This window comes from Tachyglossus aculeatus, chromosome X1 (assembly GCF_015852505.1).
Source record: "Tachyglossus aculeatus isolate mTacAcu1 chromosome X1, mTacAcu1.pri, whole genome shotgun sequence".
Classification (NCBI taxonomy): domain Eukaryota; kingdom Metazoa; phylum Chordata; class Mammalia; order Monotremata; family Tachyglossidae; genus Tachyglossus; species Tachyglossus aculeatus.
The window spans coordinates 118,303,404-118,374,000 of NC_052101.1; the positions used below are offsets into that span (position 1 = coordinate 118,303,404).

Sequence of the window (70,597 nt, forward strand, 5' to 3'; positions counted from 1 at the left end):
TACTGTGGGCAGAGCACTGTACTAAGCACATGGAAAAGTATAATGGAGTTATTAATAAAAATAATAATAATAATTATGGTATTTGTTAAGCGCTTACTATGTGCCAAGCACTGTTCTAAGAGCTGGGATAGATACAGGATAATCAGGCTGATCCACGTGGCTCACAGTTTTAGTAGACGTGATCCCCGCCCACGAGGAGCTTACAGTCTACAGGGGGAGACAGACAATAAAATAAATATCAGGGGAAATAGAGTATAAAGATATGTATGTAAGAGCTGTGGGGCTGGGGTGGGTGGTGAGGGCTGGGAGGGGAAATGAGGGCTTAATCAGGAAGGGCCTCTTGAAGGACATGTGATTTTTGGAGGGTTTTGAAGGTGGAGAGAGTGGTGTTCTGTCCAATCGGAAGGAGGAGAGAGACGACTTGACACCTGTCCACATGTTTTGTTTTGTTGTTTGTCTCCCCCTTCTTGACTGTGAGCCCGTTGTTGGGTAGGAACCGTCTCTAGATGTTGCCAACTTGTCCTTCCCAAGCACTTAGAACAGTGCTCTGCACACAGTAAGTATTCAATAAATACGATTGAATGAATGAATGAATGAATGAATGAATGACGTGGTAAGGGGCCGACGGTGGGTTGGACGAGGTGGAGGTACAGAGAATAGAAAGGTCCTGAACTACTCTGAGAGTTCTCAGATTACATTACATTTATTCAATCCTATTTATTGAGGGCTTACTCTGTGCAGCGCACTGTACTAAATGCTTGGATCCGGATCATCAATCGTATTTATTGAACACTTACTATGTGCAGAGCACTGTACTAAGCGCTTGATCCGGATGATCTCCTTACTCAACTGAGGTTTCTGGGAGCTCCACCTACTGTCTGAAAAAAGTCTGGCTCTGCTCTTCTTGGTTTCAGGTCCCGGCCCCTGCGTTTAAGAGTAGTTTCAGAAGCAAAACTCAGTGATGCATCACAGATTGCGGGCTCTGAACGACGGTCCCGTCTCTCCGCCTTTTGTTCAGAATTCAGATTCGGATGTGAAAGGTACTGTTCAAAGAAAGAACAAAGGCAAATTATAAAGCCCTGCAAAGACTCGTCCCACAAAATGGCCTGCACCCCTTGTGGGTGTTTGTTTTTGTGTCTGCGCCCTTGTGTTTTTTTAATGGTATTTGTTAAGCACTTAGTGTGTGCCAGGCACTGTACTAAGTCCTGGGGTAGATAGAAGCTATTCAGGTTGAACACAGTCCATGTCCCACTTAGCCCCGAATAAAAGAAGCAGCGTGGCCTAGTGGGTAGAGCACGGGCCTGGGAGCCAGAAGGACCTGGATTCTAATCCCGGCTCCACTACTTGTCTGCTGTGTGACTTTGGGCCTTGTCTGCTGTGTGACCTCGGGCAAGTCACTTCACTTCTCTGTGCCTCAGTTACCTCATCTGTTGAATGGGAATTAAGATTGTTAGCCCCATGTGGGACAGAGACTGTGTCCAACCTGATTAGCTTGTATCTACCCCAGCACTTAATACCTGGCATATAGTAAGCACTTAACAAATACCAGAAAAAGTACCTAGTCAGGAAGAATAAAGTTTGTTACTGGCCAGTGAGGCTGCCCCTGACTTACATATCGCAATGAGTGAGGAGTCTCAGATGAAAACGCTAAAGATGGAAACAGGAAGGCTAGTTACCTAAGGAAGTCAGGGGCTCGCACAATCATCTGCCGAAAGTCTTCCAAAGAGAGTTTGCCATCATTATCTACGTCCGCTTCATCAATCACCTTTTCACACACAAGACAAACCTCCTCGGGAGTCAGTTCATTCCGGGTTAGTTTGTTCACTGTTTTCTCCAGATCGGATTTGCAGATGTAATCATCGTTGTTAAAATCTGGGACAGCCAATGGAATTAAAAAAAAAAAATCCAGGTTAGTACAATCTGTTCTTCACTATGTATTTGGGATAGAACACTGTTAGGGGATTAGGGAATAGTCCTTTGACAACACCCTGACTCCGAGGTGCCTTGTGATGTATGGCAGGAGACAAATGATACATTGGCCACTCCCCAGAATGATCAAGGCTTCTGAAATTCAATCATATTTATTGAGCGCTTACTGTGTGCAGAGCACTGTACTAAGTGCTTGGGAAGTACAAGTTGGCAAAATATAGAGACGGTCCCTACCCAACAACAGGCTCACAGTCTAGAAGGGGGAAATGATCAGAGCTCTAGGATTCATCTCCTTTAACATTTATTTCTGTTTTACTCACCATAAATTTTAAAGGCATAATAAGCCTTGAGATCCCTGGGAGCCATTTCACTCATCACCGAGAACATATCCAGAAAGTCATTCAAGGTCATGCTGCCATCTCCATCTTCAGAGAAGACCTCGGCTATCCTCTGCCGGAATGGGTTATCCTGGGACAGAGGAAGATGTGTCGGTCACACTTACCGGTTGTCCTTTTAGTGCCTCTGCTGCCTTTCGCGAAGCAACACACCTCTCCTCTGCCCTCTCTTCCACACGGCACCATTCCTTCTCCTCCTTTGTTGACTCTGTTATATTGTCCCACTCCCTTCTGTGCCTCACCGCCCTCGCACTTGGCTTTTCTCCGTGTGTTCACCCTTCCCTCGGCCCCACAGCACTTATGTACGTATCTGTAAGTAATTTTTTTATATTAACATCTGTCTTCCCCTCTAGACTGTGAGCTCGTTGTGGGCAGGGAATGTGTCTACCAACTCTGTCGTATTATACTCTCCCAAGCTGCTGCCTGGATTATCTTTGTCCAGAAACGCACTGGGCATATTACTCCCCTCCTCAAGAATCTCCAGTGGCTACCAATCAATCTGCGCATCAGGCGGAAACTCCTCACCCTGGGCTTCAAGGCTCTCCATCACCTCGCTCCCTCCTACCTCACCTCCCTTCTCTCCTTCTACAGCCCAGCCCGCACCCTCCGCTCCTCCACCGCTAATCTCCTCACCGTACCTCGTTCTCGCCTGTCCCGCCATCGACCCCCGGCCCACGTCATCCCCCGGCCCTGGAATGCCCCCAATCCCTCTGCCCCTCCGCCAAGCTAGCTCTCTTCCTCCCTTCAAGGCCCTGCTGAGAGCTCACCTCCTCCAGGAGGCCTTCCCAGACTGAGCCCCTTCCTTCCTCTCCCCCTCGTCCCCCTCTCCATCCCCCCCATTTTACCTCCTTCCCTTCCCCACAGCACCTGTATATATGTATATATGTTTGTACATATTTATTACTCTATTTATTTATTTTACTTATACATATCTATTCTATTTATTTTATTTTGTTAGTATGTTTGGTTTTGTTCTCTGTCTCCCCCTTTTAGACTGTGAGCCTACTGTTGGGTAGGGACTGTCTCTATATGTTGCCAATTTGTACTTCCCAAGCGCTTAGTACAGTGCTCTGCACATAGTAAGCGCTCAATAAATACGATTGATGATGATGATTGTCCAGTACTCTGCACAGTAAGCACTTCTTTAATATGACTGCCCCCACCAATTATTCCAGATCTTTAACTCCCTCCTGAGCCCGTTGTTGGGTAGGGATTGTCTCTGTTGCCAAATTGTACTTTCCAAGCGCTTAGTACAGTGCTATGCACACAGTAAGCGCTCAATAAATACAACTGAATGAATAAACGAATGAAGCCCCCAGGGCTCCCACCTCCCCACCTTTCACCCCTGATTTCGCTGCTGATAATTTCTTTGACACGATCAAAACCATCAGATGTCTTGCCCAAAGTCTTTTTTTTTTTTCAGTGCCCCAGTGCTTGGCACAAATGCCACCCTTGCAGCAGACCCCGGAAGTCCAGTATAAAGGAACTGACCGTGGGTTCACCTTTTTTTATGGTATCGTATTTGTTAAGCACTTACTACGTGCCAGGCACTGTGGTAAGCAGTGGGAGAAATACCAGGTAATCAGGTTGGGTACAGTCCATGTCCCACGTGGGCTCACAGTCTTAATCCCCATTTTACAGATGAGGGAACTGAGGCCCAGAGAAGTTAAGTAACTTGCCCAAGGTCATATAGCACACAAATGATGGAGCCAGGATTAGAACCCAGGTCCTCAGACGTCCAGACCCGTGCACTATCCACTAAGCCATGCTGCTCCTCATCTTCCCAACTCCCTCCCAATCCCCACATCCACACTCTCATCCTTCTCTAACATCTCTCAAGAGGACCTCGCCCACCCACATGTGAAGTAATAGTAGTAATAGTAATTTATTATGTGCTTACTGTGTGTAGAACACTGTACTAAGTGGTGGGAAATAATACATAGGTGGAAATTGAGAAACAGCATGGCCTAGTGGATAGAGCATGGCCCTGGGAGTCAGAAGGACCTGTGTTCTAATCCCTGCTCTGCCACTTGTCTGCTGTGGGACTTTGGGCAAGTCACTTCACTCTTCTGTGCTTCAGTTACCTCATCTGTGAAATGGGATTTAAGACTGTGAGCCCCATATGGGAGATGGACTGTGTCCAACCTGATTAGCTTATATCTCTCTATTTATTTTATTCTATTCTATTTATTTATTTACTATTCTACTTATACTTATTCTATTTACTATTCTATTTATTTTATTTTGTTAATATGTTTTGTTTTGTTGTCTGTCTCCCCCTTCTAGACTGTGAGCCCGCTTTGGGTAGGACTGTCTCTATATGTTGCCAACTTGTACTTCCCAAGGACTTAGTACAGTGCTCTGTACACAGTAAGTGCTCAATAAATATGATTGAATGAATGAATGAATCTTTCCCAGCACTTAGTACAGTGCCAGGGATATAGTAAGCACTTAACAAATGCCATTAAAAAAAAAAAAAGAATTAGCCATGGTCCCTGCCCCTCAAGGGGCTCACATTCTAAAAGTATAAGTGGGGAGATGAAATCATTGGCAGACACATAAGGAGAGATGAAACAAATCACTAAAACAAAATAAAGCAAATACACAAAATAAAAAGAAAGCTCAGTAGGGTGCTGTGATTAGAGAAGTTAACTGACTTGCCCAAGGTTACAGAGTAGACAAGTGGCCAAGTCAGGATTAGAGCCCAGGTCCTTCTGATTCCCAGGCCCATGCCCCTAGCCACTAGGCAACACTGCTTCTGACTTTGCATGGCCTAATGGCTAGAGCACAGGCCTGGGAGTTAGAAGAACCTGGGTTCTCTGTGCCTCAGGAACCCCATCTGTAAAATGGGGCTTAAGACTGTGAGCCCCATGTGGGGCAGGGACTGTGTCCAACTTGATTAGCTTTTATCTACCCCAGTACTTTGTACAGGGCCTGGCACATAATAAGCGCTTAACAAATTCCATAACAAAACCAACTTTGACCTTAACTTTGGAGCTTGGTTCCTTGGGAAACCAGATGGCTTTTATCTGTTAGACTCGGGACAATTAGCCCAGAGGGAATGATTCATCTAGGGTGGGTGAAAGTGAAACCCAGGACCTCACACGGGGGTGATCTTCCTCAGGGGGTACCTTCAGCTCTGGCATGCTCCTGATAAGTTCATACGGGAGCTTCACGTCTGGTTTGTTGGTGTAATCCAGGGGGACCAGTTGAGGAGCTAGATCTTGGTATCTGTAAAATAGCCTAGGATTAGAAGGAAAGATCTCTTTAGGCCTCAAAAACCAGGCATTTTTCTGGATTTTACGTTACACACCTCAAGGCAACAGCTAAGGGTGAACTTTCTTTAGATGTGTGTGGGACTGAGTGAGAAAAAAGCATAATCATGGAGAGACAAATTGTTTTGAAACTCATCCCCAAAACAGTTCTGGACTGATTTAATTAAAATCAGTAGGAAAGGGCTTGTATCCGAGCTAAAAGCTTACTTTCCAATTTTCCAGTTCTCATCATTCAGTAAAGAGCATTCCAGGTATTTGGGGAATGGGGGAGAAGGGAATAGACAGAACTTTGAGTCAAACCAAACACTGCAAATATCTTGTTTAGGGCAGAAAATGCATCAGGAAATCAGGTTAGAGGAGAACATTCTGCCGATAAGCACCAGTAGCCTCCATCAGCCATCCCATTATTCTTGGAAGGGGGGAAAAAAAACCATAGATGAGGTAGGAGGAAGTTGGGCCGACTTTTGTATGTTAGAATAATGATGATGTATCATTTTATTGTCGGAGTGCCTCAGTGTGGGATTAGACTGTAAACCCCACATGGGGCAGGGACCGTGTCCGACCTGATCGCCTAGTATCTATCCCAGCGATTAGTAGAGTGGTTGGCACAGAGTAAGTAATAATAATAATAATAATAACAATAATAATAATAATAATAATAATGTTGATGGCATTTGTTAAGCGCCTACTATGTGCCGAGCAGTAAGTGCTAAACAAATACCCCAGGTGTTATTACCTACTGCAGAACATACCAACTGAGAGAGTCTAATAACTCTGGGATCTTTTCTCAGCCTGGCACTGATCTGGCCAGAGGAACTCTAAGCAATTTGCTTAATATTTAAGTACCTTGTTTTCCTTAAAATGAATAATAATAATAATGATAATGTTGGTATTTGTTAAGCGCTTACTATGTACCAAGCACTGTTCTAAGCACCTGGGGAGATAATACAAGGTAATCAGGTTGTCCCATATGGGGCTCACAGTTTTAATCCTCATTTTACAGATGAGGAAACTGAGGCCTAGAGAAGTGAAGTGACTTGCCCAAGGTCACACAGCAGACAAGTGGCAGAGCTGGCATTAGAACCCATGACCTCTGACTCCCAAGCCCGGGCTCTTTCCACTGAGCCACACTGCTTTTCCTCGTAATATTCTAGAGCTGGAGAGAACCAGCATGGCCTAATGGCAAGATCCTGGATTTGGGAGTCAGGGGACCTGGATTCTAATCCTGGATCTGCCACTGGCCTGCTGGGTGATCTTGGGCAAGTCACTTCACTTCTCCGTGCCTCAGTTACCACATCTGTAAAACGGGGATTCAATATCTGTTCTCCCTCCTTCTTGGACTGTGAGCCCCATGTGGGACAGGGACTGTGTCCAACTTGATTATCTTGTATCTAACCTAGAGCTTAGTACAGTGCTTGGCAAATAGTAAGTGCCAAATAAGTACTGTGTTTTTAAAAAATAAGGTCATCTGGCCCAGCCCACTGCCTTCAGATTGGTTGAATGAGAAGTATAATGCCATTCTCCAAAGCACATGAGAAGGCAAATCCTTTTCTTGGGCCTTTATGGTGACAGAGGTGTTCCTACAATGAAATGTAACTTTCTCACAACTTCGTAAGACCTCTGGATTGTAAGCGCCTTGTGGGCAGGGATCATATCTACCAACTATTTTACTAGACTTTCTGCACACAATAGAGTGGTCTGCACACAGTAAGCAGCTTAATAAATACCAGTGATTAATTGATTGATTGACTGAAGAACTCTTCTGGTGGTACTGTTAGCAGGTAAGTCCCTCGTGGGCAGGGATTGTCTCTATTGCTGTATTGTACTTTCCAAGCCCTTAATACAGTGCTCCACACACAGTAAGCGCTCAATAAATATGATTGAATGAATGAATAATACTTGGTACGCTTGCCAAAATATGCTTCTTTTAAAAAAACCATAGTTTCTTATTCAAAAAGGAATGAAAAGTGTGAGTGGTACTATGCTGATTTTCACCCAAGTCAGGAAAGACATCTATAATATGTCTTTAAATGTGATTCTGACATTTTCCTTTGTGCTTTGCTTTCCTTAGGAGCAGAAGCCCAATGACCTTATTCAAAGGTGTCATCTTCAAAAGTGCTAGGAAACAATAGGATGGAATTTTCAAAAGGATTTCCTATCAATAATAGATGCCTTATTCTTGGTCCAATTATGGTCTTGGCCTCTGTTCCCCACATGAAAGCACTCATTGGCTTAGGTTTCATTTATTACAGACTTTCACTTGATTTGTGGTTTGTGCTACTCAGCGTCCTTAGGCAGAGAACAAAATCGAAATACAGCTTTGAATCCTTCTAAGAAAAGGCAAGTTATGTAGGAAATTAACCATATTATTTGTCCTCTTAGTTCTCAGTAGATGGATAGTTCTCTAACTGTCCCCAAGAAAACATTATAATATTTAAAAGAGCCTTCTAACGTGTCTGTATATCTAGTATTTTTTTTGCCAATGTCACATCAGAGGATAGTGCTGAAAATGAAGGATACCTAAAGAGCTGTTATATAGCATCACAATTCACCCAAGTTTAAAATAGTGCCCTGATTGAGGGACCCCATATTAATATACCTAAGGTATCTAGCCGATAAGGTACTGTTAATAAAGTTACCTTACTGTTAGTAATAAAAATGGCACTGGTAAACAAATGCTGAACTGCATGCATAAAACCTTACGGAATACCTGTGTCTTTGAAAAGTCATCCCCTGAAACATGGCACCCTCGATCTCAAATTGAACTTTATAGTCTTGATTCTTTAAAATCTTTGAAGTGAAAACTGATAGTCTTCCTGACACACTGAAGAAGTTGGGAACTCTAGCTATTTTCCAGTAAATTCAGCCTAAACTCTCTTTGACTGGAAAAAAAACCCATAATATTGTTCTGATAGGGGAAAGAATACAGATTTACCTTAGAATTTCTTTTCTTGTAAAGAAAGTACAATCCTGCAAAACATGGACAGATATATTTAAAAACAAATAATAAGTATCTGCTTCCAATTTCCAAAGTCTACTTACTGCTCTTTAAAAGTTAAGGAGAGTTTCTTCTTACAACCAAAAACCATTTCATTTGGGGGATGTAAACCAGCTCTTGGTTATTCCTCTTAGTGCCAATAAAGAAAGTTACAAATAAAAAACAAAGCCAAACCCCCAAGGCAAACCTCTTTTTGTTCCAATAAAAACTCTAACCAGTTTTTCCTCTCCATCTGGTTGTTCTTACCTGGTATGCATCAAGCTGCTCAGGAGTAAAAACGGTTTGTTTGTTGCCCATTTCTGAATTCTGATTCTACCCCTCTGATACGTTCCTCCTTCATAAACTTAAGTTTTCAGAAATAGTGGATGGTAAGAAAGAAATAGCAATGTACACAAGGTTAGGTACTGGGGCAGATCGGTTAATCTATCCTCTCTGCCGTCAAGGATTTCAGAATCATAATAGCAGCATTTCATCAAATCTTTAGACTGGCTACATAGGGCTCACATCCAGCATCATTCACTTGTCTCCTCTAAATTCAAACGAGACTCACATTACAGTAGCAACCAGAGTTGCTTCTTTTTCTAATCCCGCCTCCAAATTAGACAAGAATGACAAGAGGAACAGCGTGGCTCAGTGGAAAGAGCACGGGCTTGGGAGTCAGAAGTCATGGGTTCTAATCCTGGCTCTGCCACTTGTCAGCTGTGTGACTTTGGGCAAGTCACTTAACATCTCTGTGCCTCAGTTCCCTCATCTGTAAAATGGGGATTAAGACTGAGCCCCACGTGGGACAACCTGATCACCTTGTATCTATCCCGGGGCTCAGAACAGTGCTTGGCACATAGTAAGCGCTTAACAAATACCATCATTATTATTATTATTAGATTGTGAGGAGGGAGGGGAATTCACCTGCTGACTAGAACGGACTATGAACCATGATTTTCTCAAACAGGGGTCAATCAATCAATCGGTGGTATTTATTGAGCGCTTACTGTGTGCACAGCACTGTGCTAAGCACTTGGGAAAATGCCACACAACAGAGTTGGTAGATACATTCCCTGCCCACAATGAGCTTACAGTCTAGATGGTCAATTGAGCGCAGGGTTTGTGGAGACTGGAACTGTTAGGTGAGTTTGTTAGTGGAGTGTCAGCTCCGTCTAAGAGAAGCAGCGTGGCTCAATGAAAAGAGCACAGGCTTTGGAGTCAGAGGTCATGGGTTCAAATCCCAGCTCTGACAATTGTCAGCTGTGTGACTTTGGGCAAGTCACTTAACTTCTCTGTGCCTCAGTTACCTCATCTGTAAAATGGGGATTAAGACTGTGAGCCCCACATGGGACAACCTGATCACCTTGTATCCTCCCCAGCGCTTAGAACAGTGCTTTGCACATAGTAAGTACTTAATAAATGCCATCATTATTATTATTATTATCTAACCTTCCCTTAGACCCCATGACCACCTTACCATCTTGTGCCATCAGGAGCCAGCTCCCTCCCCACATGGCAGAGACTTTCCTGAAGAGAACCTGATCAAGTCTAAAATGAGTAAAATAAAAAGAAAATGTTTCAGTGCCATCACTCTCCCCTTCTCAAAAGCATCAATCAATCAATGGTATTTTTGGAGCGCTTACTGTGTGCAAAGCACTGTACTAAGCGCTTGGGAGAGCACAATTTAAAAGAGTCGGTAGACACGTTCCCTGCCCACAATGAGCTTACAGTCTATAGAAAGTATAGCTATTTGTTGTCATCTGGGGGTAGAGAGAAGCTGGAGGGGTGGTGGGGGGGGGGGGGGGGGGGGGGGGGGGGGTGTGTGTGTGTGTGTGTGTGTGTGTGTGTGTGTGTGTGTGTGTGTGTGTGTGTGTGTGTGTGTGTGTGTGTGTGTGTGTGTGTGTGTGTGTTTTAATGGTACTTGTAAAGCACTTACTATGTGCCTCAAAACTGCACTAAGCACTGCGGTAGATACAAGATCATCAGGTCAGAAACAGTCCCTGCTCCACATGGGGCTCACAGTTTAAGTAGAAGGGAGAACAGGTGTTGAATCCGCATTTTACAGATGAGGAAACCAAAGCATGGAGGAATTAAATGATTTGCCCAAGGTTACAAAGCAGCCAAGTGGCAGAGCTGGGTTTAGAACCCGGGTCGTACAATTTCCAGACCAGTGCTCTTTCCATTAGGCCAGGAGGTTTCTTAAGACCTCATCACCACCACCCTTCCACACCCCCGACGGGAAGACTTCCTCAAGGCTGAGGAGGCAACCCTCCCCTTCCAAAGCACTCAATCTCCTTGCCCCACCTACCTTACCTCGCTACTCTCCTGTTCAGGGCAAAACTGACTCCATTTTTGTGCAAAGCAAAACCGACTCCATCCTGTGCAAGGCCACACATCTGCCTCGTGCACAGGACCTGGCCTCTTGTGCTAGGTCACAGGAGCGGAAAACGGCTGTCTAACGGATGACAGAAAACAGGGATTCACCAACGGAAAACAGCTGTCCACTCGATGTCAAAAAACAGGAGCTTGTGATTAGGTGCACACCCCCCTACACACCTCTGTTGCTAATTGGCTATGTAATCCAATAAAAACCAGGCAGTGGAGGTGGGGCAGGGCTGTTTGTCACTCGTACCCCATTGGGGTGAACGGGCAGACAGCCACTTTCCTTCCTTTTCTGCTCTTCAGCTCACCTCTCAAGAGTCCATTCTTATTTAACCCCACCAGGGTAACGCGACACCTGCTCCGCCCCTCTCGGACCAACGGATGGAGGTGACTGTGATGGCGGCAGCAGATCTGGATCACCACCAAGGTCGCTGGGCGACTAAAGAATTAGTCAAACAGCATGTGACTATTGAAAGTTTTAAAAAAGTTTTACTGGTAAGGCCGAAGACTGAATGGGGGTAACGCACCCAGCGGGCTCTTTTCCTTAAGGGAAAAGGAGCCAAGGGCCCGATTTAACGAACTTATAAACTGCCGTTGCTGATCACAATGATTGGTACAGATTTGAAAGCAGTGGGGACTGGATTGGTGCAGGTTTGGTGCAGAGCTGGGCGGAGTCTATCTCCTTATGAGGTTTCGTTCCCGGGACCCAGCTGCAGGGTCTAAGGCCCATACCAACTATGGCAACAGGACCGCGTACGTTCAAACAATTTCTGCGACCTTTCCATGGTGAATGGGGCCCCATCAGCGGGACAAGATAGCCACAACACTCCTACTACAACTACAGCTGGCCCACTTTGCTCTAACGCCAACCCTGTCCCTCAATCTTGTCTATCTCGCCGCTGAGTCCTCTCGCCCGGAAAGCCCTCCCTCCTCAAATCTGACAGCCAATTACTCTCCCCCAGCCCCAACCGCCGCCTTCAACGCCTTACTGAAGGCACAGTTCCTCCACGAGGCCTTCCCTAAGGCCCCATTTCCGCTTCTCCCACTCCCTTCTGTGCCTCACCGCCCTCGCACTTGGCTTTTCTCCGTGTATTCACCCTTCCCTCGGCCCCACAGCACTTATGTACGTATCTGTAAGTAATTTTTTTATATTAACATCTGTCTTCCCCTCTAGACTGTGAGCTCGTTGTGGGCAGGGAATGTGTCTACCAACTCTGTCGTATTATACTCTCCCAAGCTGCTGCCTGGATTATCTTTGTCCAGAAACGCACTGGGCATATTACTCCCCTCCTCAAAAATCTCCAGTGGCTACCAATCAATCTGCGCATCAGGCAGAAACTCCTCACCCTGGGCTTCAAGGCTCTCCATCACCTCGCTCCCTCCTACCTCACCTCCCTTCTCTCCTTCTACAGCCCAGCCCGCACCCTCCGCTCCTCCGCCGCTAATCTCCTCACCGTACCTCGTTCTCGCCTGTCCCGCCATCGACCCCCGGCCCACGTCATCCCCCGGCCCTGGAATGCCCCCAATCCCTCTGCCCCTCCGCCAAGCTAGCTCTCTTCCTCCCTTCAAGGCCCTGCTGAGAGCTCACCTCCTCCAGGAGGCCTTCCCAGACTGAGCCCCTTCCTTCCTCTCCCCCTCGTCCCCCTCTCCATCCCCCCCATTTTACCTCCTTCCCTTCCCCACAGCACCTGTATATATGTATATATGTTTGTACATATTTATTACTCTATTTATTTTACTTATACATATCTATTCTATTTATTTTATTTTGTTAGTATGTTTGGTTTTGTTCTCTGTCTCCCCCTTTTAGACTGTGAGCCTACTGTTGGGTAGGGACTGTCTCTATATGTTGCCAATTTGTACTTCCCAAGCGCTTAGTACAGTGCTCTGCACATAGTAAGCGCTCAATAAATACGATTGATGATGATGAAGCGCTTAGTACAGTGAGGTGTATAGAGCTATAATTCTACTTATTCTGATGGTATTGACGCCTGTCTACTTGTTTGGTTTTGTTGTCTGTCTCCCCCCTTCTTAACTGTGAGCCCGTTGTTGGGTAGGGATTGTCCCTAGCTGTTGCCGAACTGTACTTCCCAAGCGCTTAGTACAGTGCTCTAAAAACAGGAAGCGCTCAATAAATACGACTGAATGAATGCTCTGCACACATTGAAGGGCTCAGGAAAGATGACTGAGTGATTTTCACTTCCTCACGGCTGAGGAGGCGGGGCAGGCGCGTCGTCCCCATTGGCGGGGAGCTGCATCATCACTTTGGCGCATAAAGGAGGAAATGGAGGAGGGGAGGGGGGGGAGTCTCGAGGCCGGAAGTGAAGGCCGAAGGCAATGGAGTACGAGCAAATTCAAAAGGGGCCGCTGAAACTGAAGGGGGTCTCCGAGCTCGGTGTGAAGAAGCGGTGAGTCGCGGGGTCCCCGGTCCAAACAGGAGGAGCGTTCCGCCCGAATCGGAGCCGAAAGCCTCTGGTTATTTGAGCCTGTTGGACCTAGGTTTCTCTTAGCCTCCTCATCTAAAGTAATAATAATAATAATAAAGATGGTATTTGTTAAGCACTTACTATGTCAGGCACTCTTCTAGGCGCTGGGGGAGATCCAAGCTAATCAGGTTGGCCCACGGTGGGGGGGGTCAGTCTTAACCCCCATTTTTACAGCTGAGGGAACTGAGGCCCAGTGAAGTGACTTGCCCAAAATCAGACAAGTGGCGGGGGTGGGATTAGAACCCACGCCCTCCGACTCCCAAGCCCGTGCTCTTCCCGCCGAGCCACGCAGTACCTGCGGTGGGGGCCCTCTTAAAAGTGCTTCGCACACAGTGAGCGCTTGACAAATCCTATTATTATTATTATTGTTGCTGTTGTTATTATTAAAGATCCCGGGAAAACACTTCTGACACCTACCCTTCAGGAAGAAGAAAAAGGACAAGGATAAGAGCCAGATCCTGGAGCAGATGGTGTTGAGTAAGAAGAACGAAGAGGAGAAGAAAAGGGGACTGGATAAACGCACGCAGGCTCAGATTGCATATGAAAAAATGCAAGAGAAGAGGGTGAGTATTATAAATAAATATGGTACTCAGGGCTTAGAACAGTGCTTGGCACACAGTGAGCGCTTAACAAATACCATTATTATTATTATTAAGCACTTACTGTGTGCCAAGCACTGTTCTAAGCACCGGAGTGGATACAGAGTAATCAGGTCGTCCCCACGTGGGGCTCAGTTTTAATCCCCGTTTTTACTGATGAGGGACCTGAGGCACAGAGAAGGGAAGTGGCTTGCCCAAAGTCACACAGCAGACAAGTGGAGGAATAGGGATTAGAACCCATGTCTTCTGACTCCCAAGCCCGGGCTCTTTCTACTAAACCGCTTGGCTTCTCTATATAATCCACCTCTCTATAAAGATCTTTCCTTTGCACTGTAGGATTCACCCCCGAGGCTGGGAGGAGGGCACTTCAGTTTGTTTGCGACTGCTGTTTTCTTGGCTAACTTGGGTTAATAACAAGTGATGCCTAGCTAACAGTGACTCAAATTGGTCCCTGAAATGCAGCTTCCCGAGGAGTCTTTATAATGGGTTTGCTCAGAGGATTGTTTTCATTCTCTTTAGCAAATGGAAAGAATATTAAAGAAAGCTTCCAAGACCCACAAACAGAGAGTGGAGGTAAGATCCCGGCGTTGCTGAGACGTGTTGCAAATGGGTAGTTTTAAAACTTTTTTTATCATGCAAATGAATGGCTTATACCTTGGGCCTTTAAAGTGTGTAGAAAGTATTACAAATGCCTTGATTGGGTGATCGGAAAGAGTAAATTCTGGAGGTTATTTCAAACTAAAGGTAGAGAAGTGTGTTAAAGATGAGAGAACATGGTGACGGTGACATCCATTGTTATGTAATTGTCTACCAAGGTACTGCAAAACCGAGGAGAGCATAGAAGCAGCACCTGATTTCTTTAGCATTTAGCTCTATCAATTCAACAAATGAATGTGGAATAAATCTGATCTTGTGCATTGTGAAAGTTTGGTAGTGAAAAATAACTTGAATATAAAAGGAATTTACCTTGTTTGGCTTTGTGGAAAAATGTTATAAGTGCTAAAGCCTTCATGCACAAAGTGTGAACATGGCACAGTTGTACAGTCTTTTCTTTTGGAGATGTTTTTTAAACAATGTATCATTTTCTTCTCCCTTCTCTTTCTAGGACTTCAACAGACATTTAGATACACTCACTGAACATTATGACATTCCTAAAGTCAGCTGGACAAAATAAACTTTTTCATTATCTTGAATGGAGTAACATTTCATGAGTGCGGTGGTGTCTATTTTCCCGTTGACATTCTGTAAATGTATTTTTAAATAAGTACTTGTGCTTTTTTTAGCAAGACATCCCTTTTTCTAAAGCCATACTAGTAATGACAAATGCAGCGTAGCCCTTGGTGTTATCCTTGATTCCTCTGTCATTCAACCCATGACTAAATCCTGTAGGTTTGACCTTCATAACATCACTAAAATCCGCCCTTTCCTCTCAATCCAAACTGCTACCATGTTAATCCAAGCACTACTCCTAACCCACCTTGATTGCTGTATCAGCCTCTTTGCTGACCTCCCGGCCTCCTGTCTCTCCCAACTCCTGTCCCTACTTCACTCTGCTGCCCGGATTATTTTTCTACAAGAAACATTCAGGCCATGTTTCCCCACTCCTGAAGAACCTCCAGTGATTGCCCATTCACCCCCACATCAAGCAGAAACTCCATACCATTACCTTTAAAGCACTCAATCACCTTGCCCACTCCTACCTTATCTCCCTGATCACCTACCACCTCTACTACCAACCTATTCACCATACCTCAATCTCGGCTATCTCACCACAGATCCCTTGTTCACATTCTGCTCCTTGACTGCAACTCCCTCTCCCTATATATCCTACAGACCACTACACCTTCAAAGCCTTATTAAAATCACATCTCTTCTTAAAGGCCTTCCCCTGACAAACCCTCATTTCCTCTTCTCCCACTCCCTTCTGGATCACCCTTGCAATTGGATTTACACCCTTTACTCATCCCACCTTCAATCCTACAGCACGTGTATGTTTCCATAATTTATTTGTATTAATGTCTATCTCCCCCTCTAGACTGTGAGCTCACCGTGGGCAGGGAATGTGTCTACCAACTCTGGTATATCGTACTCACCCAAGCCCTGAGTACAATGCTATGCACACAGTAAGCACTCAATAAATATGAGTGATCAATCTCAAGAGCTTACTCCAGTACTCTGCACACAGTAAATGCTCAATAAATCCCGCTGATTCCCTCCCACTACCGAGGTCTCCTATTCTGGACCTGCTCTGGGTTGCAGGGATGAAACTTGCTGAGCACTTTCAGACCCTCTCCACTACAGCCAAGCAAAGCAACTGGTAAGTTCTGCTTCCCCTCCTTTAACTGAGGGCTCCTGCTCCTGACGTTCAGCTGGGCCACGGGGATATAAAATGCTGCTCTGCAACAGCCACGATGCCTCCTTGGGCACCAGTTCTCTGCACCACTGAGAAGACTCCATCCCGTCCTGCCTTCCACCTTGGTGGGAAAGAGAACAGCACCTGCAATATGAAGCTTCCATAAAACCTTGGGAAGACTGATGTCTACTATAGTGATCCTGTGGCTACAGGTGTGCCCTGGACTCTGAGCTAGAAGGAGCCTGAAATTCTGCTCTTTGGGCCACAGCACCCTACAGATTTTTGTTTTTATTTTGTGGGTGTGTGTCCTTGTCTTTTGCCTTTAGTGTTTCATTATCCCTGATACGTATGTCACCAGTTCCCTCTCCCCCACTTACATTAGACTGTGAGAACATAACTATGGCGTGGGCATACCTGCCTCTCTACCTCACAGCGTTTTGGGAAGGACACTGTCAGGAAATCCTCTGGAATCTGGAGGCAGTGGCTTTTTAGGAGAGATTTGTAGGAAGGAGAGGTGTGGGAGGGGGAGGAAGGGAGTTCCAGGCAAGGAGAAGGCTGTGTGCAATGGACTGGAGATGAGAGATAGTTGAAAGTGAAGAACATTATCAACTGAGCTTGGGAGGAAAAACGAGTGAACTGGAGATGAAGGTAGAAGCAGCGTGGCCTAGTGGATAAAGTGCGGGCCTGGGAGTCATTAGGACCTGGGTTCTAATCCTGATTCTGCCACTTGTCTGCTGTGAGATCTTGGGCGAGTCACTTCACTTCTCTGTACCTCAGTTCCCTCATCTGGAAAATGGGGATTGAGACTGAGCCCCACGTGGGACATGGGACTGTGTCCGACCCGATTTGTTTGTGTCCGGCCCAGCGCTTAGTACGGTGCCTTGGCACATAGTAAGCGCTTAACAAATACCATTTAAAAATACATATGGGTGATCACAGGATGCCTGGAATTCAATCGCAATTATTGAGCGCATAGTGTGCAGAGCACTGTACTAAGCGCTTGGAAAGTACAATTCAGCAACAAAACTGCAGCTGGCAGAGCTGCCCCCAGGACCTCTTGTAAAGGTTCGCCTTGTTCTCGTTCTCGCCTGTCCCACCATCGACCCCTGGCCCACGTCATCCCCCGGGCCTGGAATGCCCTCCCTCTGCCCATCTGCCAAGCTAGCTCTCTTTCTCCGTTCAAGACCCTACTGAGAGCTCACCTCCTCCAGGAGGCCTTCCCAGACTGAGTCCCTTCCTTCCTCTTCCCCAACTCCATCCCCTCATCTTACCTCCTTCCCTTCCCCACAGCACCTGTATATATGTATATATGTTTGTACATATTTGTTACTCTATTTATTGTACTTGTACATATCTATTCTATTTATTTTATTTTGTTAGTATGTTTGGTTTTGTTCTCTGTCTCCCCTTTTAGACTGTGAGCCCACTGTTGGGTAGGGACTGTCTCTATATGTTGCCAACTTGTACTTCCCAAGCGCTTAGTACAGTGCTCTGCACACAGTAAGCGCTCAATAAATACGATTGATGATAACAAAGCGGCTGACTCGATGGAAGGAGCCCAGGCTTGGGAGTCGGAGGTCGTGGGTTCTAATCCCGACTCCTCCACTTGTCAGCTGTGTGACTTTGGGCAAGTCACTTCACTTCTCTGTGCCTCAGTCCCTCATCTGTAAAATGGAGGTGAAGACTGGGAGCCCCCCGTGGGACAACCTGATCACCTTGTATCCGTCCGCCCCCCCCCCCCCCCCCCCCGGCGCCTAGAACAGTGCTTCGTACATAGTAAGCGCTTAACAAATGTCATCATTATTATTCTCTGTGCCTCAGTTCCCTCATCTGTAAAATGGGGGTGAAGACTGGGAGCCCCCCGTGGGACAACCTGATCACCCTGTATCCCCCCCCCACCCCCGGCGCCTAGAACAGTGCTTCTCACATAGTAAGTGCTTAACAAATGTCATCATTATTATTCTCTGTGCCTCAGTTCCCTCATCTGTAAAATGGGGGGTGAAGACTGGGAGCCCCCCGTGGGACAACCTGATCACCCTGTATCCCCCCCCACCCCGGCGCCTAGAACAGTGCTTCTCACATAGTAAGCGCTTAACAAATGTCATCATTATTATTCTCTGTGCCTCAGTTCCCTCATCTGTAAAATGGGGGGTGAAGACTGGGAGCCCCCCGTGGGACAACCTGATCACCCTGTATCCCCCCCCCACCCCGGCGCCTAGAACAGTGCTTCTCACATAGTAAGCGCTTAACAAATGTCATCATTATTATTCTCTGTGCCTCAGTTCCCTCATCTGTAAAATGGGGGGTGAAGACTGGGAGCCCCCCGTGGGACAACCTGATCACCCTGTATCCCCCACCCCCACCCCGGCGCCTAGAACAGTGCTTCTCACATAGTAAGCACTTAACAAATGTCATCATTATTCTCTGTGCCTCAGTTCCCTCATCTGTAAAATAGGGGGTGAAGACTGGGAGCCCCCCGTGGGACAACCTGATCACCCTGTATTCCCCCCCCCCCCGGCGCCTAGAACAGTGCTTCTCACATAGTAAGCGCTTAACAAATGTCATCATTATTATTCTCTGTGCCTCAGTTCCCTCATCTGTAAAATAGGGGGTGAAGACTGGGAGCCCCCCGTGGGACAACCTGATCACCCTGTATCCCCCCCCCCCCCCCCCGGCGCCTAGAACAGTGCTTCGTACATAGTAAGCGCTTAACAAATGTCATCATTATTATTCTCTGTGCCTCAGTTCCCTCATCTGTAAAATGGGGGTGAAGACTGGGAGCCCCCCGTGGGACAACCTGATCACCCTGTATCCCCCCCCCACCCCCGGCGCCTAGAACAGTGCTTCTCACATAGTAAGTGCTTAACAAATGTCATCATTATTATTCTCTGTGCCTCAGTTCCCTCATCTGTAAAATGGGGGGTGAAGACTGGGAGCCCCCCGTGGGACAACCTGATCACCCTGTATCCCCCCCCACCCCGGCGCCTAGAACAGTGCTTCTCACATAGTAAGCGCTTAACAAATGTCATCATTATTATTCTCTGTGCCTCAGTTCCCTCATCTGTAAAATGGGGGGGTGAAGACTGGGAGCCCCCCGTGGGACAACCTGATCACCCTGTATCCCCCCCCCACCCCGGCGCCTAGAACAGTGCTTCTCACATAGTAAGCGCTTAACAAATGTCATCATTATTATTCTCTGTGCCTCAGTTCCCTCATCTGTAAAATGGGGGGTGAAGACTGGGAGCCCCCCGTGGGACAACCTGATCACCCTGTATCCCCCACCCCCACCCCGGCGCCTAGAACAGTGCTTCTCACATAGTAAGCACTTAACAAATGTCATCATTATTCTCTGTGCCTCAGTTCCCTCATCTGTAAAATAGGGGGTGAAGACTGGGAGCCCCCCGTGGGACAACCTGATCACCCTGTATTTCCCCCCCCCGGCGCCTAGAACAGTGCTTCTCACATAGTAAGCGCTTAACAAATGTCATCATTATTATTCTCTGTGCCTCAGTTCCCTCATCTGTAAAATAGGGGGTGAAGACTGGGAGCCCCCCGTGGGACAACCTGATCACCCTGTATCCCCCCCCCCCCCCGGCGCCTAGAACAGTGCTTCGCACATAGTAAGCGCTTAACAAATGTCATCATTATTATTCTCTGTGCCTCAGTTCCCTCATCTGTAAAATGGGGGTGAAGACTGAGCCCCACTTGGGACAACCTGATCATCTTGTATTCCCCCCCCCCCCCGGCGCCTAGAACAGTGCTTCTCACATAGTAAGCGCTTAACAAATGTCATCATTATTATTCTCTGTGCCTCAGTTCCCTCATCTGTAAAATGGGGGTGAAGACTGAGCCCCACTTGGGACAACCTGATCATCTTGTATTCCCCCCCACCCCCGGCGCCTAGAACAGTGCTTCGCACATAGCGCTTAATAAATGTCACCATTATTATTCTCTGTGCCTCAGTTCCCTCATCTGTAAAATGGGGGTGAAGACTGAGCCCCACTTGGGACAACCTGATCACCTTGTATCCCCCCCCCACCCCCGGCGCCTAGAACAGTGCTTCGTACATAATAAGCGCTTAACAAATGTCATCATTATTATTCTCTGTGCCTCAGTTCCCTCATCTGTAAAATGGGGGTGAAGACTGAGCCCCACTTGGGACAACCTGATCACCTTGTATCCCCCCCCACCCCCGGCGCCTAGAACAGTGCTTCGTACATAGTAAGCGCTTAACAAATGTCATCATTATTATTCTCTGTGCCTCAGTTCCCTCATCTGTAAAATGGGGGTGAAGACTGAGCCCCACTTGGGACAACCTGATCACCTTGTATTCCCCCCCCCCCAGCGCTTAGAACAGTGCTTCGCACACAGTAAGCGCTTAACAAATACCATCATCATTATTATCATAGGCTCAGACCTGCTCCACGAAAGGCAGACGCACTTCCTTCGGTTACTAACGAACGGATTGAAAAAGGAACCGCTTCCGGGTTAGGGGTCGGGCGAGGGAGGAAAGGGGAGGGGCTCGGGGGGGCGATGACGTCATGTATCGGAACGCGCCTGCGCCGCTCCAGGCCTCTCAACCGGACCTAACGGTTCCCGTGTGGGGGCCCCGACCGGAAGTGGGGCTCGGCTCGCGGGGATCCCCCCTCCCCCCCACGTCGTCCCGCTTTACCTCAGGGAGGCAGCGGCTCCGGCCTTACGCGCCGCTATGTCTGCCAGCGCCGTGTATGTGCTGGACCTCAAGGGCAAGGTAGGGAGTCCCCAACGGCGTCCATCCGAGGCTTCTCTTCCTTCCATCTGCCCGATCTTTTCGGGGATTAACCGAGGCTTCGCGCCCCCGGCCCCGGTCACCGGTTGGGCCCGAGGCAGGGCGTCCCCTGGCCCGTTCAGGGAAGCGCGGGCAAGAAGCAGCACCAAGGCCAAGCCTCCGTTGCTTCACCGCGATCATCATCATCAATCGTATTTATTGAGCGCTTACTATGTGCAGAGCACTGGACTAAGCGCTTGGGAAGTACAAATTGGCAACATATAGACAGTCAATCAATCAATCGTATTTATTGAGCGCTTACTATGTGCAGAGCACTGTACTAAGCGCTTGGGAAGTACAAATTGGCAACATATAGAGACAGTCAATCAATCAATCAATCGTATTTATTGAGCGCTTACTATGTGCAGAGCACTGTACTAAGCGCTTGGGAAGTACAAATTGGCAACACATAGAGACAGTCCCTACCCAACAGTGGGCTCACAGTCTAAAAGGGGGGAGACAGAGAACAAAACCAAACATACTAACAAAATAAAATAAATAGAATAGATATGTACAAATAAAATAAATAGAGTAATAAATATGTACAAACATACATACATATATACAGGTGCTGTGGGGAAGGGAAGGAGGTAAGATGGGGGGATGGAGTTGGGGACGAGGGGGAGAGGAAGGAAGGGGCTCAGTCTGGGAAGGCCTCCTGGAGGAGGTGAGCTCTCAGTAGGGCCTTGAAGGGAGGAAGAGAGCTAGCTTGGCGGATGGGCAGAGGGAGGGCATTCCAGGCCCGGGGGAGGACGTGGGCCGGGGGTCGATGGCGGGACAGGCGAGAGCGAGGTACGGTGAGGAGATCAGCGGCGGAGGAGTGGAGGGTGCGGGCTGGGCTGGAGAAGGAGAGAAGGGAGGTGAGGTAGGAGGGGGCGAGGTGATGGACAGCCTTGAAGCCCAGGGTGAGAAGTTTCTCCCTGATGCGCAGATTGATTGGTAGCCACTGGAGATTTTTGAGGATCCGAAGCGAATTGTACCGGTTGTACTTTCCAAGCACTTAGTACAGTGCTCTGCACACATCATCATCAATCGTATTGAGCGCTTATTGTGTGCAGAGCACTGGACTAAGCACTTGGGAAGTACAAGTTGGCAACAGATAATAAGAATAATAATGGCATTTATTAAGCCCTTACTATGTGCAAAGCACTGTTCTAAGCCCTGGGGAGATTACAAGGTGATCAGGTTGTCCCACGGAGGGGCTCACAGTCTTCATCCCCATTTTACAGATGAGGAAACTGAGGCACAGAGAAGTGAAGTGACTTGCCCAAAGTCACACAGCTGACAGTTGGTGGAGCCGGGATTTGAACCCATGACCTCTGACTCCAAAGCCCGCGCTCTTTCCACTGAGCCACGCTGCTTCTCGTAGATAGAGACGGTCCCTACCCAACAGTGGGCTCACAGTCTAGAAGGGGGAGACAGAGAACAAAACCAAACATATTAACGAAATAAAATAAATAGAATAGATATGTACAAGTAGAATAAATAAATAAATGGAGTAATAAATATGTACAAACATATATACACATCATCATCATCAATCGTATTTATTGAGCGCTTACTGTGTGCAGAGCACTGTACTAAGCGCTTAAGTAAGCACTCGATCAATATGAATGAATGAATAATGAATGAAGGGCCGGGGCCGAGGGGGGCTGGAAACCCCACCCTGAAGTCGCTTTCCTCCCTGTGCCCCGCTTCATTCTGCCTCGTCATAATAATAACAATAATAATGGTGGTATTTGTTAAGCGCTTACGATATGCCAAGCACTGTTCTAAGCGCTGGGATAGATACAAGGTGATCAGGTTGTCCCACGTGGGGCTCACAGTCTCAATCACCATTTTCCAGGTGAGGTAACTGAGGCACAGTGACTTGCCCAAAGTCACACAGCTGACAAGTGGCGGAGCCGGGATTAGAACCCACGACTCCCGGGCCCGGGCTCTTGCCACTAAGCCACGCTGCCTCTTCATTCCGTTCTCCCTGCTACTGAGACTGTGAGCCCTATGTGGGATATGATGAGCTTGTAGCTCCTCCAGCGCTTAGTACAGTGCTTGGCATATAGGAGGCGCTTAACAGATCCCATCATTATTATTTGAATTTCTGCACAGAGTAGAGGGTGTGATTGGCGACCTGAAAAGGTTTTAAGGCGTGAAGAAAGAACCGGATCAGAGAACGTCTGTTCTTTTATTGTGCAAGTGACCTTAATTGTAAGCCAAACGGAGGGGGGGGTTAGGCATCTTTCAGTCCGCTGTCACACGAAGTTCCTGTTTCGAGGCTGATGAAATTTCAATGGATCTTAATTTTAATCTTAAAAGTTACTTGCAGTTTCTAAAGCCGCTTTGGGTCTCCTGGCTTTTGTCCGATTTTGTTGAAACGAGTGCCAAAGATCACTCTAGAGGGAGAAAGCAGTTAAATCATTAACTACATCTCCACCACTCTTTTATTTGGCCGAGGTGTTAAGGAGTGTTACCGAAGCTGCCAGAAATCGAGTCTAACATCCACAGCAGTGGAAGTTGGGTTAGTGAAGTTTGGGGGTGTGACTGCTTTTATTTTGTGAGAAGCAGCGTGGCCTAGTGGAAAGAGTGCTGGCCTGGGAGTCAGCCGGCCTGGGTTCCAATCCCAGCTCTGCCACTTGCCTGCTGGGTGACCTTGGGTAAGTCACTTCACTTCTCTGGGCCTCAGATGCCTCCTCTATAAAATGGGGATTCAATACCTGTTCTCCCTCCTGCTTAGATTGTGAGCCCCATGTGGGACAGGGACTGTCCAACCTGATAATTTTGTGTTTACCCCAGTGTTTAGTACAGTTCTTGGCACATTGTAAGTGCGTAACAAGTACCATATTCAATTCATTCAACTGTATTTATTGAGCACTTACTGTGTGCAGAGCACCATACTAAGCGCTCGGAAAGTACAATTCAGCAATAAAGTTGTTATGCTACCATCAAAAGGACAGTAGGAGCTCTGTCAGAACTAGAAGCAGATCAGCAGGAAGGAGCAATATTGTTACATCAGTTGCCTCACGGGAGAAGCTGTTCTTTAAGCAATTTTCCCCTCCAGTCCTTTTCTCTCTGACAGTAGCCATAATGGAAATGTTGCAAGACTATTTCTCTCCTTTTTTCCTCTAGGTTGCTCATGCTAAGTCAATGAAAGAAAAACACCCCTAACATTTGTTGACAACATTTAGGGGAAATTGCACCTAGAAAGAAAACCATTTGAGGGGGGACAAAAAAAAATATCAGAAGTGACATGGTAATGAGCTCCTCCTCTAGACTGTAAGCTCCTTGTGGGCAGGGAACATGTTTACCAACTTGTACTTGCCCAAGTGCTTAGTACACTCCTCTGAACAGTCCACAGTAAGCAGAATATAAATACATTATTTGTATTAATGTCTGTCTCCCCCTTAAGACTGTAAGCCCATTGTGGGCTGGGGATGTATCTGTTTGTTTATTGTTCTGTTGTGCTCTCCCTAGACTTAGTGCAGTGCTCTTCACCCAGTAAGCACTCAATAAATACAGTTGACTAAGTGTTCAATAAATATGATTGATGTTTGTCTCCCCAGTTAGAGGGCAGGAAATGTGTCACTTCTTCATTTTGTCTTTCCCAAGTGTCTAGTAGAGTATACTGTCAAGTGAGTACTCATTAAGCACTATTATTTCTACTGCCACTTGTTTCAAATTAAAACCTAATAGCATATATTTGTTCTGATTTAATTTACTGGAACAGACCAATCATCATCATCATCAATCGTATTTATTAAGCGCTTACTATGTGCAGAGCACTGTACTAAGCGCTGGGGAAGTACAAATTGGCAAAATATAGAGACAGTCCCTACCCAACAGTGGGCTCACAGTCTAAAAGGGGGAGACAGAGAACAAAACCAAACATACTAACAAAATAAAATAAATAGAATAGATATGTACAAATAAAATAAATAAATAAATAGAGTAATATTTATTCCAATGATTTCTCTAATCGAGAAGCCTCTCGCAGTCCAGCTGTTTTTTTAAAGGGGTGCTTCTGAAGCTAACCAAAATCTCTGCCATGCACAGGATCACCCAAAACTCAACTAATTTAAAGCCTGACAAAATGGTTTTTCATAAGAGAAGAGCTCTCTGTTCCCAGTGACTTTGGTGACTTGAGATGAGAATGCAGTCAAACCCTTTTTCTCCTTCAGGTGCTCATCTGCCGGAACTACCGTGGCGATGTCGACATGTCTGAAGTGGAGCATTTCATGCCGATTCTAATGGAAAAGGAAGAAGAGGGGACGTTGTCGCCCATCTTGGCCCACGGAGGAGTTCGTTTTATGTGGATTAAGCATAACAATTTGTATCGTATCCTTTTGGTGGAGTAACTCTGTGATTTTCAGATTTTTCCTGTCAGGTGCCCTTTTGACATTGGACTAGACTTTACAGACCCTCCTGAACCACCTAAAGCCACAGTTTCCCAAGGCCTCTTGCCCTTTTCCCTCTCTCCTTTCTCGACTCCTGGAAATTATTAATGTCTACCCGAGACTTGGCATTCCCTTTCGTATCCCTGAGTCCCATTTGCTGAAAAGTAGACTGTTGTCCTGAAGCGTTACAATCCAGGTTCAGAGAATGGATTGGGAAAAAAAATTAACCATAAAAGTAAAGATAAATGTTGAAACAAATTTTGAGTGGCTAAAAAAATAACATTGAGTAATTCTTACATTTCTTCCCGCTTATGAAGGCTGTTGGTTATCTGCTTGACCTGGTTTTGTTCTGTGGGACATAAATGAGAATGAAGGTTAAAAATGAACATGATACAGCAAGCTCATCCAAAATCTGGTTCAAGAGCATCGAACTGTGTTCCGGTCAACTGTGACTGTCATGTAGCAGCTAGTAATGTCGTCCCCTTCATTCATTCATTCATTCAATAGTATTTATTGAGCACTTACTGTGTGCAGAGCACTGTACTAAGCACTTGGGAAGTACAAGTCGGCAACATATAGAGACAGTCCCTACTCAACAACGGCTCACAGTCTAGAAGGGTGAGACAGACAAAACAAAACATGTAGACAGGTGTCAAAATTGTCAGAATAAATAGAATTATAGCTATATGCACATTATTAACAAAATAAATAGAATAGTGAATATGTACAAGTAAAATAAATAGAGTAGTAAATCTGTACAAATATATACAAGTGCTGTGGGGAGGGGAAGGAGGTAGGGCAGGGGGATGGGGAGGAGGAGAGGAAAAAGGGGGCTCAGTCTGGGAAGGCCTCCTGAAGGAGGTGAGCTCTCAGTAGGCTTTGAAGGGAGAAAGAGAGCTAGCTTGGTGGATGTTCGGAGGGAGGGCATTCCAGGCCAGGGGAAGGATGTGGACCGGGATCGACGGCGGGACAGGCGACAGCGAGGCTCAGTGAGGAGGTTAGCGGCAGAGGAGCGGAGGGTGTGGGCTGGGCTGTAGAAGGAGAGAAGGGAGGTGAGGTAGGAGGGGGCAAGGTGATGGAGAGCCTTGAAGCCAAGAGTGAGGAGCCTTTGCTTGATTCGTAGGTTGACGGGCAACCACTGGAGATTTTTGAGGAGGGGAGTGATGTGCCCAGAGCGTTTCTGTACAGAGATAATCTGGGCAACAGAGTGAAGTATAGACTACTGCACTAGCCTTCTCTCTCATCTCCCATCCTCGTGTCTCTCTCCACTTCAATCCATACTTCATGCTGCTGCCCAGATTATCTTTGTCCAGAAACGCTCTGGACATATCACTCCCCTCCTCAAAAACCTCCAATGGCTACCGATCAATCTGCGCATCAGGCAGAGACTCCTCACCCTGGGCTTCAAGGCTCTCCATCACCTCGCCCCCTCCTACCTCACCTCCCTTCTCTCCTTCTACTGCCCAGCCCGCACCCTCCGCTCCTCCACCACTAATCTCCTCACTGTACCTCGCTCTCGCCTGTCCCGCCATCGACCCCCGGCCCACGTCATCCCCCGGGCCTGGAATGCCCTCCCTCTGCCCATCCGCCAAGCTAGCTCTCTTCCTCCCTTCAAGGCCCTGCTGAGAGCTCACCTCCTCCAGGAGGCCTTCCCAGATTGAGCCCCTTCTTTCCTCTCCCCCTCGTCCCCCTCTCCATCCCCCCGCCTTACCGCCTTCCCCTCCCCACAGCACCTGTATATATGTATATATGGTTGTACATATTTATTACTCTGTTTATTTATTTATTTATTTATTTTACTTGTACATTTCTATCCTACTTATTTTATTTTGTTGGTATGTTTGGTTCTGTTCTCTGTCTCCCCCTTTTAGACTGTGAGCCCACTATCGGGTAGGGACTGTCTCTATGTGATGCCAATTTGTACTTCCCAAGCGCTTAGTACAGTGCTCTGCACATAGTAAGCGCTCAATAAATACGATTGATTGATTGATTGATTGATTGACTGAAGCGGGGAGAGACTGCAGGATGGGAGATCAGAGAGGAAGCTGATGCAGTAATCAGTAACCCTTGCTTGTGCTAAGATGGTTAGGGGCTTTAACCAGCAAACTTGGGCATGAGGAAATACTGTTTGATGGAATTATTAAACAAGAAATCAAGTTAAGGCCTAGTAAGCCCAGAAATGTAAAAGATCTTTCAAGAGAAAATAGACATCTCCTGTAACTCAACATTGTTGTGTTTTATCCTTTAGGAATATAGTCATGTATTCTTCAGAAGGATTTAGTAATGGCAGTACCAGTTGCAGGTAGTGAAAGAATGAGAAAATTAAAAAAAAAATACGTGACATTGACAAAACAAGCACCTGTTTGAAAAAAAATTTCCCCATACTCACATTTCTCATCAATCAGTGGTATTTATTGAGCACTTACTATGTGCAGAGCACTGTTCTCAGTGTGTGGGAGAGTACAGTGAAACAGAATTAGCAGACACGTTCTCTATCCATAACGAGCTTACAATCTAGAGGGAAACATAGTACAAATGAAGAGAGTTTCATTCTTGGTCTAGCACAGTAGATTGTGTTTGTGGTGGGGTGTTGTATTTTTTTTGGCGGTGGGGGGGTGATGGGACGGGACATCACTTTTCTTACCCAAGCAGGTGTGAATTTTTGGTTTTGTGTTTTTGTGCTTTGTGAGCCTCCTGATAGCCCTGGAATAAATAGTTCATGTGATTGACAGCTACCACCCAGGGTTCCTGCTCTCTACCTCCTGCCAGCTTGCCTGAACTCTAGAGATTGTTAAGCAGTTTCTTAGGGCGATGGGAGGACAAGACTGGAGCTTGGAAAATCCTGAATAGCTAACATTAATCAGACTGACATGCTAACATTATAAGAACGAAAGAGATGCCTTTTAATGGGGTCAGACCAGTGGCTCCATGCGGTTTCATGTTCTGACTTCCAAGAAGCAATTAGATTGTAAACTCCTTGAGGGCAGAAAACCTACTTGTATGTTTCTAAGGGCTCAGTCCGTTGCTCTGCACACAGAAGGAGTGCCAGTAAATATCAGTCAGTCGTATTTTATCGAGCACTTACAGTGTGCAGAGCACTGTAATAATAATGATGGTATTTGTTAAGCGCTTACTATGTGCCACACACTATACTAAGCACTTGGGAGAGTACAATATAACAGAGCTGGTAGACATGTTCTCTGCCCACAGTGAGCATACAGTCTCTACAGGCAAGCTTACAGTTTAGAGTCTACAGGCTAAATATGATGATAGACTTCGATCGTGAATCCGTGGGTGGATTCACCTATTAATCCTGACCTATTAGTGGCATTTCAACACTAAGAAATCCTAGCTTTTTCAGTCTGTCCTCGTAGGGAAGCTTTGCCACCCCCAGATCATATCAGTTGCTCTTTTCTGGACATTCTCCAGGCCTTTATGTCAGATTTGTAGAATGGCAAAACCTTGCCTTTTATGAGGATATGTCACATCCAAGCTGTCACCAAAACCTGCCGGTCTCAGCTCCGCAACATTGCCAAGATCCGCCCTTTCCTCTCCATCCAAACTGCTACCCTGCTCATTCAAGCTCTCATCCTATCCCGTCTGGACTACTGCACCAGCCTTCTCTCCGATCTCCCATCCTCGTGTCTCTCTCCACTTCAATCCATACTTCATGCTGCTGCCCGGATTATCTTTGTCCAGAAACGCTCTGGGCATATTACTCCCCTCCTCAAAAATCTCCAGTGGCTACCAATCAATCTGCGCATCAGGCAGAAACTCCTCACCCTGGGCTTCAAGGCTGTCCATCACCTCGCCCCCTCCTACCTCACCTCCCTTCTCTCCTTCTACTGCCCAGCCCGCAACCTCCGCTCCTCCACCGCTGATCTCCTCACTGTACCTCGTTCTCGCCTGTCCCGCCATCGACCCCCGGCCCACGTCATCCCCCGGGCCTGGAATGCCCTCCCTCTGCCCCTCCGCCAAGCTAGCTCTCTTCCTCCCTTCAAGGCCCTGCTGAGAGCTCACCTCCTCCAGGAGGCCTTCCCAGACTGAGCCCCTTCCTTCCTCTCCCCCTCGTCCCCCTCTCCATCCCCCCATCTTACCTCCTTCCCTTCCCCATAGCACCTGTATATATGTATATATGGTTGTACATATTTATTACTCTATTTATTTATTTATTTATTTATTTTACTTGTACATTTCTATCCTATTTTATTTTGTTGGTATGTTTGGTTCTGTTCTCTGTCTCCCCCTTTTAGACTGTGAGCCCACTGTTGGGTAGGGACTGTCTCTATGTGTTGCCAATTTGTACTTCCCAAGCGCTTAGTACAGTGCTCTGCACATAGTAAGCGCTCAATAAATACGATTGATTGATTGATTGATACCCAAATGCTTAATACAGTGCTGTACACACAGTAAGCAGTCAATAAATATAGTGGAATGATTATGGGACTAGAGGTATGCAACTCCGTAAACATTACCCTGGCTCTCCAGCACCAAAATCTTCATTTAGGTTTGATTGCCAAATGTTGGGTCTGAAACCCAATTTTTTAATCAAAAACAATTTCTCACAAAAATGCATTTGCCTAGTACTGGCTTGGTAAAAAAGTTTCATGAGAATTCAAATAGTATCAATTTATTTCTGTCCATAAAAAATTTCCCCCTTTGTTTTACTTTGAAGGACACTGCCGTGTGTTTTTTTGTAGGGGGGAGCGGGGGGGTTGATGGTATTTGTTAAGCACTTACTCTGTGTCAAGCACTGTTATAAGTACTGGGGTAGGTACAGGTTTATCAGGTTGGGTATAATCCTTGCTTGGCTCAGTGGAAAGAGCCCGGGCTTGGGAGCCAGAGGTCCTGAGTTCTAATCCCGGCTCCACCACTTGTCAGCTGTGTGACTTTGGGCAAGTCACTTAACTTCTCTGTGCCTCAGTTACCTCATCTGTAAAATGGGGGTTGAGACTGTGAGCCCCATGTGGGACAACCTGATTACCTTGTATCCCCCCAGTGCTCAGAACAGTGCTTGGCACATAATAGACGCTTAACAAATGCCATTATTATTATTATTAAATGGGGCTCACAGTCTAAATTAGAGGGAGGAGGCTTCAATCCTCATTTTACAGTTGAGGTAACCGAGGTCCAGAGAAGTGAAGGGACTTGCCCAAGGTCACACGGCACACAATTGGCAGAGCCGGAATTAAAATTCAGGTCCTCTGACTGCCAGACCCGTGCTTCTTCCACAAGGCCATACTGCTTCTCATGCTTGATGTGCATATTTAATCTGTATTAATAGTGGGTTAGGACTTCAGTGGAGCTTCTGAAGGTATATGGTTTCAAACTTCTCTTCACAGAAAGTAATGTTGATTTTTTTTTTCTTCAGAATATGCTATTCACTTTGAAAACTCCTTAACAAGCTTATAGTTGTTGCAACTTCTAAAAAGAATGCCTGTGTATCCCTGGTGTTTTCATTTCTTTATAAAGTGGTTCAGGTGAGTATAAAATCACTGAGCCATTCTTTATTTCAGACTGCTGTATCCCAGTTAATGCCTCTTAAGTGGTTCCGTGAAAATAGAAGTATCGGTCTCCCTAGGAAATAATGTAAAGTGCATTAGTGTGTTACCAGCATCCCAAAGTAATTGATCAAGATAATACAGATATGTAAATAAACTTATCAGCAGTATATAGTTGCATGATCAAAAAGCAATGAAAATACGTAGCAGCATGAAAGATTTTTGAATTAGATGCAAGAAACTTTCAGTCTTATCCTTCACACCCTATTCAGCAAAGAGGCACCTTGTGCTAACATATTGGATTGATCGTAGAGTGTGGGCCTGGTACCCAGAAGGACCTGGGTTCTAATTCTGGCTCCACCACTTGTTAGCTGTGCGACCTTGGCCAAGTTCCATTCCATTCAGTCGTATTCAGGGGAAGCAGCACGGCTCAGTGGAAAGAGCCCGGGCTTTGGAGTCAGGGGTCATGGGTTCAAATCCCGGCTCCGCCACCTGTCAGCTGTGTGACTTCGGGCATGTCACTTCACTTCTCTGAGCCTCAGTTCCCTCATCTGTAAAATGGGGATTAAGACTGTGAGCCCCACATGGGACACCCTGATCACCTTGTAAACTCCCCAGCGCTTAGAACAGTGCTTTGCATATAGTAAGCGTTTAATAAATGCCATTATTTATTTATTTATTTATTGAGCGCTTACTGTGTACAAAGCACTGTATTGAGCACCTGGGAGAGTACAGTATAACAATGAGACACATTCCCTGCCCACAACAAGCTTACAGTCTAGAGGGGGAGGCAGACATTAATATAAATTACAGTCATTTAACTTCTCTGTGCCTCAGTTCCCTTATCTGTAAAATGGGGATTAAGACTATGTGGGAGAGGGACTGTGTCCAACCTGATTATCTTGTATCTACCCCAGCGCTTAGAACAGTGCCTGGCACATAGTAAGCACTTAACAGATACCATTACTTTATTATTATCTATGCTAAATAGAGTTCATTATCTTTGCTATAGAACTGCTATTTTCTAATGCTAAATCGAGATGGACTTTAATCACTTTATTCAGGTCAATCAAAATACTTCATAGGTTGAGAGGAAAGGTGTTCGAGCCAAAATAAACTTTGCAGGATTTTCTGAAAGTGAGAGAGCCCATAGGAAATCCCGGCATTAAAATTCAATAGCCGCATTGCGAAAGGGAAGCAGCGTGGTTTAGGGGAAAGAGCACGGGCTTGGGAGTCCGAGGTCACGTGTTCTAATCCCGCTAACGCCACTTGTCAGCTGTGGGAATTTGGGCAGGTCACTTCACTTCTCTGTGCCTGTTACCTCATCTGTCAAATGGGGATGAAGACCGTGAGCCCCACGGGGGACAACCTGATGACCTTGTATCTCCCCCAGCGCTTAGAGCAGTGCTTGGCACATAGGAAGCCCTGAACAAATCCCATCGTTGTTAAACAGCGCTTTCTTGAAGAGCTTTGTAGAGTTGTGAGTTTTGTTTGTCCGCTAGGCGGCAGTGCTTCCAAGCCCAGAATGTACATTTCAGCTCCGAGGTTCATTCATTCATTCAATCGTATTTATTGAGCGCTTACTGTGTGCAGAGCACTGGACTAAGCGCTTGAGAAGTACAAGTCGGCAACATATAGAGACAGTCCCTACCCAACAACGGGCTCACAGTCTGGAAGAGGTCGGCCATTCTGTCCTGGCTGCAGGTCTCGGGAATGCAGGGCACTCAAAGGGGGAAGGAAAAGGAGAGCCACTCATTTAATCGAAGGAGTTAAAGGGGAATAAACGGTTTGCCAACCTCTCCACTTAGGCGGGAGCCCCGCTCTAGTTGTTTTTGCCTAAGTAGTATCTCTTTAATTCTGCACCATGTTTAAAGAGCTTTGAATTCACTCTATTCCAGATTTCTGAGTTGATTCATTTTAGATTTAGACCGAGAAGATCCATCTGTATGGTAGTCAGTCTTTGGCAAGCTGTACTTATGTCAGAAAGGTAGGAAAGAACGAATTAGTGTTGCTGATTCACCTGGAGCCACTCCAAGTAGGAACCTTTCCTCTACCCTCCCTCTTCGCCCCGCATCCAAGTCTGCTGTGCACACAGTAAGCGCTCAGTAAATATGATTGGATTGAATGAATGAATGCACTGAGCAAACCTGTCATGCTGGGGACCAAACTGACATTAGTGAGTATTGATCTTTGCAGGCAGGGCTTATGTTTTTGGAGCCACCAAGCCCGGCTCCAGTAACCCTGACCTTGACCCTAGTGGAAAGAGAGCTCAGGCCTGGGAGCCGGGAGACCTGGATTCCAGTCCCACCTCTGCCACTAGTCTGCTGTGTGACCTTGGGTAGGTCACTTATCCTCATTGTTCCTTAATCTCTCCATCTGCAAAATGGGGAGAAGATATGCAGTCTGGCTTATGTCTTACAGGCTCCCAGTCTGTGGCTGGTCTGGATCACCTTGTATCTAGCCTAGTACGCAACATAGTGTTTACTAAGTATGATTGTTATCACATCCTTCCAATTCACAAGCTGAATTTCGCTCCCCCTCTCGCAAGTTTCAGAAGGGGAGCTGTCACAGGAAGGACCCCCAGGGCAATCAGGAGCCAGGAAAGAATAGGGTTTGCATCAGTGCAACCTAACATTTGTGAGCCCCCTGCCATGTTGTATTGTGACAGAAAATAGTGTTGGATCCTCCTAAATTGAACTGGACAAGTAGTTTATCCTTTAGGGCTATTACAGATTCTGGGGAAATTTTTTTTTTAAAGCTGCTCTTAGGTGTTCTCTTGGCATGAGAGGACTGTGTCCAACCTGATTAACTTGTATCTACCCCAGTACTTAGAGCAGTGCTTGGCACATAGTAAGTGCTTGAGTACCGTAATTATGATTGTGAGAGGCTGCTGAGTTGGTACACCTTTTTTAAGGCTCTAATAATGATGATAACCATCATCATCATTGTATTAAGTGCTTTCTATGTGCCAAGCGATACAATACAGTCAGATCAGATACACTCCCTGACCCTCATGGGGCTCCCAGTTCTAAGGAGGGGAGCGAGGAGAGAACAGTTATTTAACCTCCATTGTTCAGATGAAGAAATGGAGGCACAAGGGAACTTGCCCACAGTCATGCAAGAAGCAAGTGGTGGAGCTGGGATTAGAACCCAGGCCCCTTGACTCTCAGTTCTGTGCTCTTTCCACTAGGCCATGGCTCTGTTTAATCAATTACCTGAAAATTGTTGCCAGCCCGGTCATCCTTAAGGAGTTTAGTCTGGGGCGAGCAAGAAAGTACCCAGGCTTTGGGGGCAAATAACCCTGGTTGCTGTGTAAATTCCTTTTTGTGCCACTCACTCCTTAAGCAGCTGGACACTTCGGCATCCAACAGAAACTCCTTACCAACAGCTTTAAAGCACTTAAACCGTGCCCCCTTACCTCACCTCTCTACTCTCCAACTACAACCCAGCCCACACACTTTGCCCCTCTAATGCTAACCCTCTCACTGTGTCTCAAACTCATCTATCTCGACTCTCACCTTTTCGCTCACGTCCTGCCTCTGGCCTGGAACGCCCTCCCTCTTCATATCGAACAGACACTTACTCTCACCCCCTTCAAGGCCTTATTGAAGGCTCATCTCCTCCAAGAGACCTCCCTTGACTAAGCCCTCTTTTCCTTTTCTTCCATTCCCTTCATTCATCCCCTGCCTTCCAGCCCCACAGCACTTACGTACATATCTATAATTTTATGTATTTATATTCATTCATTCAGTCATATTTATTGAGCGCTTACTGTGTGGAGAGCACTGTACTAAGCGCTTGGGAAAGTACAATACAGCAATAAAGAGTGACAGTCCCTGCCCACAATGAACTCAGTCTAGAGTTGGGGAGACAGACATCAATACAAATAAATGAAATTACAGATATATAGATAAGAGCTGTGGAGCGGTGGGGGGTGGGGGGGAAGAGCAGAGGTGGGGAAGAGCAAAGGGAGCAAGTCAGGGTGACGCAGAAAGGAGTGGGAGATGAAGAAAAGTGGGGCTTAGTCTGGGAAGACCTCTTGGAGGAGATATGCCTTCAGTAAGGCTCTGAAGGGTGGAGGGGGGAGAGTAATTGGCGGATTTGAGCAGGGGTTAGGGGTTGGTGGCTAGCCAGGCGAGATCGAGGCACAGTGAAAAGGTTAGCACCAGAGGAGTGAAGTGTGCGGGTTGTAGGAGAGAAGCGAGGTGTGTCTGTCTCTCCTTCTACACTGTAAGCTCGCTGTGGGTTGGGAATGTTTGCTATATTGTATTTTCCCAAGCATTTAGTACAGTGCTGTGCACACAGTAAGCGCTCAATAAATACTAGATTGACTAACAGTCCCAGATGGGCCATGTTTCCAAGAAGCTGGCAATTACCTAATACATTATTGTTAAAATAGTGCAGAAGGAAATGCAGTTGATGAGTAACAATAATAACAAATTCTGGTACTCGAGAAGCACTTTCTATGTGCCAAGCGCTGTACTCAAGATAATCAAAGATAATCAAAGTGAACCCAGTTCCTGTCCCTTTTAGGGCTCACGATCTGAGTAGGAGGGGGTAGTGTCCAACTATATGTATAATTGTTCATGGGTAGGACTTCCACGGGGGCAAGGAGAAGAGTGGTCTGAGATGAGTGGGGCAGTGGGGAAGAGACACACGTCATTCCCATACACTCGTGCTGGTGATCTCAAGTGAGAGGGAGGAGCGAGCGAGAGCGAGAAAGCTAGACACAGAGAGACAGGTGTAGCTGAGGCCTCCGATTCCCTGCCTCTCCTGGCCTCCTCATTCAGCTTGTGCTCTGCCCTGAAGAGGCGACCGCTGCAGCTGGGATTGCTCTCCCAGATTTCGTAGTCCATCGTTTAGCCCCGAGATGTACAATCTGTAGCATTAAGCAATCGGTTCTGTGTGCCAAGTAGCCCCCTGGAGAGAGCATTCTATGAGAGCAGTGCCCACCCTGGGCCCCCAGTGCAGAGCACAAACTGACGGGGGCTGCCGAGAGAAGCGTGGGAGGTGTTGGCCGAGGCAGCTGTGTGTGAGTGACGTTCCTCCTTTCGTACCTTGTGGGGGCCAGCCCCACAGGCCCCATATCCTGCCTCCTTCTGCATTCCCAAGTCTCTTTCCCGATCAGCTTTTAGCCCATTATCTATCAATCAATCAGTGGGGTTTATTGAGCGCTTACTGTGTGCCAAGCACTTGGGAGAATACCAATCATCCCCACTTCTGGCTGGAGCCACCCAACCTGGCAAGTGAATAATAATAATGGCATTTATTAAGCACTTACTATGTGCAAAGCACTGTTCTAAGCACTGGGGAGTTTACAAGGTGATTAGGTTGTCCCACGGGGGGGCTCACAGTCTTAATCCCCATTTTACAGATGAGGTAACTGAGGCACAGAGAAGTGAAGTGACTTGCCCAAAGTCACCCAGCTGACAAGTGGCGGAGCCGGGATTTGAACCATGACCTCCGACTCCAAAGCCCGGACTCTTCCCACTGAGCCACGCTGCTTCTCTAAGTGAAATGGGCGGTGGGTGTGAATAGCTTGCCTTGTTCCACTGTTTTGCCAAGGTTGGTCCCAGGTTAGAGAGTGAAGGTGACTTACAGGAGTTAAAACGTTACAAAATAAGTGAATCTGCAGAAACACGGCCTGGGAGGAACTGTGGCATTTCGGAAGCTGGTAGAAAATGGCACAACTGAAGAGGAGGCATTTTCGTCAGGGTGCGAGGAAAGAAATCCAGGACCGCCCCTTGCCGAGCTGGTCTTGGGAAAGGCAAAGGTGCAGCCATTGGATCAAAATTTCTGCCAGAGGTGTAGAACTTCCTATATTCCCTGGTGCAGATCTGCCCAGCTCTGGAAACAGAGGCACAGCTTCTGGGGAAATTGCAGGAGCAGCGATTGGAGAGTGAAAGTGCTGAGTAAAAGCGTCAGTGGCGTTTGGTTGGATAAATGGCAGAGGCAAACCTAAGGATGGGCCAGTGCTAAATGTTTGGCGGACCGAGGCTCGGTTGAGTGGGGGGCTTAAAAGAGAAGAGCTCCTTGCTGCTGTGGCTGTTTCGCTCCTTAAGCCCCCTCCCCCTTAGCCCGAGCCCAGGAGACCTTGCTTTGTTCTCTTCCCCCAGTATGCCGGCAACATGGAAGGAAGGAGGCAGAGAGATTCCCACAGGGTCTGGAGTCGCTCGGAGTCTCGGGGTTCTGGCCCTCCGCCCTCAGGGGTCTACCACTCCCGCAGGGAGGGGCGAGGTCCAGGAATATATAGCCTTTAGTGACTGCCTGGAGCCTAAGTGGTCTCTCTCTTATCGTTGTAGGTGTTTTCTGAATATTTCAAAGAGTTGGAAGAAGAGAGCATTCGAGATAACTTTGTTATTATTTATGAATTGTTAGATGAACTCATGGATTTTGGGTATCCTCAAACTACCGACAGCAAAATTTTACAAGAGTGAGTACTCGCAGAAAAATGCTATTGGCTTTGCTTAGGAATGTCCTCGTCTCTCCCAACGGTGGAAGGGGTGTGGGGGGGGGGGGGGGGAGTGAGTGGAAGGAAGGGATGATAGGATAGCCAGTGCATTAAAAAAAAAAAAGTCAGCTATCCCCAGTTTGCTCCCCTTTTGGGGTAAGGTGCCCCTGGTAGGGAGTAAAGGAGGGAAGAAAACAGATGTGAAATAAAATTTCTCACTTACCATGAAGTTATATTTCTATTGTGCAGAAGAACTGAACGTCATTATCAAATGCTGATAAGCCCGGGATTCACCGACCTGTCAACTGGCACATAGTGGCTGCAGTTCTCATCATTAAGGCCCTGGTGTCAGATGAGGGGAAGAGAGTCAGATGGTAGTCCAACAAGCTGTTCTTTCAAACACATGGCAGTCAATGATATTGACTGAGTAGTCAATCAGTGGTATTTATCGAGCACTTAATTTGTGCAGAGCACTGTACTAAACACTTGGGAGAGGGCAATGTCAGAATTAGTAGACACATTCCCTGCGCATAACGAGTTTACAGTCTAGAGTGCTTACAGTGTGCAGAGCACTGGTCTAAGCGCTTGGGAGAGGACAGCTCAGTAGAGTTGGCAGACCCAATCCCTGCCCTCAAGGAGCTGACAGTCTAGTGACCAAGTGGCGCAGGGCTGGCTGTGTTACAGATAATCCCCCTCGAGAGCCGGGTATATGACATTTACATTCCATTTCTGGTTTTCCCCTGCCTTGCATGTACCCTCTACGGGGCTGGTTTGTATTGGAGAGCCACACATTGAGTGGGTTTTGAAGCACTGCAGAAGCCAAGACTTCCTTATATGACCAAAATATTTCTGTTCACATTCTTTCAGCCCATTCCCTTTCATTGGCAGAGACTTCGAATTTCGTGTGTTGTTGCAATAGACCTGGGTAAACAAGCGACTGATTTTTTTAATTTCCTGGAGTTTGTGATTTTAGGATACTTGGAGTCTTGCAAGCTTCCTTTCTTTCCACTCGGGAAGCTCTTAACATTAAGCAGATGACTGAAGTTGCCCTCTCTGTGATTTGTGTTTTTAATGCTCATTGTTTGGTTGTAAAGATACATCACCCAAGAAGGCCACAAGCTGGAAACTGGGGCCCCTCGTCCACCTGCCACTGTGACCAATGCCGTATCTTGGAGATCCGAAGGGATAAAGTATAGGAAAAATGAGGTGTTTCTGGACGTCATTGAGTCAGTCAACCTCCTGGTGGGTTTGAATTTTTGGTTTTGGGTGCAGTGGGGTGTTTCTGTTGTTGTTTGTTTTGGGTCTTTTGCACTTTCAGCAGGATAAGTAGCAATTGAAATGACTGGGTTTATCGAGAATCGGCAATCCCAAACCCCACCCCTTATAGGATTAGATGAATAAGCAAGAGGTGCCAGTGTCCCTCTGAATTTCAATGGATTTTAAAATTGCGATCTCTAGTTCACATTTGAAGAACAAGAAAAATCCCTGACCCACACTCCCTTCTTCCAGTCTCTAACTGAATAAAACACCCTCTGTTCTGCTCAGGATTGCCTCCAAGATGAAAAGCAATCTAGGAAAACAGATAATTGTTGGGCGGGTGGGGGAGAATCATTTTCCTCAGCCATGTGCTTAGAGTGTCCTGAAATTGGGTACGTTAAAATGTCAGAAAGTGAGGAGCCATCATAATTGGGCATGCATGCACATGTATTGCAATCTTGAGTTTAGGCTCATGCAGGTCTCTCTGAAGTGAGAGAGAACCAGGCGCAAGTGGATTTGGTCACATTGTATTTTTGGATGTGGACATGATACAGTGTGTGCTTACCAGCAGAACTGTCCATTCTTTAAGGGAATCACATGCTTGATGATTTCCTCTTTTCTGTCATTTTTCCCTTCCTCTCCCTGAATTTCCTAGCCTCCTTGCACTCTCCCTGTTGTGTTCCCTTCATTTCTCTCTTCCTGCCTCTCACCTCCTTTTCCCCGATCTATCTCCTTTCCCCCTGCCCTAATCTCTTCTGCTCTCTGTTGCCCATCTCCTCCCCCTCTCCTCCTGTTTCTGTACTTTTTAAAAATCTCCCTATACCTCACATTTCCCTCCTCTTTTTGTTGATTTCTTCTCCCACTGTTCCTTTCCTGTCCCCTTTCTCCTCCCCTCCTTCCCTCTTTTCCCAGTCCCCCAGTTTTCCTCCTTTTGGTTGTCTTCAACTCCTTCCCCCACATCTCACCCCAGGGTCAGAAATGGGACCCTAGTGTCTCCCTGACTCCAGATTGAGGGTGGAGTGACAAGAGTCCAGCATCTGCCAGGAGACCCAAATCGGGGTGTTTTCTTGGGCGTCCCCAGGATCTGAACAGGGGCTCGGGTATCCTCCTGCAACCTCAGTTCTCTGACAGGAGGGGAACTGCCAGTTTGGCCTGTCAAGCACCAGGGCTGGAAGGGACCAAGGGGACTCTTGGATCCTGCTTTCACACTGGAAGGGGGGAGTAAAGGGAGTCTAAAGAGGAGACTTCATGAGTCGCCACCAGGATCAGAAATGGGACCCAGTCCGCTGTCAGTTTCCTGCAGTCCCCTTCTCAGCAGGAGTTGGGCCCAAAATAGCACTTCTTCTGCCTGAAGACTAGGGCTGCAGGGAAGCAAAGGGATGCTTGGCTCCCTTTTCAGACTTTAGTGGTAGCTTTTTGCCACCTTGAGCCCCTTCCAGAATCTGAAATTTAGAATGGGAAAGGAAGCACGGTGCATGCCTTTCTGGGCTGAGCAGGCCCAATAAACTACAGACCATGGACTCGGCTAACACCCCACCCCCGCCACACACACACAAGTAATGTTGGCTTTACTGTTGATGCACACATGCGCTGCACAACCCCGTTCCATTTTCTGGGAATTTTCACTTTCAATTTCTTGGTTTGTCTAGCAGAGAACAGCTCCTCAGCTGACCTTCCTTAGTAAAAGTCAGAGAATTTTTTTCTGCCGATGAGAGCCCTTCTTGTGAAGCACGAAACATGCTGGTGGCGACAGCGAGGTGGGGAGGAGGGGCGGTGAATAATGCGGAGTTTTATGCCCAAGGGAAAAGGCTTTCTCATCCTTTAGGCAAAAACAACAAAAAAATACAGCAAAGGTTTCCCAAACTACAGGAGAGAATTTGCTTTTTTAATTTATTTTAAATGCCCAAGTGACTCTCTAGTCTCTCTACTCTTAAACTTCACATCTACCCGTTATTATCCCTGAGGGATTAGAAATTGGAAACAAAGAACGAAAATGACCTTTACGGTGTTCACAGTTCAACACTCCGCCCGCTGACCTAATCTTTTCATTAAGTCGACTCTTCCGTGTCCTGACACTGAAATTTAACTTGCAAAGATTTGTTTAGTCCTGAAAGGCAGACGTTAGCTCGAACTACTTCTGGGAGGAGAGAACTTCCTCTTCCTACCTTCACCGGATTAGCAGAAGGTTTTGCGGCGTTTGGGAATTGTCTCTCCGGCCAGATCTCGATGGTTTTTCACTGCCTTGTTCTCTCTTTGTTTAGGTCAGTGCGAATGGGAATGTGTTGCGTAGTGAGATAGTTGGATCCATTAAAATGAGAGTATTTCTCTCGGGAATGCCAGAACTGCGTCTGGGGTTAAATGACAAGGTTCTGTTTGACAATACTGGGCGTGAGTATATATATATATATATATATGTAATATATTCATATTGCAATACGTGACTTACTGACCGTGTGTTTTCAGTGTTCTGGCCACTAGGGGGCACACCAGGCAGGGTGGCGGCCAGCGTCTCCTTCACTTCTAGTTTGGGGAGAATAATGATGGTAGTTGTTAAGTGCTTACTATGTGCCAAGCACTGTTCTAAGCGCTGGGATAAGTACAAGGTAATCAGGTTGTCCCACATGGGGCTCACAGTCTTAATCCCCATTTGACATGAGGTAACTGAGGCCCAGTGAAGTGACTTGCCCAAAGTCACACACTGACAAGGGGCGGATCTGGGATTAGAACCCATGGCCTCTGACTCCCAAGCCCGGGCTCTTTTCCCCTGAGCCACGCTGCTCTCTATGGTGAAGACCTTTCACACTATAATAATAATAATGATGGCATTTATTAAGCGCTTACTATGTGCAAAGCACTGTTCTATGCGCTGGGGAGGTTACAAGGTGATCAGGTTGTCCCATGGGGGGCTCACAGTCTGAATCCCCGTTTTATAGATGAGGGAACTGAGGCCCAGAGAAGTTGTGACTTGCCCAAAGTCTCACAGCTGACAAGTGGCGGAGCCGGCATTTGAACCCGTGACCTGTGACTCCAAAGCCCGGGCTCTTTCCACTGAGCCACGCTGCTTCTCTAATAATAATGATGGCATTTATTAAGCGCTTACTATGTGCAATGCACTAGAGAGTTTGTGTGCAGCTTGCCCCTTGGCTTGATGGAAGCTCAGTATTTCCATCCCGAGTGAAGGCTTATATGATTAAAACTTCCATAGGGAAATCAGAACTAACTTGGCTTTAGAAAGTGTTTGAGAACATGGACAGCAATATCGTTTGAGCTTTACATCTCATGCTGCCGCTCTCTCTCCCCCTCTCTTTCCCTCTACCTTTCTCCCTCTCTTTCTCCTCTCCTCCCCACCGGCCTTTCTTCTCTCCCCTTCTCCTCTCCTAACCGGCCTTGCTTCTCTTCCCGCGCCAGTGCCCCACACCGGCCTGTCTCCCCCCCTGCCCCACACCAACCTTTTCCCCTCTTCCTTCCCTCAGCTCCTGACCTTTCTCCCTCTTCTTTTCCCCACACCTCGACCTTTCTCCCTCCCCACACCCCCCAAACTGGCCTCTCTCCCATTTTCTTTCTCCCCTACCCCCCACAGGGCTTTCTCCCCCCCCCCCCCCCCACCTCCTGGCCTTTCTCCCTCCCACTCTCTGCCCCATCTAGTCACTCCATACCACAACTATTACTAATGACTTCTTTATCTCAAATATTCTTTCTCAAGCCTAGGGATTTCTCCAGCTTTACTTACTACCTCATTTCTCAGTTCATTTGTCTATACACAAGGGAGGTTGTCATGTGCTACACAGACCCAGCTATGTTTCTGTTATTTAGCAACTCCCAACCTCCCAGCATTCATGAAGCTAGACTAAGTGACTTGCTGCTAAGAACCAGTTTGGATTCGGTGCATCTTGTTTTCCCCTCTGATTTGTATAGCATTTTCCTGACAGATTTGGGTTTTTGTGATAAGATCCTTTGCAAACAAGTTTGACTCCAGTGGCATATTAAGCATAATAGGCCATTAACTAAATCAGGAACTGTGGCAAGTGCAGTGAAATCAATCAGTCATATTTATTGCGTGCTTTCTGTGTTCAGGGCACTAAGCACTTGAGAGAGTACAACACAACAATAGAACAGACACGTTCCCTGCCCACCATGAGCTTAGAAGGGCACACTTCCTCATTATTGACCTTTTGCCAAAAGGAGTAAAAATCCCTTTTTCTTAGACTTAGAGAACACGAGGCCTCTCTTCCCTGTAAAACTTGAGTCCTGCATTTCCATTCATCAATCAGTCATATTTATTGAGTGCCTACTGTGTGCGAAGCGCTGAACTAGGCACTTGGGAGAGAATAGTCCAGTGGAGTTTGTCAGTCTAGAGGAGGAGACAGACATTAAAATAAAGTTCAGCTAGAGGAAATGGGAGAGTGTAAGGATAAATTTGTAAGTGCTGTGGGGGGTAGGGTGAATATCAAGTTCTTAAAGGGTGCAGTGCCATGTGAATAGGCAACCCAGGAGGGGAGAGCAAGTAGGGGAAATGAGGGCTTAGTTGGGGAAGGCCTTAGCAACTGACAAATGTGTTGAAAGATCTGTTCTGCTCTAATGCCGGTATTGGTACCGTACCTCTGGCCAAACATTTTTTTTAATAGGTGGGAAGAGCAAGTCTGTGGAATTAGAAGATGTGAAATTTCATCAGTGTGTCCGACTCTCTCGCTTCGAAAATGATCGAACAATTTCTTTCATTCCTCCTGATGGAGAATTTGAACTCATGTCGTATCGCCTCAACACCCACGTAAGTTTGGTCATGAACTTTAGCGTGTTCAGCTTGGTGAAAAAGTTTAAATAGCAATCCTCCATCAGTGGTATATATTGAGGACTTACTGAGTGCTAGGTACTGTATGGGCGTGTACTAGCCCGTTGTTGGGTAGGTACCGTCTCTATATGTTGCCAATCTGTACTTCCCAAGCACTCAGTACAGTGCTCTGCACACAGTAAGTGCTCAATAAATATGATTGAATGAGTGAATAAGACTCAAATTTCTTTCCTGCAATTTAATGCGGAAGACAGATATAAATTATTTACAGGTAGTAAAAGCCAGAGGAAGAACCAAGACAAACCAGGAAGCAGGACCAACATCAGGACAAAACAGCTGAACAAATAATTGAATGTAAAGATAAATACATAAGTAAAACATTCACGGATACATAAATATTGAGGATGGGAAGAAAGTGCATTAGTGCCAAGGATGGGCATCGGGCGGATGGGACTGGGGGGTGTTGTGAATTGGGGAAGACTTCCTGGAAGAGGTGGGATTTTAGGAGGACCGTATTAATGGGGAGAACTGTGGTCTGACATATTTAGAGGATGGGGCAGGGGTTCCAGGATGGGGGCCAGGGGGCCAGTTGAAACCGAGGTATAATTAGGAGAGCAAGAGAGGATCAAAGAGTGTGAGCTGGGATGAAGCGGATAGAGAGACCCACTAGGTAATCAATCAGTAGTATATATTGAGTGCTTACTGGGTGCCGAGCACTGGACTAAGTGCTTGGGAGAGGACAGTGCAATAGAGTTGGTAGACACGGTCCCTGCCCTCAAGGAGCTTACAGGCTAGAGAGAGGAGTTATAGCTAAAGCTGGTGGAGCACCTTGAAACCAGTGGTAAGGAATTTCTGCTTGATGTGGAGGAAAATGAGTAGCCATTGAAGATTTTTGAGGGATGGAACTATGTGGGCCAAGAGGCACTGCAAGATGATGTAATAATAATAATAATGGCATTTATTAAGCGCTGGGGAGGTTACAAGATAATCAGGTTGTCCCACGGGGGCTCACAATCTTAATCCCCATTTTACAGGTGAGGTAACTGTGGCACAGAGAAGTTAAGTGACATGCCCAAAGTCACATCGCTGACAATTGGCAGAGCCGAGATTTGAACCCATGACCTCTGACTCAAAAGCCCGTGCTCTTTCCACTGAGCTACACTTCTTCTTGTAGGCAGCAGTGAGGTGGGGAGAAGCTGGGAAGCAGCGTGGCCTAGTGGAAAGAGCACAGGCCCGAGAGTCAGAGGGCCTGAGTACTAATCCCAGCTCTCTCAGGCAAATTGCTTAACTTCTCTGGGCCTCAGTGACCTCATCTGTAAAATGGGGACTCTGAGCCCCGTGTGGGACAGGGACTGTGTCCAACATCATTAGCTTTGTATCTGTCCCAGTGCTTAGTACTGTGCCTGGCATATAGTAAGCACTTAATACCATTTAAAAAATAAATAAAAGCTGGAGGTGGGCAGGGCAGCAGAGAGGCTTATACAGTAGTTATTTGTTATTACTCTAAAATTGAACTCAAAATGCTTTAAGGGATTGCAAAAAGTAAAGTTCCTACCTAGAAAGAGAAGAAGCAGATACCATTTTCAGTGGTTCCGTAGACTGAATTGAGGTATGGGGTGTCTATGATTGGTCCAGAGTCTCACAGTAGAAGATAGAAGATTGAATCCGGATCTCCTGATTTCCCCCCCACCCGCCGATGCTCCCATCTCATTACCTGGACAGGGAACTCGGTGGGAGTTTAGCTTCCAGCAGGCGGAAAGGTTCTCATGGCTTCCAGGCAGGAATCCTTAGCAGCGAAGAGCTATCTTCCACTTTTCTGGGCCCGCCCAGGGTGGGAGATGCAGTGCCTTTTCTGGTGGCTGTGGGAAATGATAGCCAGGAGAAGAGCATCATTGGCAACCTGACTGCCAATGGTATTAGTGCAGAAGGGTCAGCCACGGTTAGCAAGTAATTGATCATTATTTACTGACCTCTTACTACGTGCAGAGCACTGTACTAAGCACTTGGGAGGGGACAATATAATAGAGTGGGTAAATCCCTTCCCTGCTCCCAACAAGCTTACAATCTAGAGGGGGAGACAGGCATTAATATATATAAATAAATAAATTACTAATGTGGACATAAAATGCTGTCGGGCTGAGGGAGGGGTGAGTAAATGGTGCAAATCCCAGTGCGAGGGCGACCCAAAAGGGAGCGGGAGGAGAGGAAATGAGGGCTTAGTCGGGGAAGGCCTCTCAGAGTTGTGCTTTGAGTGATCGTGTATCGGGTATGAAGGAGGAGGGAGTTCCAGGCCATTGGCAGGATGTGGACGAGAGGTTGGCAGCAACACAGGTGAGATGGAGGTACAATGAGTAGGTTGGCGTTAGAAGAGCAAAGTGTGTGGGCTGGGTTGTCATAAGAAATGAGAGTGGTAAGGTCAAAGGGCACAAGGTGACTGAGTGCTTTAAAGCTTGCCGTCGGGAGTTTCTGTTTGATACCGAGGTGGATGGGCAACCACTGGAGGTTCTTGAGGTGTGGGGAGGCATGGGCTGAACGGTTTTGTAGGAAAGTGATCCAGGCAGCGGAGTGAAGTACGGACTGAAGTGGGGAGAGACAGGAGGTAGGGAAGTCACTAAGGAGGCTGATGCAATAATCAAGGCAGGATAGGATAAGTGTTTGAATAAATGTGGTAGCAGTTTGGAGAGGAAAGGGTGGATTTTAGTGATGTTGTGAAGGTTGAACTGACAGGATTTATTGATCGATTGAATATGTGGGTTGAATGAGAGAGGCGAGTGGTGGATAACACCAAGGTTATGGGCTTGTGAGACAGGGAGGGTGGTGGTGCTTTCTACAGTGATGGGGAAGTCAGATGGTTGTGACTTTATAAGCTTGAATTTAATGTATTTGGACCTATATTGTGGGCTTAAATTCATCATAATGAAGCATTCCATAATGGCAATGGTCCTGTTTCTTCAACAATTGCTCCCTTTTTCTTTTTTTTCAAGCCAGCAAGCTTGACAAATGTCCTACGCCGTAGGTGCATCGAAAAGAGTTGTATTTGGCATTTTTGGTGATTGAGAATGTGGTTAAAAGCAGGACACCATGTCAATTTTATTTGACCATGGTTTTCTAAAAAGCAGACTTCTCACTCACATCATTTGTGTTCCCAAACAGGTGAAACCATTGATTTGGATTGAGTCGGTAATTGAAAAACATTCCCACAGCCGTATAGAGTACATGATTAAGGTTGGTTGCATCAACATTCTTCAGGGTGTTGCTTTCTTGCCATGGGGTATGTGGAAAATTGACTTTAAATTATGCATTTGCACGTTTTCCAGAGTGTTGTAAATGGCGGCTTCTCTCAAATACAAAGCAAAGTTTGATTCAGCTGTGCTGAATGAAAAATAGCAGTGGGGTAAAGTAATGGAAGAAACAGTGTCCCTATAAAAGGATGTGGAGTTAGGCAGTGAAATTTACATCCTGAGTAAATTTTGAATCAACTGGGGATGTTTTGAAAATGTCATGGAGAAGCAAGTGGTTTCTTTCTCTTCGTTTTTGGTTTTTGTTTTTAAAATCCACAAATGTTTTGGCAGCAAGCTGACTAGAAATCAAGCTGATAGGGATTTCATTTCAGTTTTTGGGCAAGTGTTTGTCTAGCGGTTCTCTTTTCCTTCCACTTTTATACATAGTTATTTCATCATATTATTACTCAGAAAAAGGTCCTTTTCGTTGGCCAATTTCCTGAGCCCATCTAAAGTAATGTCCTCTTTCAGTTTGCAAACCATATGGGTTGCAAGAAAAAGGAGAGCGTGGTGTTTTGTACCAAGGAAACCTTGCACTTTTTTTTTTTTTCCATTCTTCAGGCAAAGAGCCAGTTCAAACGCAGATCGACTGCAAACAACGTGGAGATTCACATTCCAGTTCCCAACGACGCGGACTCCCCAAAGTTTAAAACAACAGTGGGGAGTGTGAAGTGGGTCCCAGAAAACAGCGAGATTGTCTGGTCCATTAAATCCTTTCCAGTGAGTTTCTTCCAAGAACAAACACAACCCCCTCCACCCGCCCTACCTAACACGGCTGCATTCTCCCCATTTGCCAAGTCAGTCAATCAATTGTATTTATTGAGCACTTACTGTGTGCAGAGCCAAGTGAACCTGAAGCCTCAGAAAAGTGTTGTGTTCCACTTGTCAGCTACGTGACTTTGGGCAAGTCACTTAACTTCTCTGTGCCTCAGTTACCTCATCTGTAAAATGGGGATTAAGACTGTGAGCCCCACGTGGGACAACCTGATCACCTTGTATCCTCTCCCCCAGCGCTTACAACAGTACTTCACACATAGTAAGCGCTTAACAAATGCCATTATTATTATATGTTTTAAGGGTGCCAGGGAAACCCTCAGGCTTGCACAAGGTGGCAAAATGGTGGACACGTTCAAACTCCTGGTCTCTCCTATGTACATATCTGTAATTTCTTTATATTAATATCAATGTCTGTCTCTGCCTCAAGATCATGGTGGGCAGGGAATGGGCCTGTTTATTGTTATAGTGTGCTCTCCCAAGCGCTTAGTATAGTGCTTTGCACACAGCAAGTACTCAATAAATACGATAGACTGACGGTGACGGTCATCAAAAATTGGGAAACCACACAGGCAATCTAAACGTCATCCATTTTTCCTCAGCGTTCAAACAGTCATATTTTATTGAGCGTCTGTTGAGCCTGTACTAAGCACAAGGTTCTTCCATCTGATGCACCCTCCTTGGTCCGGGTTTCCATTAGTTTGTCTCCATCGCCCACACATTCTTGGCTTTACTTTAGCTGTTTCGGTTTTACTTTTAGTTTTTCCGTAGCGTGGCATAAGCTCATTGTGGGCAGGGAATGAGTCTGTTACACTGTTGTATCATCCTCTCCCAGGCCCTTAGTACAGTGTCCTGCACACAGCGCTCAATAAATAAGGTTGATGGAGAATAGTTCAGCACAAGTGATTGTCTTGAACTGGCTTTGCGAGCCTTGGCTGTGCTTAGCCCTGCCCAGAACTGTAAAAGGATGAAGCCTCCACCTCCTAAACTGGCCCTTGTCAGTTGATTTGTTCCCAATCCCTGAGCTCCTCTTCCATCCATCAGGTTTGGACTGTCCTGAGTGCAGGCTGTAACTATGGGTTCAATTATTTTTGTAGTAAAAACCGGGAGATACAGTTTTGAAAGATGATGGTGATACTGATTCACTAGAAACTGTTGCAATCCTGCCGAAGCTGTGGTATTCTCTAGGTATTGACATGATTTTTCAGAGAACTCATTTCTGTAAACAAATACTACTGGTTGTAAAGAGCTGGGGTGAAATTGTTGACACAATTTGTGGTTTTCCCCGTGTGTAAACAGCCAGCTAACCTGACTTTGTCTCCTCTCTGGGCAGGGAGGTAAAGAGTACCTGATGAGGGCTCACTTTGGACTTCCCAGCGTTGAAGCCGAGGATAAAGAAGGAAAGCCTCCCATTAGTGTCAAGTTTGAAATTCCCTATTTCACCACCTCTGGGATCCAGGTCTCTGTATAACAGTGTTGGGTTGGTTGGACGTGTAAGACAAGATGGTGGGAGAATGGGTTTTGTGTGCTACTTTTACATGTGTACTGCTGTTTACTTCGGGTTCTGCTCATTCTCTTGCCCCTCCCCTTACCCCTCTTCGCTCTGGGAAAGGTGGAAAAAAAAATCTGTTTTAGGGCAAGATTGACGTGTCCAAAAGGGGAAGCAGCGTGGCCTAGTGGGAGTCAGGGGACTTGGGTTCTAATCCTGGCCCTGCCACTTGTTTGCTATGTGACTCTGGGCAAGTCACTTAAGTTCTCTGCGCCTCAGTTCCCAGCATCTGTAAAATGGGGATTCAATCCCCCTCCCTTCAATTAGACTGTATTTCGTATCTACGCTGGCACTGAGTACAGTGCCTGGCACATAGTAAGTACTTAACAAGTACTATTTTTTTAAAATAAAGCAACCTGTGCTACAGCTATTAGGATTTTTAAAGCTCTCCTTTCTCTTAAGTCTTTGATGACTAATCAGGCCATAGAACAAAATGGTAAACTGGTGTCGACTGGAAGAGCTATTCTTCCTGATGCAAAATTCTTCTGCAGTTCAAACAAGGTCTTTGGATACTGTTTTGGTGCTAGTTTAAAACATTGACTTAGAGAGAGAGAGAGAGAAGAGAGAGGGAGGAGCGTATGTTTGTGTAATATTGCCTCACCCTTTCTCTTCTGATACTGGTTTGTTTCTTGTTTAAAACATTGAATGAGAGTGAGGTGGGGGGAAAGAGAGAGAGGGTAACGTCATCTCTCCCTTTTCTTCTCAGAATCATTTGTTTTCTTTTTGGAAAGCACCTTGGAGCTATAGCTATAGGTGCTATGTCTGTTTTCAGAATGAAGTGGGATTGGGGAATTGGGCACCCTCCAGGTAAATAATATACTTTTCCAAATTTGGGGCAATGAAGTAATTCGTATGTCTCTCCAGAGTCACCCATCCAGTGAGTAGTAGTCTCAAACTGAAAGGCATGAGAGTTTGGCTGTAAAAATGAAAACAGGATTTTATCCCGTTGAGATCAGAGAAATAAACAGTGGGTTCCGTTATCTTTTTCTTTTTAGGTTCGCTACTTAAAGATCATTGAGAAGAGTGGCTATCAGGCTTTACCCTGGGTTCGATACATCACCCAGAACGGAGGTGAGTTTAACAAGCTTCCACTCACCGCATGTGGCTATCTTGTCCGTGGTTGAATGCGTCCAGTCTGGTAAGAATCAGAGTAAACTCCATGGATTTCAGTTGTCGCCCAAGGATGTACCAGTCTCCCACAACTCTGTGCTTCAAGCCCATAAGAAGAGGGATGTGTTTTGTTCCCAGCTACCTAAAATGGAGCTTACCAGTGGGTTTTTTTTCCCCACTAAGTTGTACTGAGTTGAACTTTACTTGCTTTTAAGGGAGTATCTTGAGTAGACCATGTCAGTGGCATTCATCAAGGGCTGATTGTGTGCAGGGCACTTTATTGAGTACTTGGGCAGGTACGTATTTTCGTTCTGAAGAGTAGAAGGAATTCCTTTCCCTCTGACGTTGGGGGCAGACACCATGAACGAGGACATGGTTGCCATTAAGCGCTTAACAAATACCATCATTATTATTATTACTGGTCTTTTTAGGCTCAATTTGCAAATAGCTGGTTTCCAGCTCTCTCAGTGGCGATCTTTGTATAATTGAATCCTTTAATGTAAACAGTTTTGACTGGATACCTTCACTGGGACAGGGGTAGGGGTGGAGTGTGTTTTATCTGGGAAATTGGAAAAGACTCATGATTTTTCTAAACTCTTTTTTCCCATTTATAGATTATCAACTTCGAACCCAATGAGAATCATTCCCCCTCTGCCCCCCCCGGCTCCCTGCTCCCCAGCCATCCTGGATGACAGAATCTTCAGGCCTAAAATTGGTTTGTAAAAATCTCTTGTGGAAATGAAGGCTGTGAAAGTTGTCATCAACAGTGACCGTTCAGCAAACTTGAATGGAAGAAAAGAAACATTTTAAGCAGATATTTGCCATCTTCAGCAAACAGCCAAAATTTTATGTCTAACTATTCTCTCATCCTTCGTGCCCATTGTTTGTCCAGGGATTGCCGTTCAGTTAAGAATAAGGCATTTCCCACAATAGATTTGCTTGGGTAACTTTTTACCAATTTGAAGAATTGATGTCAGGATTAAAAAATTGAGTTAAGTTGTGATATTAAGATGTTAACTACCTTGTAACTGAAAGGATGATGCTAAAATAGCTGCTAAATGAGTCACCTTTTCACCTTGTAGTCTGCTAGAATGAAGCACTGAAAGTTTTGGAAGCTTATTGCTTAGTTGAAGCTGCCTGAAGAGAGAATATCAAAAAAACAAAGTACCCATTTGAGTGTTTGTCAGTAGAGGTTTTTTTGTGAGGACTTCTAAGCTTTTGGGGGGCAACTGTAGTGAGACTTGTTTTAGGGGGGCGGAGAGGGACCCCTTGACATAATTTCCAGTTCAAACACTGCTCACTAGTAACGGGGCATATTGAACTGTTCCTCCTAAAACGAGGAGGGAACATGGATATATGTGTGAGGAATGGAATCCATGTTTTTAGAGTTGAGGGAAATGCAATGCTAACACTAGACAAAACTAGCAAAACCTAATGACCCTAGTGCGTATTTTGCTCCAGCAGTATGCTAGCAGGGGAGCGTGACCCCTCCTCCCCCCCAATATATTACTGTTTATTAAGCAGAAATGAGGCTGTAAGGGGATTTTAGTTATTGTTTTTCAAAAATAGAAAAACAGCGGTGTATTACGGTGACCGCATGGAGCCTTATCCAAAAGGCCCATTAGAAGCATGGAAAAAGGTCCTGTTAGAGTGTCAGGGATCACGTGATTATTTTAGTTCTTGTGGCTTCACTCTCCCTCCCTCATATTTCAATAGGAAATGCCCCATTTAGTCATGAGCATACAGAAACAGTTACTGGTTGGCTGATCATTCCCGTAGTTCTCTGTTGGTGTGCCTTCAGGCTGGTAGCTTTGTTGACTTTTTTGAAGTACATATTGAAGTGGGGCTATGACTGTGGCTTCATTTTCCCTTAAGTGACTTGTGCCATTCTGTTTTGTCTTATACACCAGAGCAGTATTTTTCATGCTCTCTGCAGCTGATGAAGGTGTTGAAGATTGGCTTGTTGCCATTTGTTGGTTTTTTGTTTTTGTTTTTTGTTTTGTTTTCCTCTATAGTACCAGTAAATTGACAGTACCTGGTGATTCAGTCTACTGTCACCGAATGGCCTCGGGAACACAGAAGGCTTTCAAAACAAATTAAATCTGATTGTGAAAAAGAGGGGTTTTCAAGTACAGGCAGGCCTCCTCTCGATGTACGGAATAAGTGCATTCTTCGAAAACTACCACATGCCGAAACTCCTTATGATTATTTGTTTACCTCCTGCCTTTCCAGGCCTAACCACCTCAGCGCAGAGCCCAGCCGAAGCTGTGGTTTTTCCACTGTTTTTGCTTCTATCATCTGATGGGTGTAGCAAAAGGATAAAGAGACACCCTCTTCTCGCCCCCCCCACCCCCACCTCCTTCGGAGAGTGATGCTGAGGGGGTTGGGAACTGAAAGTAAGAGCAGAATTGAGATTTCCTTTTTTTTCCACACAGTCCCATTGAAAGGGGCAGTGGAGTGTTGCAGATCTGAGTATTTTCCCCTCCTTCCACTTGGCATCAAGAACTCTTCCCGAAATGTGAATCTGAGGTTTGAATGTTGAATTTGTTCCCTAACTAGCATACCCCTCTAAAGTGAAGTTGTCTGGGGAGTCAAGGGGTGCCTGGACTTCAGTGAAGACTATAAGTGAGAGCAGAGAGCATGTTTGGTATAAATCCACAAAGTATTGTGAGTGATGGTTGCTATGCTTGGTTTCTGGACAGTTAAATCCATCAGGCCATATAGCGTCCTTCTCAGTATACCGTTAAACTGATTTCGCAGCGACCTCCTCTTCTGAACAAACTGTTGGTCCACTTTTCAGATCCTCTCTGAACAAATAGAATTGTTGCCATTTTATGTCTTAATTGACCATTTTCAACGGTGCATTTGCCCAAGTTAGGATGTATAAGCAGCAGTGGCCATGCCATCGGAGATGCACGGCCCCTCTCCCAAAGCCAAATTTGATCTCCTTTTGTTGTACATTTGAAATAATCCTATGTCAACCCACGCATACTTCATTTCCTTAAGCTTCCAATAAAGTGTAATCGGAAATTTCACACCGTGCCTCCTAATTTTGTTTGGGATTGCCTTTTCTCCAAGGTTGCAGATGGTGGATCTTTTGAGGCCCATCGCCCAATTGATCAGTGATATTTCAGTACTTACTGTGCACACAGCACTGTTCTAAGCACTTGGGAAAGAACAGTACAGAGTTGGTTGATGTGATCCCTGCCCACAGGAGCTCACAGTCTAGGGGAGAGATGTACATTAAAATAGATTAGGGATGGGGTTTACACATCTGGAGGGCGCAGCCGGGTGGAGCGAAAAGTGAGTTCAGCAAGATGGCTGTATTTTGGAAGTGGTATCTCAACCAATTGTGACTAGAAGACGTCCTCCGCCCGACAAAGCCATCCTAGTCAAGTGGGCGGAAAATCTGCGAGACTGAAATATGGGGTGTGCTTGGCTTTTCCATTAGATTGACCAGATTCTCTTTTTTGTCTACCCCAGTGCTTATCCCAGCGCCCTGGCATAAAGGAAGCGGTGAATAAATACCGTAATCATTGTAAGTGCCTTGAAGACTTCCTGTTACTTCGGCTGCGCGGTCCCAAGCACACTGTAGTACAGTGTGCTCTGCCCACAGCAGGCAGGCGCTTAATTAGAACTAATAAATGATGGAGAGATTTTGCCAGCCCATACTGAAAGAATCCTAGGACGTTTCTGATGAGCTGCCTGTCCTTTTCAAGTGGGATTTCACCAACGTCTTTGCCAAAACTCCACAACACAAACTCCCCCATTAAAGATGATGAGAACTCCAGCCTAGGGCCGCAGAAAAGAGGGGAGAAACTTAGGCAAGTGAGAATATGGAGAAGCAAAAGTTGGGGTCATCTCAAACTGGAACTCTTGCTTTATAAAAACACCTCCAATGATCAAGGCACTTAAAACTGCACAGAACATGTGAAATCCCCTGCCTACCCACCCCCCACCCTCTGGGAAAATTTTGGTGAGAAATGCACCCACGCGTGTTTATTAGCGGTTATTAGCTAGCGACACTAACCAAGCTCAAAACTTTCACTCTTGAGACGTGTGCCAATGATTTTGTTTGAAAAGAAAGATGAGCGTTCCTCAATATGGAGAAAGAAAGTAACATGCTATGAAACGGCAACTTTTTCAATGGTATTTGTTAACCGCTTACTATGTGCCAGGCAGTGTACTAAGTGCATGGGGGTAGAGATAAATAAATAAATAAAATAAATAAATAATGGCATTTGTTAAGCGCTTACTATGTGCAGAGCACTGTTCTAAGCGCTGGGGGGATACAAGGTGATCAAGTTGTCCCACATGGGGCTCACAGTCTTAATCCCCATTTTACAGATGAGGGAACTGAGGCTCAGAGAAGTTAAGTGACTTGCCCAAGGTCACACAGTGGACATGTGGTGGAGTCAGGACTCGAACCCATGACCTCTGACTCCAAAGCCCGTGCTCTTTCCAATGAGCCACACTGCTTCTCTAATATCAATCAGGTGGGACGCAGTCAATGCCCCACATGGGGCTCACAGTCAACCCCCATTTTCCAGATGAGGTAACTGAGGCCCCAAGAAGTTTAGTGACTTGACCAAAGTCTCACAGCAAGCAAGTTGGGGAGCCGGGATTAGAACTTTATATGGATTCAAAGGCTCTCCAAACATGCAGGAATGCTGCGGAGTAACTTGGCGAGCCCAAGCTGGGAAGCCGAGGTACGTTTCGTGTACTACCGACCTGCAACTATCCACCAGCTCTACAGCCCCATAACTGAGGGCAACCGGGCCCACGTGAAACCCCCAGGGGCGACCAAGGCGAGAGAAAACGCCCTGGAGCAGCACAATTTCGATTTGTGACAGGTAGCCAAGCTGGCTATATGTTGCCAACTTGTAGTTCCCAAGCGCTTAGTACAGTGCTCTGCACACAGTAAGCGCTCAATAAATACGATTGATGATGGCTACTGGTCACTGTCACTAGAGGGCGTAGGGAGGAAAGAAATCTTCCAAGTGAAATCAATGCTAGAGAACAAACTGCTAAACATAGTTGAGCACGTTCGTTTCCACTGACTTCTCAGTGTTGTTAGGGAAGTACTCTAGCAAGCATAACTAATAAAATTGACTATCAAGCATTCTGCAAATATAACGTGCTATATAAAGGCTTAAATAACAAACTTCCTTTCAGCTGTGTCCCTGTGAGATAGCTAACATGCTACTGATGCTTTAAGGATGCCATCGTACTCTGTTTCACAGGACACAGCGTTTTGGGCCGAAGAAGAAAGGCGTTAATTCCACCATACGGTTGTTTTTAAAACATTCTCCCCAGATACGCAAACTATTCGTGAGCTGTATCGCGTGTGGCATAGCTGAGCCAATGGACGGACGCTAAAAGTTGGCTTCCTTGGTACCGCAGCTCAAATTTCACGACACCTCTCTTGCCTCTCCATCCTTGCATGATGTAAAGCGGTAATGTTATCGGGTTGTTTTAAAAACCCCTCACTGCCCCTCTCCACATCAGCAAGGATCCTTCTTAACCGTAAGGGTTCTGGTCACTAACCCCGACACCGTCCGATATTAGTTCAACCACGTTTCGGCGGCCGTGGTTTCCGATACCCTTTCTTCCTTTTTCAGCTTGCTAGGTAGGTCCTAGGCTAGTAGGTTGTACCTAGCCTGCCCTGTGCAAGAGACTTGAGTGGGCTTTACTGGACCAAGGGAGGCAAACTCAGAGTCTGTGGGGAGAGACGAGTAAGCGATGGCTCTTGCTTGGTCTTACCATGCTCAAATTTGGAGCACCCTCAAGATGTCAAATCAGAACTACAAGTCTGAGGTCTGTCCTGTTGGCAACTGAGGAGAGGTGGAAGGGCACGGAAGGATGAGAGAAAAATCAACTTAGGAGGCAGATGGGGTGGGAAGGGGTGGTTGGAGGAAGAGAAGGAAAACAAAAGAGGAGGTGAAAAAGTGCAGTTAGTGTCCTTCCCTAAAAACACACATCTTCTACTCTCTCACCAAGTAGGGGGTGTGTTCAACACATAGTATCCAGAGCCTGCTTTAACTTTGAAATCAACAGGGTTGTTTTCTTTTCCAAGTGTTTATACTCACTTTTGGGAAATCTGTTTTAAGATTTTTTTAAATTTAAAAATGTATTTTGAAAGGTTGGTTTTATTACACGCTGTACTGCCTCGGGCTCTCTGTCAGATGTTGGAAAAATTACCCGGAGGAATTCCAAGTTCCACTAGTGTCCAAGAGAAACAGGTTACACCTGGTACTTACCCAGAAGGCAGCTGGGCAGCCGGACCAGTGCCATGCGAATCTCCAATTAGTACGAACAGCAGCATTGCCGAAGTGAAAGTTGGAGAGATCAGATTGCAGCTTCCACATTCACTCAACCCTGGAAAAGAGGAAAACAGATTTCATGAACTTTTTAAGCCACTGAATTTTCTCTTTGGTTACCCTCAAGAGAAGAAATGGGAATTTGCCTTGATACAGATTCGCCACTGAAGCCAAGCTTTTAAGGGCAAATTCCAGTGACTTCTTATGCCACTGGTCTTGATTATCAGTGCCTACAGTATCTCTGGTTGGGGACCGTTAAGTCTGAAATCCAGTTTAAAACCCTGCACGTTGTTAAGTTCTACCTCATTCTATGGCAGCAGCTAAATTAGGGGAAGTTAAATGACTTGTGTTTTTAATTTGCGTAGAATCTATCTGGCACAAATTCCAGGTTTCAGACTTCAAAGATTTCAGGTGAGGCAGAGCACATCTAACTTTGCAGCATCAGCTGAATCGCCAACTTCCTGTTAGAAAGCCTTCCTTATTTAAGCTGTTCAACTGAACGATTTGCTCCCCTTCCTAAAGGATCATAAGGAGGGTCTCCTCCACTCCAGAGGTCCCTAGAATGTCTCCTGGGTGTGTGTGTGCAAGTGTGTGTGTATGTTTGTATGGTTTTTTTTCTGGCACTGGTTTCTGGAAAGACAGCTGTCAATGTCCTGACACACTTGAAGAACAGTGTTAACCTCAGAGGAAGAGATTCAAAACCTGGAGTTGCAATTTGCTGCATTTGGCATGTGAATGTTAATGATGCCAAAGCAGAGTTCAACCTGTTTCACCTCCACTAAGTTGGCTTTGAAGTGAATCTGGGGGATTCACTGCTGTGGAAGGGCATTGACTTCTCATGAACAGAAGGTCACAAAGGAGCAGGTGGAGCAGCCGCTAACACGTTTATCCCAACAGTCCATGGATCCTTGGCCTACATTTGGGACGGGAGCTGTCCTGGTCCAGCGTTTGGGCCACGGCGATGCCAGGTTTGACAGTGCAAATAACAGGAGATGGATAGAAGAAAAGAGAAACTTGGCTTTTAGGACGTGCACAAGGGGAAACAAAATCTCGGTAAAAATTGGTCCTGCAATTTTTTCCCTTCAGTGAGAGATCTTGAAAAGTGCACTTGTAGAAAGATGAGCCGTTACTTTAATGCCCGGGTGGTCTCCTATCCACCTCCCCAACTCACCTCCCTAGCTCACCTCCCTTCATGCCAGCAATTTTGTTCTGACCCAGGTGGGGTTCCACGGAGAGGAGAGAAAGAAACTAGGGAAGCATATTATTCATTAAGATCAAAACCACCTCACCATGGCTTAAGTTACAAACGCCATCACAAGGCATCAAGGGCAAGGATGATAAAAAATGAAAGCTTTTTTTGCTGGTGTCAGGAGATGAGGAAGGATGCTTAAATGGTATGTTGCCATTGTACTTCCCAAGCACTTAGTACAGTGCTCTGCATATAGTAAGTGCTCAATAAATACAATTGATGAATAAATACGATTGATGATGGTATTTGTTAAGCAACTATGTGCCAGACACTGTACTAAGTGCTGGGGTAAAGACAAGCTAATCAGGTTGGACACAGTCCCTGCCTCACACAGGGCTCACAGTCTTAATCCCCATTTTACAGATGAGGTAACAGGGGCACAGAGAAATAAAGTGACTTGCCCAAGGTCACATAGCAGACAAGTGGAGGAGCCAGGATTAAAACACAGATCATCTGACTCCCAGACTCGTGCTCTCCCCACTAGACCACATTAAATGTGCAGAGGTTGTCTTCTGCAGGAGGAGAGGAATTACCCCTTTTTTCTCAACTCTCCCCTGCCCCTCTTGCCCCACTTAACTCGGGGAAGCAGCATTGCCTATTTGATAGACAGACCATGGGCTTAGGAGTCAGAAGCAGCTGGGTTTGCCTTTGCCCCTTGCTGCTGTGTGACCTTGGGCAAGTCACTTGGCTTGTGTCTCAGTTACTTCATCTGGAAAATGTGGGTTAAGGCTGTGAGCTCCATGTGGGACATGGCTTGTGCCCAACTGGATTAGCTTGTATCTACTCCAGCGCTTAGAACGGACCCCGGCACAATGATAATAATAATAATGAGTATGGTATTTGTTAAGCACTTACTATGTGCCAAGAACCGTTCTAAGCACTGGGGTAGATACAAGGTAAGTGCTTAACAAACACCATTTAAAAACAACAACAACAAAAAAAACTAGGTACATATGTACCTCCCTGGATGTGACAAGCCTCCATTTGCCCCTGATGGCCCCCGTGGTTATTTGGGGTGAGCAAGGGCTGAGAAGCTGATGGCAATTTTGTCCTGCCCCCTCCCTCAGCCCTTTTGCTGACTTAGTTGTGGGGCAGAGGTTGGGCCAGATTTTCCCCTGTCCTCTGTGCAGCAGGGACCATTAGAGAGGATCTGCCTGGGTTGGCCTTTCCACATTTCAGGGGTCAGCCTCCCCCAAAAGAATCCGTTCCAGGCCTACTCTTCCCCCTAGCTCCCCACCCTAGCCTGCTCTTGGTGGTAGGTGCCAGGGAGGGCTATCCCTATTCAGACATGGTAGCCAGTCCACTCCATAAGGGGAAGGGCACGGAGGACCATCCTCATGCTCAGAACAGGCCCACCAAAGCCCCCTTGGGTCCTGCCAACTCAGGTAGCTAACTGGTGAATTGGACGAGAGGAAAAATCTTGCCTTCTCTTCCCCTCATCCAGATTTTTCCCTGTCCATTTCCCTGCCTCTTCTTCCCATGCCCACTCAAATCAAGCCCAGGGCCCGTGACATCCCAGATGCTCCCTAACGTGGCCCTTCCTGACTTGCATGGCCCCTTCCCAGCGGCCGTGGGAGCTGAGCTGGGCCGAGCCACGGGCAGTTTGTAGCGGTGGAAAAACGGGCTGAGAGAGGAAAATTGGTAAAGAGAACTGAGATGTTTTAGTTTCCATTTCCCTCTCCAGAGCCCCGCTCTATAGCCTGTTGACAGAGGGATGTTTCGTTTTTCAGTGCTTGAAAGGCTGTGGAACTCATCAGGTGAAAGTCGCTGGATTTACACCGCCCTCTCATTTACCTGTCACTCTCAAGTGCTTTCTGGTCTTCCCCAGACACACTGAGCCTGCCCCAGTCTCTCCTGGGACAAGTAAAGGAATATAAGAACCACACTACAGCAGCAGGGCACTTAGATTATAGGGCAGCTGAGACCCAGCAGAGAACCCTCAAAACCAGGAAGCCCGAAGGCTCTTTCTCGGCCAGCTTTGGCCCTTCTGATGTTGTTCCAATTCCTTTCTGAAGTCAAATATATCCAAGACGAAAGGCACAGTCTCATCAGTCTTTTCTAATAGCTTTCCTTCCCTCTCCCCTGGCCCCCACCACCCCCACATTGCTAAAGCCCACCAACTTTCCTTCTCCTTTTTCCTCTCTCCCCTCCTCACTGCCACCCTCAAAAGAGTGGCCAGAAGCAACCTCATCTCTGATTCACTCGGATCATTCAGCAAGAGCTATCCCTGGCAGAGACCGTTAATACCGCCGCAAATATAGTTGTCTCTAAGAAGCGCGTGCCCAGTCAAGAAGATCATACTGACCAATAATGCTCAGGGCTTTGGCTTTATACAGCTCCTTGGGCCACACTCGTGACCTCCCCTGCCTGAGCTGGGGTGGGGAGTTGGGGCGGGATGGGGGCCGAGCGGTGACAAAACAATGGAATTTGTCCCCCGACCCAGAGCAAGGCAGGGGAGCAAGCGAGGGTCAGAACCGAGGGCTCATTTCCTCCCAACTCGAGGAGCAAAATGGCGAACGTGGACATCGAAATCTGTTCTCTGAAGTCGAGAATAATACTAAGAATAATAATAATTATGGTACTCGTTAGGTGCTTATTAGGTGCCGAGCTCTGTTCTAAGCGCTGGGGTAGATAGTTGTGTTGCCAACTTGTTGTTGTGTTGCTGTTGTTGCCAACAAGTTGTGTTGCCAACTTGTACTTCCCAAGCGCTTAGTACAGTGCTCTGCACACAGTAAGCGCTCAATAAATACGATTGATTGATTGATTGATAGATACAAGGTAATCAGGTTGGACACGGTCCCTGTCCCACATGGGGCTCACACTCTTATCCCCATTTTACCGATGAGGGAACTGAGGCCCAGAGAAGTGAAGTGACTTGCCCCAGGTCATACAGCAGACCCGCGGCAGAGCCGGGACTAGACCCCAGGCCCTTCTGACTCCCAGGCCCTATCCACTAAGTCACGCTGCTTACTCCAGCTCGCCCAACTCCCCAAAGAAGGCAGCGTTTACCTCTGCAGAAAGTCCTGGGTCGGCTGGCCGGCTCCTCTAGGGCCTGGCCTGTGCCGGCCGTGCAAACCTGAAGGACGTGCTTTTTACTTCAGGTTCTTTGGTCAGGATATGAGTTTTCCACTCAGATCAAATACTACCTCATTTCCCTTCAGTGCAGCTGCCCACTCTGGGCCTCCTTAGCCCTCTCGGTCTCACAACTCATCGGACAGGTCACCACCAGCCAGCCAGTCGAGATGAATAACTGCAGAATGAGGTTTATTTTCTTTTCCTGTTAAGTTATTAAAACCAAAGTAGTGAGACACATGGGCCAGCAAACGCTGTGAACTTCACAATTGTTAAGTTTGTTCAGAGGTCAGAGGGGTCAGAGATAACATTAGCAGTTAAGAACAGCGCTGTCCCTTTGTGCTATCAACAGGAAACATCTTTAGCAGCACAGGAACTGTAGCTCTGCAATTGGCCTGGTGAAAGAACATGACAGCGTGTTCTCCTCCTATCAGGAGTCAGATATTTTGGGAGACGGTATATAAGCCACTCTGAGCACACAGAGTCTTTTGGATACTGAAAACAGGTTCATGTGGAAAACTCTGCCCATGTTCTGCTGCTGCTGCTGCTGAATTTTAGCACTTACTGTACTCTGAAGCCGGCCTCAGCTTGATATAGCTCACAACAATTGGAGGGAGATTTGTAGATGGGTCCGGATATATTTAGAACAAAAGTTCAGAACTTTTAAGGAAATAGTTACTCAACGAAATGCATCTGATTTGCTCTCAAAAAGCACGCAGTTTAGCTGGAGTTTAAAAGAAAATTAGGAAATCAGGGTAACTGTACAGGATTCTCTTAAAGGCACAAATAAGGGTTTTCTTTTATTACTTTATGTTCTTTTAATCTGAGAGACTCTGGATCCAGGAAAAGCAAAAAGCAGAAATGAAATCAAAATAAAGAAGTGTCTCCAGCTTCTTAATACAAAAAAGCCCCCCCCAAAACTGAATTGCATTTGCTCTCAAACAGTTCGTTTTGAAATGTTCTGTCATGAAGAACAGTCAATTTGACGCAGGTGCTAGAATATGCAGAGTGGGCTAAAAAAGAATATATGTAAAGAGACCTCTAATGTCCCTTTAGGCACCTGCATATGAGGCTCTGGGGAGCTTCATTAATTTAACTAGATTATAAAACCTCAGGCAAAGTTCTAAGCACATTCTTGGACATGTGTGCAGAGAAGCAGAGAAGGTTAGATTGCAATTGCTGTGTGCTCAAGCACTACCTCTTAAGCATCCTTTGGGCCACCTGCAGTCAGTGAAGAGAATCGGGCCGGGAAGGACGCATGTAGCTCCTCCTCCAGTCAAGGGCATTATTGGTGTTTCAATAGAACAGCAATTACCAGACTTAAAAAAAAAAAAAAAGAAAAAAGGAGTACCACAGTGAAAAACCAGAAGGCCAATGTTTTGCAGAGCACCAAACCCATCCATCCCTGGAAATATGTCCTTGCGTTGCTTAGTTCCCGTGAAAGTGGAATTCGGAAAACTTCCACTGCAGGCCTCTGGTACGGGGCGGCACCAGCCCGTCCGGTAAGTTCCCTCCCAGTTTGGAAACTTGCCCCGATCAACCCACTGGAAAAGCCGTCCTTAGAGCAACAGGTTTATTGCAGAACTAAAGGTGCTTGCCTAGTCAACCTCCCTGACTCTACAGGGTTTGAAGAAAGGGTCCCAGGAAGAAACCCGTCCTTCCAAATACTCTCGAGAGACCCGAAGACCAAAAAGTTCCAGGCTCCACGGCTGTTCCACAGTGAAAGCTGACAAGGTGTCAAACCCCCTTGCATCAATCAGTCAATCAATCACATTTATTGAGCGCTTACTGTGTGCAGAGCACTGTACTAAGCGCTTGGGTAGTACAAGTTGGCAACATATAGAGACAGTCCCTACCCAACAGTGGGCTCACAGGCATCACTTGGCCTGGGTTCTGGGACACAGAATGAAACTGGGTCCAGAAGGGGTTTCGTTAATCTGTGGAGAGCAATTGTACCTATTGAGCGTTTACTGTGTGCAGAGCACTGGACTAAGCACTTGGGAGAGTACAATACAATTAGCAAATGGAGATAGGTACTTATCCAGATTTATTTATCCATAGCAACTACTGCTTCCCCTTCAGACTGTGAGTTCCTCGTGGGCAGGGAATATGTCTACCAACTCTGTTGTATTGTGCTCTTCCAAGCGCTTAGTCCAGTGTTCTGCACACAGTAAGCACTCAATAATTATCATGATGGACTGATTGAGAAGGCTCCTAGCATCTTTGTCCTGTTTTATTTTCTTGAGAACTCCCCATCAGAAGAAAGCCCCGTTAGAAAATGAAGCTTGCTTAGTCAACCTCCCTGATTGTAGAGAGCTAGAAGAAAGGGTCACAGGAAGAAATCCATTATTCCAAGTATGCTCAAGAGACCTGGTGAATGAAAATAATAGTAATTACTAACTGGTATTTGTTAAGTGCTTACTACATGCCAGGCACTGTACTGAGAGCTGGGGTAGATACAAGCAAATCAGGTTGGACACAGTCCCTGTCCCACTTGGAGCTCACAGTCTCAATCCCCATTTTACAGATGAGATAACTGAGGCCCAGGGAAGTAAAGTGACTTTCCCAAAGCCACACAACAGACAAGCAGCAGAGTCAGGATTAAAACCTAAGACCTTCTGACTCCCAGGCCCGAAAAGTTACAGTACCCTCATCTGTTCCACGGTGAAAAGTGGCAAGGTTGACAAGCTGTATTGCTGCTCCTCCGATTTGCAATGAGAGACCAAGAGAAGAGGGTAAGGGACTATAATAATAACAAAAATTGTGGTATTTGTTAAGCGCTTACTGTGTGCCAGGCACTGTACTAAGCCCTGGAGTGGATTCAAGCAAATCAGGTTGATTTGCAAATCAGTCCCTGTCCCATATGGGGCTCACAGTCTCAATCCCCATTTTACAGATGAGGTAACTGAGGTCCAGAGAAGTGAACGACCTCTGCTTCTCCCCGAGGAGCGGGGCTGGGCCTGGGAGTGGGGACGGCCGGGGGCCCGTGAAAAAGGCGACTGAGCCTGGTATATTGGGGACGGGGCAGCACAGGACCAGAGGGCCCCCCACTTTTGGCCAGCCCTAGCAAGGGTTCCCGGCACCCTCTGCGGCGGGGCCCCCCAACACTCCCTCACTGTGTCCGAACTTGCCTGTGAGTTCCTTGTGAATTCGTCGAGCTGTCGTTTCCCCGGACACTGTCGGTGAGGGACACCGACAGCCCCCTCCCCCCAACCACCCTTCCTGGCCACTCGTTGGCCGTTTGCAACTGATCGTTCCGGTCAGTTACCATTTTATTAATAATAATAATAATGGCATTTATTAAGCGCTTGCTATGTGCAAAGCACTGCTCTAAGCGCTGGGGAGGTTACAAGGTGATCAGGTTGTCCCTCGGGGGGGCTCACAGTCCTCATCCCCATTTTACAGATGACATAACTGAGGCCCAGAAAAGTGAAGTGACTTGCCCAAAGTCACACAGCTGACAATTGGCAGAGCCGGGGTTTGAACACATGACCTCCGACTCCAAAGCCCGGGCTCTTTCCATTGAGCCATGCTGCTTCTCTGGGGAGCTGCCTCACTGGTGCTTGCCTCCCCTCTGCCTTTTTTGCAAAGCCCCAGACCTGTTTCTCCGGGCATGTCTAGCTCGACAACCCGTTGTGCAGAAAGTTATTGCCAACTAATGGAAATCCAATCTTTTTCTGGTGTCTGCGTAGGTAACATACTGTATTGAACTTGTAAAACAAACTTGCTGGCCGTGGATCCAATCTAGTCAGGTAACCTAAGCAAAGACCATGTAGAAACTGGTGTTTAGACATGTTTTACAGGCGCTTGAAGTAGTTTGGGGACAGTGGGAACGCTCACATTTTGTGTTTTTATTTATGTGATCAAGTGTCTCCCCTGTGGAAGCCAGGAGTTTTGCTCTTGGCTACATCGAATACAGAACTGATTGCCAATTCTTTGAGGATGTTAGCTTTTCAGTAGTTTCATGTTCTGAAAGGATCTAGAAAAAGGTATCTGATCTGAACATTGGCAGTTCTTCCGAATTTAATCTGAACCTGATCTGTAGCAATATTTCCCCCTTATGTAAGACTAGTTATGTCCTGTTATTGAAATAACTATTAGGGATAGTAAAATTAGGGTTTATTTCTTCGCGCTTTTGCTCAGTACTTTGTGTATATTGCAAGTAGGCTTTTGATTTTGGAACTACCTAATCGGTCTAACTAGAAAAGGGTACGATTCATTTTTATGTTATTTTTAAATTCTGAAGATTCAAATTTGCCTGCATCACCTTATTGTACTATCTAAATGTGTCCTCACACTTTTTAAAGCAAAGATTTAACTTTGTGAAGATAGCTTTGATACTTAATATTACTCTATTTATTTATTTATTTTACTCATACATATCTATTCTACTTATTTTATTTTATTTTGTTAATATGTTTTGTTTTGTTCTCTGTCTCCCCCTCCTAGACTGTGAGCCCACTGTTGGGTAGGGACCGTCTCTATGTGTTGCCAATTTGTACTTCCCAAATGCTTAGTACAGTGCTCTGCACACAGTAAGCGCTCAATAAATACAATTGATTGATCGATTGATTGAAATGACTTCCCCAAGGTCACACAGCAGACAAGTGTGCGCACTGTGATCTCAACTGCAGGATAATGGATCATTTCAGGTGGCCTCGCTCTTTCTAAGAAGGGGCCTATGATCTCACTTTTCGGACCACAGGAACTAAAGGCGCAGGTCACCGGGTTCTGTCCGGCAGCATTATCAAACTTTTTCGAAGCTGCTCAGTCTAATCTTCAAAAGTGGTTGAGCAGTTCGTGGTGGATTCTAACGACTGTCTTTCTAAGTCATTCAGATGGCCATTAACAGAGCACTCACTTGGAGAGATTCTATGTAAAAGCAACAAATGCAAATTTACGAAAGAGGGGAAAGCAAAAGTCATCAACTTCCCTCTTTGCAGCTCCTTCCTCGGCAGTAGCCAAATAAGATGGTTAGCAGAGTTAATAATACCCACTACTGACAGGAAGCCCCATTGTAAGCGCCTGATTGTCCAACGCTTTCGGTCGATTGCAAACACATTTTTCAAGACAAATTGGTTACAGTCTAGAAGGTCAAGGATTAAATTCACCAAATTTCTGTACTGTGGCAAATCTACTCCGAAAAAAGACAGCTGATCGAGAAATGAGCTTCCGCCCACCTCACTCATCTCTGAGTCTTCAAACAGTTGGGGAGACAGGGGCTGGGGGGAGGAGAGGGGTGACTCCTAAACAGAAAGCAAGGTCAGGGGATTCAAGAGAAGAAAGATCATACTAAATTGCAAGGCTTTCAAAACTGGGAAAAGACCAGGGAGCTGGGCTGCGGAGCATGTACAAGGCCCCGGAGTCGACCGAGCCGAGCCCTTCTACTCTGACACACCTCAAGGCACTGGTAGAATGCTCAAATGCCCTCCAGGATGGCAGTGGTAAATAACTATGCATCCACCGTGTCCTGGCCTTCCCCTCTCTTCTCTGTCAGGAAATGTATTCTGCAGCATCTTCAGCACATAGCTATTCCCCAAAGTCCCCAGATCTGCGTTCCCCCTGCAATCTAAGCCCTAAAATGAGCAGGTGAGTGTTGGGAAAGGAAAGCTTCTGCATCTTCTCTGTCAAAGGGCAGGGTCAGTGGGGTGGGAGCAGGATGGACACTGGCTCTAAGCAATTGCTCCAGACTGGCTGGCTGCCTCCCCTCCACCCCCAAGCCCCGCAGAGAACAAATGGTCCAGAGCCAGGTCTATCCGGGCAAAAACTCTCACTGGGGAAATCCCTGCAGCCGCCCACACCTGGGGAGCAAACCGTCTGCAGAGAGGCAGGGCCAGAGTTCAGCCCGGTGTTCTTGAAACTAACGTCTAGTAAACTGTCTTTCTACCTGTCATGAGAGCTTAGTCATCCCTTTCCTTCCTGGCCCGGTCCTGCCCTCCTCAGTCAACTGACAAACTTCTCTCGACAGGGAATCTCCTCTGGATGCCCGATGCTCAAGCAGCTGTTCAGGGCAAGACTCAACTCGTCTCCCCACCAGAAGCCTGTCCTCCCCATCACTGTAGATGACACACACGTCCATCCTCCATGGCTCACAAACCCGTAACCTTGGCTTGATCCTCGACTCATCTCTCTCATTCGACCCATGCATTCGATCTGTCACCGAACCCTGTCAGTTCACGACTTTTCTGGAATCCGCTCTTTCCTCTCCATCCAAACCCTGATTCAGGGGACTTGTCCTCTCCTGCCTTGATTACTGCATCTGCCTCCTCACTGACCTCCCTGCCTCCGGCCTCTCCCCCTCTCCAGTCCACATTTCACTCAGGTCATTTTTCTGAAAAACCACTCAGTCCACGTCCCCCGACTCCTCGAAAACCTCCAGTGGTTGCCCAGCCTCCTCTGCATCAAACAGAAACTCCTTACCATCCGTTTTAAGGCACTCAATCAGCTCTCTCCTTATCTTACCTTGCTGTTTTCCTACTACAACCCAGCCCACACACTTCACTCCTCTACCGCTGACCTAGTCGCTGTACCTCAATCTCGTCTATCTCGCCGCCTACCCTTTGCCCACGTCTCTCTTGGACGTGGAACTCCCTCCCCCTTCACTTTCAACAGTTCGCCTCTCTCCCCACCTTCCAAACCCTCCTAAAATCCCATCTCTTCCAAGAGACCTTCCCCTACCCACCTCAGCTGTGTCCCCCTTAAGCGCTTTGATATTCACCCCAGCCCCAGAGCACTCGGGGGTCCTTATTCTTATCCTCTCCAATTTCCCCTATCCATCATCTCTTTTAACATCTGTCTCCCCCTGTAGACTGTGAGCTCCTTGTGGGCAGGGATCCTTCATTCGTTCATTCATTCAATCGAATTTACTGAGCGCTTAGCTGTGTCTACCAACTCTGCTGCATTGTACTTTTCCAAGCACTTAGTACAGTGTTCTGCACACTCTAAGTGCTCAATAGGTATCACTGGTAAATCGATTGATTGATGGATTAGAGGAAAGAGAGCAAGCATGTCCTTGGCTACAGAGTTATCTGGGTGGGCATGGTGTGTGTGTGTTTGGGGTGGGGGGTTGGGGGTCCAAAAGAGGAAATCTTCTGCTCTAGACTGTAAGCACATCTCTAGACTGTAAGCAGGGAATGTGTCCGTTTACACCTAGGTATAAGGAAGGTAGAGAACTAGAGGAGGAGGAGCTAAGAGAATTGTGGGGTGCTGCGTCTGCCTCCAACTCAGATTGCCAATGAAATTACTTGATTTCTTTGGGCCTCAGTTTTTCCTAAAGAAGGGAGGATAATACTTCACACCTTCCTCTACCGCAGGGGAGCTGAGGAGATTTAACAACCCGAGACACTTCAGAAATCTCAGATCAAAGGTGCAGGAGAAGAGGTGCAGATTGCTTTTGTTATTGTTTTTACCGCTAGTACCCCACTGATCATAATCACCAAGAGGAGCAGAGGGGCTTTGAGTCTACCCGGGGCAGGGCAGAGCAGGGCAGGGCTGGACTAGGCTGGGCAGGGCAGGGCAGGGCAGGGCAGGTTGTTTTTCTGAAGAGTAAACATCTGCCGACAATTTACATGTTAACCGATGCATCCTTGCCTTGTGGCTAAAACCAGCGTGGTGGGGCTTCAGCCCAAATCATGACAGTAGTGCTGCTGCTGCATGGGGGGCGTGGGGGTGAGGGGAAGAGGGGCCGAACCCTTACAGCAGCTCCTTCATCTTGCAAGAACCACACCTCGGTCAACCCGCTGGCGGCCGCTCAACCCAGACTTTTGCAGCTTCGAACCTGTCCCAGTGCAACTGGAGCTGTACCACTGCTCAGGTCCCCGAATCATTCTTTGGCGATTTGAAGAGCTAAGCTACAGGCACAACCAGATCCAAAAGGCAGGGTCCGGAATGAAAGGGAGCTTTTTGCCCTCATGCCACTTCACCAGGGCTTGGTGCATTCCTGGAAGCTAAAAATGCAGATGACTACAAATCATGAAAATAGAAACGAGGTGAATCGAAGCAACTTCGAAGCCAACCTGGATTTCAATGTTCTCTCACATCACCATCAGAACCCGTGAGGGGCCACGGTCTCACTTATCCATTAAGAAATTAAATCAAGAAAGACTTTGGAATGCAGACATCTCTTTTTCTACATTTTCATTTCAATCATCACCTCGTCAAAATCCCAATTTTGTGTTTTGGGGAAATGACAAGTAAATAATATTTTGGCAGTTTTACCTTAAGCAAATTTTGAGCCCAACAGATTGTTTTGACCTTGGACACATCACATTAGAAAACTGCACCACAAGTTTGGTCTATGAGAAAACCACATTTTGTGTCTCTTTTTTTTATCTTGTATCAGTGGTGGAAAGCTCTATGTGGTTACAGTTTTTCTACTCCTCATTTCTCAGAAGAGCAGATCACATTTAATCACTATGTCAGTTGGCACAAACATCATGTTTGTAGTGAAATGCCAGAAAACAGCATGCTTTATCTGGTCCTCAATCGAGATTGGGTGATAAGGACTCTTAACGTTCAGATTCATCAGTATTGAACCCTGTGAAGTCTTTATCTCGATAACTTGTTTACTATAACTCATTTTTAAGAATTGTGTGACCTACCTTGTCCCACTACAACAAACAGAGCTTCCCCTGTAACCTGGAGCCCTGGACTCCAGGGCTTTCCATCTGAGGGTTGGGTCACGGGAAAACTCTGAGAGGGGCTTTCTGTGTTGGTCTCCCCTGTAGACTGTAAGCTCCTTGAGGCCAAAGATCATGTCTATTGTACTCTCCCAAAGGCTTAGTCACACCGTAGGTGCTCAATTCATCACTGACACAAACTAATTGAGCAGCTACTGGGTGAAGAGCCTTGGGAGAGTACAGTAGAATTAGGGAGTTTACAATCTACAGGGGAGACAGTCACAGAAATAATAAATTAGAAGTAGGAGGATGTAATAGAGAGTAAAGATTTGTACATACGTGTTCTGGTGATGGGAAGAGGAAGGGTGTAAGGACCCAAGTGTTTAGTTGGTGCTGAAGTGGGGCAGCTTTGGGGTGGGGGTGGGCAGGGAGGATATAGGGTGAGGAGATGAGAAATTAATCAGCAAAAGCCTTCTCTCAACAATCACCTGAGGAATCAAGAGGCCAAATTAAGTTTGAAAAAAGGATAAACTCTGTGTGGTCTCATTTGGGCACACTGACAAATCTCCTGGCTTCCAATGGATAAAAGCTTGGAGAGATTAGCTATGATGGTTGGGCTTGGGCAATATGAAAACACTAGTGAGCTACTAAATTGGCCAGGTCAGGCAAAATGTGAATGCCACCTGCCCCCGCCCACCAATTCCCCCCCCCCCCCCCCCCCCCCCCGCCCATAGTAACTGCTTTGGGAATCCCAGTTGGTAAATAGTTTCTAATCCCAAGGGGTAGATGTGAAGTGGCTGGGAGACTGTGATAGAGTTTCTGCTAACCCCATCTCACGTGGCTCGACGTATTTTCAGAGGCGTGGTGCCCAGGGCCAAGGTTTCCATGCCATGCTACCTGTCTACCTGCCAAGCCACTTCCTCTCTGTCTTGTATGTCAAAGCGGGCTGTGTTTTCTTTCTGTCTGATGCAAGTGATGGTGAGATTAGCATCTCTCTCTCTTTCTCTCTCCCCCACCCCAAATTTTAAGCAC

General features: G+C 46.5%; 3 protein-coding genes across 3 annotated transcripts; 2 read left to right on the forward strand and 1 right to left on the reverse strand.

Moving 5' to 3' along the window:
* Window positions 1–763: 763 nt before the first annotated feature.
* On the reverse strand, window positions 764–20,942 carry CIB3 (calcium and integrin binding family member 3). The gene is made up of 7 exons (XM_038771800.1): window positions 20,922–20,942; window positions 20,817–20,843; window positions 8,535–8,569; window positions 5,456–5,567; window positions 2,250–2,397; window positions 1,677–1,872; window positions 764–1,043 (listed from the first exon to the last, which is right to left on the reverse strand). The coding sequence occupies exons 1-7, from the start codon at window positions 20,940–20,942 to the stop codon at window positions 1,022–1,024; spliced, it is 561 nt and encodes a 186-aa protein (XP_038627728.1). The 3' UTR covers window positions 764–1,021.
* On the forward strand, window positions 13,246–15,239 carry FAM32A (family with sequence similarity 32 member A). The gene is made up of 4 exons (XM_038772576.1): window positions 13,246–13,369; window positions 13,872–14,010; window positions 14,566–14,619; window positions 15,152–15,239. Exons 1-4 carry the CDS (start codon window positions 13,299–13,301, stop codon window positions 15,218–15,220), a joined length of 333 nt encoding a protein of 110 aa, XP_038628504.1. The 5' UTR covers window positions 13,246–13,298; the 3' UTR covers window positions 15,221–15,239.
* A 27-nt stretch (window positions 20,943–20,969) lies between the features above and the next one.
* Window positions 20,970–53,341, forward strand: AP1M1 (adaptor related protein complex 1 subunit mu 1). Its single transcript, XM_038772129.1, has 12 exons — window positions 20,970–21,149; window positions 25,379–25,535; window positions 31,007–31,074; window positions 37,398–37,528; window positions 38,641–38,788; window positions 41,065–41,191; window positions 43,429–43,571; window positions 46,746–46,817; window positions 47,435–47,593; window positions 48,981–49,106; window positions 50,192–50,267; window positions 50,921–53,341. The coding sequence occupies exons 1-12, from the start codon at window positions 21,108–21,110 to the stop codon at window positions 50,941–50,943; spliced, it is 1,272 nt and encodes a 423-aa protein (XP_038628057.1). The 5' UTR covers window positions 20,970–21,107; the 3' UTR covers window positions 50,944–53,341.
* Window positions 53,342–70,597: the final 17,256 nt, after the last annotated feature.

Excerpts from the sequence above, each read along its gene's own strand:
- FAM32A (XM_038772576.1), top strand. The coding sequence starts at position 13,299 with ATGGAGTACGAGCAAATTCAAAAGGGGCCGCTGAAACTGAAGGGGGTC. Across the intron at positions 13,370-13,871 it reads GAGCTCGGTGTGAAGAAGCG|GAAGAAGAAAAAGGACAAGG; the intron begins GTGAGTCGCGGG and ends CCTACCCTTCAG. Across the intron at positions 14,620-15,151 it reads CCCACAAACAGAGAGTGGAG|GACTTCAACAGACATTTAGA; the intron begins GTAAGATCCCGG and ends TTCTCTTTCTAG.
- CIB3 (XM_038771800.1), bottom strand. The coding sequence starts at position 20,942 with ATGACGTCATCGCCCCCCCGA. Across the intron at positions 2,398-5,455 it reads GGAGCATGCCAGAGCTGAAG|GATAACCCATTCCGGCAGAG; the intron begins GTACCCCCTGAG and ends CCTCTGTCCCAG. Across the intron at positions 1,873-2,249 it reads TTATGCCTTTAAAATTTATG|ATTTTAACAACGATGATTAC; the intron begins GTGAGTAAAACA and ends TGGCTGTCCCAG.
- AP1M1 (XM_038772129.1), top strand. The coding sequence starts at position 21,108 with ATGTCTGCCAGCGCCGTGTATGTGCTGGACCTCAAGGGCAAG. Across the intron at positions 25,536-31,006 it reads TAAGCATAACAATTTGTATC|TTGTTGCAACTTCTAAAAAG; the intron begins GTATCCTTTTGG and ends ACAAGCTTATAG. Across the intron at positions 47,594-48,980 it reads GGTCCATTAAATCCTTTCCA|GGAGGTAAAGAGTACCTGAT; the intron begins GTGAGTTTCTTC and ends CTCTCTGGGCAG.